Genomic DNA, 72,089 nt, shown 5'->3' on the forward strand with positions numbered 1-72,089 from the left:
ATTTTTGGGTTTTTTAATGTTTTTGGCATACTTTAATTCAATAAGATTAAAAATAATGATAATAAAAGTTCTCGTCCCTCCCTCGGGTAAAGCAATTTCGGTTCAAAGACCTAGTCTTCAACTTACGACGAATTTTAAAAATCATATTTTTAACTTAATGAGATAAAGTAAATTTTTGTTTTTAAATTCACGCAATTTAAATATAAAATTCAAAATTAATATTAAAAAATCGCACCAAACTTAAAATTTGAAATGCATAAAATTAAAAATTCATATTTTTTAAAAATTAAAAATTCACACCAAACTTAATTTAAAAATTCAAATATTTACAATTTTAAAAATATTGTTTTTTACAAAGTTTACAATATTAATTTAAGATTTAAATATTAATTTTAAAAACATGGTAAAAATAAAATTAAAAATCTTTTTGGCTTTTTATCCCACTTTAATCAATCAAATATTATCAAAAATATGCGCCCCTCTTTTCGGTAAAGTAATTTCGGTTCCAAGACCTAATTTAACTCATGACGAATTTTTGAAATATTTTGAGTTGATTGATTAAAGATATTTACACCTTAAGAATAAACGTTAAATTTCGCAGTGATGTAATAAATTTTTGTATGATATCAATAATTTCGGTCGCCAAACCTAATTTTATTTAATACCAATTTAATACTTTTTAGCGAACAAATTAGCGTTTATTATCAAAAGGTTAAAAATAAAAATAAAAACTGTACAGACATACCTGTGAAATAGATTTCTTAGTTATATGATCTATCTCATTCATAAGATAGTCGGTTTAATTGGTTTTCCATGGCTACATAGGCGTAACCTCGAGCATTCAGTGTCTTTTCTTCTAAACATATGAACGGTCTGTCTCTGCATAAAGTAACAAATTCGGTATTTGAATAGGTTTGATTATTTGAACATTTACCTCCATGTGACCATTTTCCGCATTTGTGACATCTTTCTAGGTGTCTTGCTCTTCTTTTCGCTGCGGATTTTGATTTTCCTTTACCAAATTGTAATTTATTATCTTCGCATCTGGATTCTTTTCTAACTCCGTCCATTCTTTCTCTGATTACTGATACTAATTCACTCGGTAGTATGTCATTATTACGTTTAGTGATCAAAGCGTGTAGCATTAGACCATGGTTTAGTTCACATGCAGTCTTCATTTCGTAAAAACCTAAAAAAAATAAAAATTCAGAATGGGGGGAGAAGACTAGTTCTTTAGGGTCTGCTAGGGAAAGACCATTCGGGTTCCATTTTCGAGAACTACACGAAAGCAGACAATCTAACTCTAACAGAAATACATATTATCCTTTAAAGACTTGATTCTCACCACACTTAGTTGGCTGTGGTATCGAAATTGTGATTAACTTCGTTGTCGACTTCCATCGGACCATGTATGTAATGTTTAACTCTGTGACCATTAACTTTAAATTCAATCCCATTTGAATTTATTAATTCTATCATTCCGTATGGGAAAACTCTTTTGACTATGAATGGTCCAGACCATCTTGATTTCAATTTTCCAGGAAATAGCTTGAATCGTGAATTGAAAAGAAGAACTCTGTCTCCTTCTTTAAATTCTTTTGAACTTCTGATTCTTTTATCATGCCATTTCTTCGTTCTTTCCTTATAGATTAACGAATTTTTGTATGCTTCATGTCTTAATTCTTCTAATTCGTTTAGTTGACTTAATCGTAGACGTCCAGCTTCATGTAAATCAAGATTACATGTTTTCAAAGCCCAAAATGCTTTGTGTTCAATTTCTACTGGAAGATGACATGCTTTTCCATAAACAAGTCTAAAAGGTGTGGTTCCAATTGGAGTTTTGTAGGCTGTTCTAAAAGCCCAGAGTGCATCCTCCAATTTAATGGACCATTCCTTTGGATTTGATCCTACGGTTTTCTCTAGAATACGTTTTAAAGCTCGGTTGGTATTTTTAACTTGTCCACTTGTTTGTGGATGATATGCGGTGGAGATTTTATGAGTTACTCCATATCTTTTAAGAACTTTCTCAAGTTGATTATTACAGAAATGAGTACCCCGATCACTTATTAAAGCTTTCGGTGTTCCAAACCTTGCAAAAAGACGTTTTAAAAAGTTGACTACAACTCGTGCATCGTTAGTTGGGAGAGCTTGTGCTTCCGCCCATTTAGATACATAATCAATGGCTATGAGTATATATAGATTATTATGAGATTTTGGAAATGGACCCATAAAGTCAATACCCCAAATGTCAAATACTTCACATACTTGGATGACATTTTGTGGCATTTCATCACGTTGACTTATTTTTCCGGCCCTTTGACATGCATCACAGGATTTGCAAAGAAGGTGTGCGTCTTTATAAATTGTAGGCCAATAGAATCCAGCTTCATAAACTTTTCTTGCTGTTAGTTGAGGCCCATAATGCCCTCCTGTTGGTCCTGTGTGACAATGGTTTAATATTTTACTAGCTTCATCTCCAAATACACATCGGTGTATTATTCCATCGGGACAACTTTTAAACAGATGTGGATCTTCCCAGAAATAGTGTTTTATATCACTGAAGAATTTCTTTCGTCTTTGGTACGATAATCCTTTTTCAAGGAATCCACAAACCAAGTAGTTTGCATAGTCTGCAAACCATGGTATTTCTTTATAATCTATCTTCAATAGATATTCATCAGGAAAGTTGTCTTTTATGGCTGATTCATTTAGAACTTCTAATTCAGGATTTTCAAGACGAGAAAGATGATCAGCGACGAGATTTTCTGCTCCTCTTTTATCTCGGATTTCAATATCAAATTCTTGTAAGAGTAAGATCCAACGGATTAATCTTGGTTTAGCATCTTGTTTTGAAAATAGGTATCTAAGAGCAGAATGGTCGGTATAGACCACCGTTTTTGCTAGAACGAGATATGATCGAAATTTGTCAAAAGCAAAGACAATAGCAAGGAGTTCTTTTTCAGTAGTTGTATAGTTTGTTTGTGCTCCTTGTAACGTTTTACTAGCATAATATATAGGTTGAAATCGTTTTTCAATCCTTTGTCCTAAAACTGCTCCCATTGCAAAATCACTTGCATCGCACATTAGTTCAAATGGTAGATTCCAATTTGGTGTTATCATGATCGGTGCATTAGTGAGTTTTTCTTTAAGAATATTAAAAGATTTGATACACTCATCTGAAAAGATGAATGGAGCATCTTTTTCTAGGAGTTTATTCATAGGAGTGGCAATTTTAGAAAAATCTTTTATGAAACGTCGGTAAAAACCGGCATGCCCTAGAAAACTCCTAACTCCTCTAACATTGGTGGGATGTGGAAGTTTAGCAATTACATCTACTTTAGCTCTATCCACTTCAATTCCTTCTTTTGAAATTTTATGTCCAAGAACGATGCCTTCTTTAACCATGAAATGGCATTTCTCCCAATTAAGTACTAGATTTGATTGTTCGCATCTAATAAGCATTCGTTCAAGATTAACTAGACATGATTTAAATGTATCACCGAAGACTGAAAATTCATCCATGAATACTTCCATGCATTCTTCTATCATGTCGTGAAAAATCGCCATCATACACCTTTGAAAGGTTGCAGGGGCGTTACAAAGTCCAAATGGCATGCGTTTGTAAGCAAAAGTACCATAAGGGCACGTGAATGTGGTTTTGTCTTGATCTTCGGGTGCTATTGGAATTTGAAAATATCCGGAAAATCCATCTAGAAAACAATAGTAACTATTTCCGGCTAATCTTTCCAACATTTGATCTATGAAAGGTAAGGGAAAGTGATCTTTTCTGGTGGCGTAATTTAATTTTCTATAATCAATACATACACGCCATCCTGTTACAGTCCTAGTAGGAATAAGCTCATTTTTCTCATTTGTAATGACAGTCATGCCACCCTTCTTAGGCACGCATTGAACTGGGCTTACCCATGGACTATCAGAGATTGGATAAATTAAACCTACATCTAGCAGTTTAATAATCTCTTTCTTAACTACATCTTGCATATTAGGATTTAGTCTTCGTTGGCGTTGCACATACGTTTTATGACCTTCTTCCATAAGGATTTTATGTGTGCAATACGAAGGACTTATTCCTTTAATATCATGAATCTTCCATGCAATGGCTGGTTTATGAGCTTTCAACACAGAAATGAGTTGTGATTTCTCATTTTCAGTAAGAGAAGATGATATTATTACAGGTAATTCAGATTCACCATGTAAATAAGCGTATTCCAAATGGTTTGGAAGTGGCTTTAACTCTAATTTCGGAGGTTCTTCTATCGATGATTTATATCGATATCTGTCTTCTTCTTTTAGCATTTGAATTTCTTCTGTTGTTGGTTCATATCCATTAGCTATAAGTGTAGCTAACATTTCAGCTTCATCAATTGGTTCATTACCTTCTCCTAAAGAACATTCTCCTGTTCCTTGTAATTCTGGAAATTCTTCTAATAATTCTGCATGTGCATCTATAGTTTAAATATAATTACATGTATCATCTGCAGATTGTGGTTGTTGCATTGCTCTATCAACTGAAAAGGTAACACTTTCATCCTCTATACTTAGGGTCAGTTTCTTACCGAACACGTCTATCATTGCTTTAGCCGTGTTTAAGAATGGTCTTCCTAATATGAGAGGAACTTGAGAATCTTCTTCCATGTCCAGAACAACAAAATCTACTGAAAATACTAAAGTACCAACTTTAACTAGCATGTTCTCCATTATCCCTCTAGGATATTTTATTGATCTATCGGCTAGTTGTATGCTTATTCTGGTTGGTTTCAATTCTCCAAGGTCTAGTTTAGCGTATAGTGAATACGGCATTAGATTTATACTAGCACCTAAGTCTGCCAATGCTTCTATTGAACTAAGACTACCCATAAAACATGGAATTGTGAAACTTCCTGGATCAGATAATTTTTCTGGTATCTTATTCAACAGCACTGCTGAACAATTAGCATTCATAGTAATAGCCGAGAGTTCTTCCATTTTCTTTCTATTTGAGATTAGATCTTTCAAGAATTTAGCATATCTAGGCATTCCTGAAATCACATCAATGAAAGGAAGATTTACATTTATCTGTTTAAACATATCCAAGAATTTGGATTGCTCGGCTTCAAGTTTCTCTTTCTTCATTTTACTCGGATAAGGAAGTGGTGGTTGATATGGTTTAACATAAGGTTTATCCTTAACTGTGTTATCTTCATTAACCTTTTCAACTACCGGTTCTTTTTCCTTATCTTGATCAGGTTGTGGTTCTTGTGGAGTAGGAATAGTTTCATCAGAAGTTACAGGTATTTCCGGTGGTTTAAGTGTTGTACCACTTCTTGTGGTAATGGCTTTAGCTGTTTCATTCCGGGGGTTAGCATTTGTATCACTAGGTAGACTTCCCGGTTTTCTTTCACCTATTAACCTTGCTAGGTTACTTACTTCTTGTTCCAGATTTTGAATAGAAGCTTGTTGATTTCTAAATGCTTGAGCATTTTGTTCATTAGTTTGTTTCTGAGATGTGAAAAACTGCGTTTGAGTTTCAACTAGCTTCGTCATCATATCTTCTAAATTCGGCTTTTTATCATCGGTTTGTTGTGGTGGTTTGTTTTGAAAATTAGGTCTTTGCTGATTGTAATTGTTATTAGATACTTGTTGATTGGTAGGACCTTGTTGGTTGTTGTATGGAATATTTCAGTTATAATTCTGGTTTTGATTGTAAATCGGTCTTGGCGGTTGATAATTATTCTGATAATTATTTCCAGGCCTTTGGTTTATGTATGAAATATTCTCTCTTTGTTCCATTGTTAATTCAATACTGAGACAATCTTTTGTCAAATGTGGTCCTCCACACTGCTCACAACTAATTCGTATTGAGTGAATATCTTTAGTCATCTTTTCCATTCGTCTCTCCACAGCATCTATCTTTGCGGAAATGGAATCTAAGTCATGGCTAGAATCGGCTCTAGCTGCTTTAGATGATCTAATGATGTCTTTTTCTTGGTGCCACTCATGTGAGTGGGAAGCAGTGTTATCAATAATTTTGTAAGCATCAGTTTCGGTTTTCTTCATAATAGAACCACCAGCTGCTATATCTATGTCTTTTCTTGTAGTGATGTCGCATCCTTGGTAGAATATTTGTACTATTTGACAGGTGTCTAAACCATGTTGCGGACATCCTCTTAACAACTTTCCATATCTTGTCCATGCCTCATATAGAGTTTCATTTGGTTTCTGTGTGAACGTAACAATTTCTGCTTGAAGTCTTACGGCATTAGATGCAGGAAAGAATTGTTTAAGAAATTTTTCAACTAAAACGTCCCATGTATCAATCGCCCCTTCAGGTAATGATTCCATCCAATCTTTGGCTTCTCCCTTTAAAGTCCAGGGAAATAACATGAGATATATCTGTTCATCCTCCACTTCTCGGATTTTAAATAGTGTGCAGATCCTATTAAAGGTACGTAGATGTTCATTTGGATCTTCCTTCGGCGCACCACTAAATTGGCATTGATTAGTCACCATGTGTAGAATTTGTCCTTTGATTTCATAATCTGGCGCATTAATGTCTGGATGAGTAATTGCGTGACCTTGGCCAGTGCGTTTAGCTCTCATTCGGTCTTTCATACTTAAAGGTTCCAGATTCTCCATAATTGAATTTGTTGAATCGGAATCACTAGAGGATTCTGATTTAATGGTTCATTCCTCAACAATCTCTGTTTGAATGATTGGTGGTTCCGGAGGAAAGTTTAATGGTTCAGGATCTACGAACCGCTCCTGAATATTCTCCGGATTCTCAATTGTGAGGTCGGGTTCAAAAAATGGATTATCGGAAATTTGAACTGAAGTACTTGGTCGACTGGATGACGATTCTAAAGAAAAATCAACGGCGATTATATTTGCTAAATGTCTTGATCTAGTTATAGGTGGTGAACGTACAAAAGGTGATGAACGTCTTGCTCGGTGCATTCACTGAATATCCTATTAGTTTTTTAAAAGGAAAGAAAAATTATAATAAGTTATCCAATTAATAGAGTTTTCTGATTTTGCCCACGTTTTGAATAGCCAAAAGATGCAGCAGAGGGGCAGGATTCGTTTGGTCTCAATATAATTGAGGACTGTTTGGCTCCAATAACCCGGTCCACGTACAAATCCAACTATTACTACGAACCAGAAAATTTTGATGTCTATTAATTTAACCACTTAAAATAAATTTTCGTAATTTTAAGAAATTTAGATAAGAAGTAGAATAAAAATCTATGTCCTAAAACTAGAATAGCGAGAAATAAGAAAGAAAAAGAGTTCGTCGAAAAAGGTCGAAAAAGAAAAATGGTTGAAAAATAAAAGGTGACGGAAAAATAAAAGAAACTTATAAAACTTAAAAATACTTGACTAACCTAACCTTATTACTACAACTAATTTAAAATTATAATCGCAAATTGAGATTACTAATTGGAATGATAATTGATACATAGTAAAAGGTGTCTAAAAATATTAAAGCTTATAGGAAAAACTATATCCCAAATGGAAATAACTTAAAAAGAAACTAAAACTTAAAAAGGCGTCGCAAAATTCTAAAGCACTTAAATCTTAGTCTAAAGAAAAAGCACTTAAGGGATTTTACGACAAATCCTAAAAATCTAGAAATAAAAATAAATATGGCAAAAACTATGACTTAAAACTAAATACGAGCGAAAAATACAAAAATTACGCTAAAAGAGTACAAAATATAAAAATATACTAAAAATTGTAAAAAGTATAATTTTTATAAAAATATTATTTTTATATTATTTATTTTATAAAAATATTAATTTTAAAATTTAATTAAACTAAATAAACTAAATATATAAATTAAATAATAAAACTAAACTTAATTAATATTAAATATAAAACTAAATAGGGTTTTATAATTATAATAATAAATAATACCCGTAATTAATGCTGATTCAGGGCTACAGTTGGCGTGTCAGCAGGGCTCATGCGATCGCATGAGTCCTCAGTTGTCCAGCCATGCGATCGCATGGGCTAGGGTTTCGGGCCAAGAGCTGGGCTGCTACAGTGTTCGGGCCGAATTAATTATATATTTTTTTTTTCTGTTTTTGCTGTAAAATATAAAATATATTTTTTTTAATTAAATAAAACTTATATTTTTACAAACTAAAAAAAAATGGAAATAAAGAAACTTTATAAAACTTAAATATTTATCAAACTCCTAAAAATATTTATATTTTTGTTTTTCTTTTTATATTTTCGAATATTTAAAACGTATTTTTACAAAAACGAATTTTAATAAAAGTAAACTAAATTTTTTTTTTTTTTATATTAGCGTTGCGCTTCCGGCGTTTAAGAGGTCCCCGGCAGCGGCGCCAAAAATACTTGATGTTTCGCGAGGGGTATATAAAATAGTTATTAATTTTAGCAGGAAATACTATTAAATACGATACAATTTTACACAAGATATTTATTTATTTATAGAATGGATATACTTAAACCTTGCTACAACACTTATAGGCAGTGTACCTAATCGTACAGTAGTGTAGTTTTTAGTAAGTCCGGTTCGTTCCACAGGGAATCTTTTTTAAACAAAGCTCAACGCTATATTAGTTTACTTTTATAAAAATACAAACATATATATAAATAATATTATTATTATAAAGGGGGGGTTTTACCGTTTAATGACCGGTTTGTCGATTTTAAAACTTTAGTCGTAGTTAAAACCAAATGTAAAATAATAAATAAATACAAGACTTAAATTAAAGCGTAAAGTAAATAACGATAATGAAATTGCGAATAATAAAAGTGCGATAAAATAAACTTGCGATAATTAAAAAGTACGATAATTAAAAGTGCAATTAAATAAAATAACAATAAAAATGCGATAATTAGAAGTGCAATTAAATATAAAATAAAGGAAATTAAATATGAAATAAAAGAATTATGCTTATTTAAACTTCCGTAATCATGATATTTGACGTGTTGATTTTAGTTTTATGCCCATGGGTTAATTGTCCTTTGTCCTGGATTAATTAATATGTCCATCTGGTTTTTGTCCATAACAGTCCATCAGTCATAAATATAAAGTGCGAGTGTCCTCGTCAAATTATTCTTATACCCGAAGTTAAATATTCCAACTAATTGGGGACTTAAACTGTAACAAGATTTTAATACTTTGTTTAATAATTACACCAGGATGTCGACTGAGTGTAACCCAAGGTTTTAATATTTTGTTATCAATTATACAAAGTGTCCTTGTACATAATTTCACCCCTGTTTTAATTATTCTAGTGGCTATTAATCCATTCCCGTGTCCGGTTAAATGAACGATTATTCGTACATGTAAATACCCCGCCCATCGTGTCCGATCGAGTGTATATGGTAATTATAGGAACGCCCAATTGTAAATCTTTATATTAACATTAACAAACTATCATTTAGTTAAACAAATATAAAGCCCATTAATAGCTCATAGTCTAATTTCCACAAGTATCGTTCTTTTGTTCAAACCCCAATTATGGTACAAAGCCCAATTACCCAATTTTAGTAATTAGCCCAACATCATGATTACTTCGGATTAAATAAGCATAATAATAACTTAGCTACGAGACATTAATGTAAAAAGGTTGAACATAACTTACAATGATTAAAAATAGCGTAGCGTTACACGGACAGAATTTCGACTTACACCCTTACAACATTCGCTAACATACCCTTATTATTAGAATTATAATTAAAATTAAAATATAAATTATAAATATATATATATGTTTTACGTATGAGAAAAGAGAAAGATGGATAGATTTTTTGGTTCACCAAAGCTCGATTTTTATAGGCATGTGGGCTGGAACTGGGGCTCATGCGATCGCATGGATTTATGCCTTCCAGGCCATGCGATCGCATGGCCAGCTGGGGAGGCTCATTTTTGGTTGTTTTCTTCTGCCGACGGTTTTATAAATAATATAATATATTAAATAATTATAAGAATTATTTAAATATTATATTATATTTATGTGCATAGTTGACTTGTAATTTTTAGTCCGTTGCGTCGAGCGTTGAGAGTTGACTCTGGTCCCGGTTCCGGATTTTCGAACGTCCTTGCATATAATTTAATATCTTGTACTTTGCGTTTTGAATCTTGTACTCTTGTAATTTCGAGACGTTTCTTATCAATAATTAGAACCTCTTTGATTGTATTTTGTACTTTTGAGCTTTTTGGTCGTTTGCGTCTTCAATTCGTCGAATCTGTCTTTTGTCTTCACCTTTTATTATTTAAACGATAATTACTTGAATTTAGAACAATTGCAACTAAAAGCTTGTCTTTCTTGAGGAATAATGCTATGAAATATATGTTCGTTTTTAGCATTATCAGCAACTCTAGTACTTTTCTCAAATGTTCTTCGTGCTCTTGATCATTCTTTGAGTAAATAAGTATGTCATCGATGAAAACAATGACAAACTTGTCAAGGTATGGTCCACACACTCGGTTCATGAGGTCCATGAACACAGCTGGTGCTTTAGTCAACCCAAACGGCATAACCATAAACTCGTAATGACCGTAACGCGTCCTGAAAGCAGTCTTCGAAATATCATCCTCCTTTACCCGCATTTGATGATACCCAGAACGTAAATCAATCTTCGAATAAACTGACGAGCCTTGTAGTTGATCAAATAAGTCGTCGATTCTTGATAGTGGATAACGATTCTTGATGGTAAGTTTGTTCAACTCTCGGTAGTCGATACACAACCTGAATGTACCATCCTTCTTCTTGACAAACAAAACAGGAGCTCCCCACAGTGATGTGCTTGGTCGAATGAAACCACGCTCTAAAAGTTCTTGTAATTGGCTCTGAAGTTCCTTCATTTCGCTAGGTGCGAGTCTGTATGGAGCACGAGCTATTGGTGCAGCTCCCAATACAAGGTCTATTTGAAATTTAACAGATCGGTGTGGAGGTAGTCCCGGTAATTATTTCGAAAATACATCGGGAAATTCTTTTGCGATGGGAACATCATTGATGTTCTTTTCTTCGGAATTGACTTTCTCGACGTGTGCTAGCACAGCATAGGAACTTTTTCTTATTAGTTTTTGTGCCTTCAGGTTACTAATAAGGTTTAACTTCGCGTTGCTCTTTTCTCCGTACACCATTAAGGGTTTTCCTTTTTCTCGTATAATGCGAATTGCATTTTTGTAACAAACGATCTCTGCTTTCACTTCTTTCAACCAGTCCATACCGATTATCACATCAAAACTCCCTAACTCTACTGGTATCAAGTCAATCTTAAATGTTTCGTTAACCAGTTTAATTTCTCGATTCCGACATATATTATCCGCTGTAATTAATTTACCATTTGCTAATTCGAGTAAAAATTTATTATCCAAGGGCGTCGGTGAGTAACTTAGTTTAGCACAAAAATCTTTACTCATATAGCTTCTATCCGCACCCGAATCAAATAAAACATAAGCAGATTTATTGTCAATGAGAAACGTACCCGTAACAAGCTCCGGGTCTTTCTGCGCTTCTACCGTATTAATATTGAAAACTCTTCCGCGGCCCTGCCCATTAGTATTCCCCTGGTTTGGGAAATTTTTAATAATGTGGCCCGGTTTTCCACATTTATAACAGACTACGTTGGCAGTACTTGCTTCGACACTACTTGTTCCGACATTACTCGTTCCGGCATTATTTGTTCCTTTAGTTCTGTTATACATTGGTCCGTAGACCTCACACTTTATCGCGCTATGACCATTTCTTTTACACCTGTTGCAAAATGTTGTGCAGAACACCGGGTGATTCTCTTCACACCTTTGGCATTGCTGTTTCTGATTATTGTTGTTGTTGCAGTTGTTATTGTTATTGGGACGATTATTGTAATTGTTGTTGTTGGGACGTTTGTTGTAGTTGTTGTTGTTGGGATGGCGATTGTTGTTGCGATTTATGTTGTGGTTGTTGGGATAGTTGTTGCGATTGTGGTTGTAATTGTTGTTGTCGTTGTTGTACTGGTGACTCTTGTCACTGTTTTCCTCCCACTTTCTCTTGAGTTATTTCGTGTTGGCTTCTGATAGTGCTTCAAATGAACATATATTTAGGCACAATATCCTTCCAATATGTAAAGCTTTTAGTTACTATTGTTCTATTTTTATGTAATATTCGTTTAAATAAATAAGTGCGAAGACAAAAGAAGAAAACGACGATTTGAAGACGCAAATGACCAAAAATCTCAAATGTACAAGATACAATCCAAGTAGTTCCATATATTGATGAGAAACGCCTAAAAATTACAAGAGTACAAGCCGCGGAACGCAAAATACAATATATCTACGCGTACGAAAGGACGTTCGAGAAACCAGAACCGAGACATAAATCGGGCGTAAATGTACAAGACAACGGAGCAAAAATTACAAGTCAACTATGCACAAGAATATATAATATAATATATATATAATTAATATAAATTATATATATATATATTATATATATATAATAATATGTCGACAAGCAAGAAAACAAAAAATATGTGAGCTGGATCTGATGGCCATGCGATCGCATGGGAAATAGGCATAAAACTCATGCGAGTGCATGAGCCCATGCGAGTGCATGAGATTTGCACTAAAACCCCATGCACTCGCATGAGTTACTGTAGCAGGCCACATCCTATAAATTCGCTAGTTTTCTGCGAGTTTTAATACATCTTTTTCTGTTTTCTTTCTCTTATCTCTCAATTTATATTTATATCTATATTTTAATTTTAATTTAAATTAATAATGATAAGGTTATGGTAGCGAATGTTGTAAGTTTGTAAGTCGAAACTCTGTCCAGGTAACGCTACGCTATAAATAATCACTGTAAGCTATGTTCTTCCTTTTTAAATTAATGTCTCGTAACTAAGTTATTATTATGCTTATTTGAGCCAAAGTAATCGTGATGTTAGACTAAATATTAAGACAGGGTTATTAGATTTTGTATCATAATTAAGGTTTGGACAAAAGACCGACACTTGTGGACATTGGACTATGACTATTAATAGATAAGGGGTATTGTCTAATTGAGCGACAACTCATTGGAACCTGTCGAACCTATCTTCAAATTAGTTAATCTAATAATTATTAAAATGATTATGTATGTCCTATTTAGTGACGTTTATACGACATCTTTTACGATCATTTAATTAATTATTCGGGTTGGGTAATTGATTATTCATTCTGATCAAGTGGGTAAATTAATATTCATATTCATATCTCATTAAAACAGGGGTAGATTACATACAAGGATAATTGGTGTAATTGTTAACAAAGTATTAAAACCTTGGATTACGCGCAGTCGATAACCTGGTGTAATTATTAACAAAGTATTAAAACCTTGTTACAGTTCGAATCCCTAATTAGTTGGAATATTTTACTTCGGGAATAAGGTTAATTTGACGAGCATTTTATAATTAAGACCGATGGACTATTATGGACAAAAACCAAATAGGTATCAAATAATCCAGTACAAAGGACAATTAACCCGGGTAATAAATTAAAATCAATACGTCGAACATCATGATTACGGAAGTTTAAATAAGCATAATACTTTTATTTCATATTTCATCGTACCTTTATTTACTGTCATTTTAATTACTGCAATTTACTTTATCGCAATTTAAATTCTGTCATTTATATTATAGTCATTTATCTTTACGCTTTATTTAAAATCGACAAACCGGTCATTAAACGGTAAAAAAACCCCTTTTATAATAATATTACTATATATAATTATATATATTTTATATAAATATAGTTGTTAAAAATATAGCGCTAAACTCAGGTAGCTCCCTGTGGAATGAACCGGATTTACTAAAAACTATACTACTCTACGATTAGGTACACTGCCTATAAGTGTTGTAGCAAGGTTTAAGTATATCTCATCTATATAAATAAATAAAACTTGTGTAAATTGTATCATATTTCGCCGTATTTTGCAATAAAAATATAACTATTTCGTATACACCGCTGCTCAACATCAAGTTTTTGGCGCCGCTGCCGGGGACCCAAAAGCGAAACGCTATAAGAAAAAAAAAATTTATTAAGCTTTAATTCATTTTTATAAAATTCGTTTTATATAATACAATTAAAAATATAAAAGAAAAAGAAATATATATATATATATATATATATATATATATATATATATATATATATATATATATATTTAAGTTTAGTTAAATTTAAAAAGTTTATATTTCTATTTATTGTGAAAAGTTATAAAAAAACTAATAAGTAATTTTTTATTTATTTATAAGTTTTATATAAATATTTTACAAAAATATAAAACAGAAAAAAAAATAGTAAATAGTAATCGGGCCGATCACTGTAGCAGCCCAACTAATTAGGCCTGGATCCACGACTCATGCGACCGCATGGAATTATAACTTCAGACTCATGCGATCGCATGACTTGAAGTGACAGGTCTGGTACCTTGGATCCATCGAATTAGGGTTAGGTTTTAATTATTATTATTATTATTATTAATTAATTTAGATTAGGGTTTTGTTTTAATATTAATTAGTTTTAGTTTTATTTATTTTGTATTTTTAAGTTATAATTAGTTGTATTATTTATAAAATTAATACTTTTATAAAATAAATAATATAAAAATAATATTTTTATAAAAATTGTATTTTTTTATAACTTTAAGCCTATTTTTATATTTTGTATATTTTTAATCGTTAAAGCGTAATTTTATAATTTTTCGTTCGTAATTAGTTCGTAACTTAGTATTTTTCCATAGTTATTTTATATTTCTAGATTTTTAGACTTTGCCGTAAAATTCCTTAAGTGCTTTTTCTTTAGACTAAGATTTAGGTGCTTTAGAATTTTGCGACGCCGTTTTAAGTTTTAGTGCCTTTTTAAGTTATTGCCGTTTTGGATTTAGAATTCTTTTAAGCTTTAATACCTTTAGACGTAAGTTTTAATATTTAGTTTTTAGACTTTTAAGTTTCGACGCTGCATTTTATTTGTTTTTCGATACTTATTTTTCGACCTTTTATTTTTCGACATTTTTTGACGCGCTCTTTTTCTTTCTTATTTCTCGACGCTCTAGTTTTTAGGACATAAAATTTTCTATTTCTTCTCTAAAATTTCTTTAAACTTCGACGAAAAATTATTTTAAGTGGTTAAATTAATAGACATCCAAAATTTTCTGGTCCGTAGTAATAGTTGGATTTGTTAGTGGCGAGTTGTGGGCTTCCGATTTAAAGAGTCCTGGCTACCTGCTGCATCTATTGGCTATTCGAAACGTGGGCGAAATCAGAAAAGTCTATTAATTTGATAACTTATATAATTTTTATCTTTTATAACTAATAGGATATTCAGTGAATGCACCGAGCAAAACGTTCACACACTTTCATACGTTCACCACCTGTAACCCGATCAAGACATCTAGCCAATATTATCGCCGTTGATTTTTCTTTAGAATCATCATCAAGTCGACCAAGTACTCCAATTCAAATTTCCAATAATCCATTTTTTGAACCCGACCTCACAATTGAGAACCCGGAGGATATTCAAGGACAATTCAGAGATCCTAAACCACTAATCATTCCTCCGAAACCACAAATTACTCATCCAGAGATTGTCGAGGAAGAAACCATTAAATCAGAATCCTCTAGTGATTCAGATTCAACAAATTCAATTATAGAAGTAACGGAACCTCTAAGTATGGAAGACCGAATGAGAGCCACACGCACGGGCCAAGGTCACGCCATTATTAAGCCAGACATTAATGCACCAGATTACAAAATCAAAGGACAAATCCTACACATGGTAACTAATCAATGCCAATATAGTGGTACGCCAAAAGAAGATTCAAACGAACATCTTCGAACATTTAATAGGATTTGTACTTTATTTAAAATCAAAGAAGTTGAGGATGAACAGATCTATCTCATGTTGTTTCCCTGGACTTTAAAGGGAGAAGCCAAAGATTGGTTAGAATCGTTACCTGAAGGGGCGATTGACACATGGGATGTTTTAGTTGAGAAATTTCTTAAACAATTCTTTCCGGCATCTAAAGCCGTGAGACTTCAAGGAGAAATTGTTACGTTCACGCAAAAGCCAAATGAATCTCTATATGAGGCACGGACAAGATTTGGAAAGTTGTTGAGAGGATGTCCTCAACAAGGTTTAGACACTTATCAAATAGTACAAATATTCTATCAAGGATGCGATATTACTACACGAAAAGACATCAATATAGCAGCTGGTGGTTCCATTATGAAGAAAACCGCTACCGAATGAAATGTCCCGTTCTTATTGATTAAAAACGTTCCATATTAATTGATTTCGTTGCGAGGTTTTGACCTCTATATGAGACGTTTTTCAAAGACGGCATTCATTTTTAAAACAAACCATAACCTTTATTTCATAAATAAAGGTTTAAAAAGCTTTACGTAGATGATCAAATAATGATAATCTAAAATATCCTGTTTACACACGACCATTACATAATGGTTTACAATACAAATATGTTACATCGAAATCAGTTTCTTGAATGCAGTTTTTACACAATATCATATAAACATGTACTCCAAATCTTGTCCTTATTTTAGTATGCAACAGCAGAAGCTCTTAGTATTCACCTGAGAATAAACATGCTTTAAACGTCAACAAAAATGTTGGTGAGTTATAGGTTTAACCTATATATATCAAATCGTAACAATAGACCACAAGATTTCATATTTCAACACACATCCCATACATAGAGATAAAAATCATTCATATGGTGAACACTTGGTAACCGACATTAACAAGTTGCATATATAAGAATATCCCCATCATTCCGGGACACCCTTCGGATATGATATAAATTTCGAAGTACTAAAGCATCCGGTACTTTGGATGGGGTTTGTTAGGCCCAATAGATCTATCTTTAGGATTCGCGTCAATTAGGGTGTCTGTTCCCTAATTCTTAGATTACCAGACTTAATAAAAAAGGGGCATATTCGATTTCGATAATTCAACCATAGAATGTAGTTTCACGTACTTGTGTCTATTTTGTAAATCATTTATAAAACCTGCATGTATTCTCATCCCAAAAATATTAGATTTTAAAAGTGGGACTATAACTCACTTTCACTGATTTTTACTTCGTCGAGAAGTAAGACTTGGCCACTGGTTAATTCACAAACCTATAACAATATATACATATATATCAAAGTATGTTCAAAATATATTTACAAAACTTTTAATACATTTTGATGTTTTAAGTTTATTAAGTCAGATGTCCTCGTTAGTAACCTACAACTAGTTGTCCACAGTTAGATGTACAGAAATAAATCGATAAATATTATCTTGAATCAATCCACGACCCAGTGTATACGTATCTCAGTATTGATCACAACTCAAACTATATATATATTTTGGAATCAACCTCAACCCTGTATAGCTAACTCCAACATTCACATATAGAGTGTCTATGGTTGTTCCGTAATATATATAGATGGGTCGACATGATAGGTCAAAACATTGTATACGTGTCTATGGTATCTCAAGATTACATAATATACAATATAAGTTGATTAGGTTATGGTTGGAATAGATTTATTACTAACTTTCACGTAGGTAAAATGAGTAGTTTTTATCAATCTTGTTTTACTCGCCATTTCTTCGTTTCTAATCCGCTTTGAGTGATTCCAGTGGCCACGGTTTCGTATTGAACTTAACTTTATGAATATAAATAGAAAAGTATAAGTTTATAGTCGGAAATACAAGTTACAAGTCGTTTTTGAAAGAGGTAGTCATTTCTGTCGAAAGAACGACATCTTGATGACCATTTTGAAAAACATACTTTCACTTTGAGTTTAACTATGATTTTTGGATATAGTTTCATGTTCATAAGAAAAATCATTTTTCCAGAAGTATAGCTTTTAAATCAAAGTTCTTCTTAGCTTTTAATTATCCACACCAAAACAGCCCCCGGTTTTACTACGACGGCATATATCCAGTTTTATGGTGTTTATCGTGTTTCCGGGTTTTAAATCATTAAGTTAGCATATCATATAGATATAGAACATGTGTTTAGTTGATTTTAAAAGTCTAGTTAGAAGGATTAACTTTATTTGCAAACAAGTTTAGAATTAACTAAACTATGTTCTAGTGATTACAAGTTTATAACGTTGAATAAGACAGCTTTTTATGTATGAATCGAATGATGTTATGAACATAATTACTACCTCAAGTTCCTTGGATAAACCTACTGGAAATGAGAAAAATGGATCTAGCTTTAAAGGATCCTTGGATGGCTTGAAAGTTCTTGAAGCAGAATCATGACACGAAAACAATTTCAAGTAAGATTTCACTCGAAATAAGATTGTTATAGTTATAGAAATTGAATTAAAGTTTGAATATGATTATTACCTTGTATTAGAAATATAACCTACTGTAAGTAACAAAGGTTTCTTGATCTTGGATGATTACTTGGAATGGATTTAGAAAACTTGGATGTAAACTTGCAATCTTGGAAGTATTCTTGATTTTATGAAACTAGAACTTTTGGAATTTATGAAGAACACTTAGAACTTGAAGATAGAACTTGAGAGAGATCAATTAGATGAAGAAAATTGAAGAATGAAAGTGTTTGTAGGTGTTTTTGGTCCTTGGTGTATGGATTAGATATAAAGGATATGTAATTTTGTTTTCATGTAAATAAGTCATGAATGATTACTCATATTTTTGTAATTTTATGAGATATTTCATGCTAGTTGCCAAATGATGGTTCCCACATGTGTTAGGTGACTCACACGGGCTGCTAAAAGCTAATCATTTTAGTGTATATACCAATAGTACATACATCTAAAAGCTGTGTATTGTACGAGTACAAATACGGGTGCATACGAGTAGAATTGTTGATGAAACTGAACGAAGATGTAATTGTAAGCATTTTTGTTAAGTAGAAGTATTTTGATAAGTGTATTGAAGTCTTTCAAAAGTGTATGAATACATATTAAAACACTACATGTATATACATTTTAACTGAGTCGTTAAGTCATCGTTAGTCGTTACATGTAAGTGTTGTTTTGAAACCTTTAGGTTAACGATCTTGTTAAATGTTGTTAACCCAATGTTTATAATATCAAAAGAGATTTTAAATTATTATATTATCATGATATTATGATGTACGAATATCTCTTAATATGATATATATACATTAAATGTCGTTACAACGATAATCGTTACATATATGTCTCGTTTCAAAATCATTAAGTTAGTAGTCTTGTTTTTACATATGTAGTTCATTGTTAATATACTTAATGATATGTTTACTCATCATAATATCATGTTAACTATATATATAACTATATATATGTCATCATATAGTTTTTACAAGTTTTAACGTTCATGAATCACCGGTCAACTTGGGTGGTCAATTGTCTATATGAAACCTATTTCAATTAATCAAGTCTTGACAAGTTTGATTGCTTAACATGTTGGAAACACTTAATCATGTAAATAACAATTTCATTTAATATATATATAAACATGGAAAAGTTCGGGTCACTACAGTACCTACCCGTTAAATAAATTTCGTCCCGAAATTTTAAGCAGTTGGAGGTGTTGACGTATCTTCTGGAAATAAGTGTGGGTATTTCTTCTTCATCTGATCTTCTCGTTCCCAGGTGAACTCAGGTCCTCTACGAGCATTCCATCGAACCTTAACAATTGGTATCTTGTTTTGTTTAAGTCTTTTAACCTCACGATCCATTATTTCAACGGGTTCTTCGGTGAATTGAAGTTTTTCGTTGATTTGGATTTATTCTAACGGAATAGTGAGATCTTCTTTAGCAAAACATTTCTTCAAATTCAAGACGTGGAAAGTGTTATGCACAGCCGCGAGTTGTTGAGGTAACTCAAGTCGGTAAGCTACTGGTCCGACACGATCAATAATCTTGAATGGTCCGATATACCTTGGATTTAATTTCCCTCATTTACTAAATCGAACAACACCTTTCCAAGGTGCAACTTTAAGCATGACCATCTCTCTAATTTCAAATTCTATATCTTTTCTTTTAATGTCAGCGTAGCTCTTTTGTCGACTTTGGGCGGTTTTCAACCGTTGTTGAATTTGGATGATCTTCTCGGTAGTTTCTTGTATTATCTCTGGACCCGTAATCTGTCTATCCCCCACTTCACTCCAACAAATCGGAGACCTGCACTTTCTACCATAAAGTGCTTCAAACGGCGCCATCTCAATTCTTGAATGGTAGCTGTTATTGTAGGAAAATTCTGCTAAAGGTAGATGTCGATCCCAACTGTTTCCGAAATCAATAACACATGCTCGTAGCATGTCTTCAAGCGTTTGTATCATCCTTTCACTCTGCCCATCAGTTTGTGGATGATAGGCAGTACTCATGTCTAGACGAGTTCCTAATGCTTGCTGTAATGTCTGCCAGAATCTTGAAATAAATCTGCCATCCCTATCAGAGATAATAGAGATTGGTATTCCATGTCTGGAGATGACTTCCTTCAAATACAGTCGTGCTAACATCTCCATCTTGTCATCTTCTCTTATTGGCAGGAAGTGTGCTGATTTGGTGAGACGATCAGCTATTATCCAAATAGTATCAAAACCACTTGCAGTACTTGGCAATTTAGTGATGAAATCCATGGTAATGTTTTTCCATTTTCATTTCGGGATTTTGGGTTGTTGAAGTAGACCTGATGGTTTCTGATGCTCAGCTTTGACCTTAGAACACGTCAAACATTCTCCTACGTATTTAGCAACATCGGCTTTCATACCCGGCCACCAAAAATGTTTCTTGAGATCCTTGTACATCTTCCCCGTTCCAGGATGTATTGAGTATCTGGTTTTATGAGCTTCTCTAAGTACCATTTCTCTCATATCTCCAAATTTTGGTACCCAAATCCTTTCAGCCCTATACCGGGTTCTGTCTTCCCGAATATTAAGATGCTTCTCCGATCCTTTGGGTATTTCATCCTTTAAATTTCCCTCTTTTAAAACTCCTTGTTGCACCTCCTTTATTTGAGTAGTAAGGTTATTGTGAATCATTATATTCATAGATTTTACTCGAATGGGTTCTCCGTCCTTCCTGTTCAAGACGTCGGCTACCACATTTGCCTTCCTCGGGTGGTAACGAATCTCAAAGTCGTAATCATTCAACAATTCAATCCACCTACGCTGCCTCATATTCAGTTGTTTCTGATTAAATATGTGTTGAAGACTTTTGTGGTCGGTATATATAATACTTTTGACCCCATATAAGTAGTGCCTCCAAGTCTTTAATGCAAAAACAACCGCACCTAATTCCAAATCATGCGTCGTATAATTTTGTTCGTGAATCTTCAATTATCTAGATGCATAAGCAATCACCTTCATTCGTTGCATTAATACACAACCGAGACCTTGCTTTAATGCGTCACAATAAATCACAAAATCATCATTCCCTTCAGGCAATGACAATATAGGTGCCGTAGTTAGCTTTTACTTCAATAACTGAAACGCTTTCTCTTGTTCATCCTTCCATTCAAATTTCTTCCCTTTATGCGTTAACGCAGTCAAGGGTTTTGCTATTCTGGAAAAGTCTTGGATGAACCTTCTGTAGTAACCAGCTAGTCCTAAAAACTGGCGTATGTGTTTCGGAGTTTTCGGGGTTTCCCACTTTTCAACAGTTTCTATCTTTCCCGGATCCACCTTAATACCTTCTTTGTTCACAATGTGACCGAGGAATTGAACTTCTTCCAACCAAAATGCACACTTTGAAAACTTAGCGTACAATTCTTCCTTCCTCAATACTTCTAACACCTTTCTCAAATGTTCACCGTGTTCTTGGTCATTCTTTGAGTAGATAAGTATGTCATCAATGAAAACAATGACAAACTTGTCAAGGTATAGTCCACACACTCGGTTCATAAGGTCCATGAACACAGCTGGTGCATTAGTTAAACCAAACAGCATGACCATAAACTCGTAATGACCGTAACGTGTTCTGAAAGCAGTCTTTGGAATATCATCTTCTTTCACCCGCATTTGATGATACCCGGAACGTAAGTCAATCTTTGAATAAACAGACGTGCCTTGTAGTTGATCAAATAAGTCATCGATTCTCGGTAGTCGATACACAACCTGAATGTACCATATTTCTTCTTGACAAACAAAACAGGAGCTCCCCACGGTGATGTGCTTGGTCGAATGAAACCACGCTCTAAAAGTTCTTGTAATTGGCTTTGCAGTTCTTTCATCTCGCTGGGTGCGAGTCTGTAAGGAGCACGAGCTATTGGTGCAGCTCCTGGTACAAGATCTATTTGAAATTCAACGGATCGATGTGGGGGTAATCCCGGTAATTCTTTCGGAAATACATCTGGAAATTCTTTTGCGACGGGAACATCATTGATGCTCTTTTCTTCAGTTTGTACTTTCTTGACGTGTGCTAGAACAGCATAGCAACCTTTTCTTATTAGTTTTTGTGCCTTCAAATTACTAATAAGATGTAGCTTCGTGTTGCCCTTTTCTCCGTACACCATTAAGGGTTTTCCTTTTTCTCGTATAATGCGAATTGCATTTTTGTAACAAACGATCTCTGCTTTCACTTCTTTCAACCAGTCCATACCGATTATCACATCAAAACTCCCTAACTCTACTGGTATCAAGTCAATCTTAAATGTTTCGCTAACCAGTTTAATTTCTCGATTCCGACATATATTATCTGCTGAAATTAATTTACCATTTGCTAAATCGAGTAAAAATTTACTATCCAAAGGCGTCAATGGACAACTTAATTTAGCACAAAAATCTCTACTCATATAGCTTCTATCCGCACCCGAATCAAATAAAACGTAAGCAGATTTATTGTCAATAAGAAACGTACCCGTAACAAGCTCCGGGTCTTCCTGTGCCTCTGCCGCATTAATATTGAAAACTCTTCCGCGGCCTTGTCCATTCGTGTTCTCCTGGTTCGGGCAATTTCTAATAATGTGGCCCGGTTTTCCACATTTATAACAAACTACATTGGCATAACTTGCTCCGACACTACTTGCTCCGCCATTACTCGTTCCGACACCATTTGTTCCTTTCGTTCTGTTAACCCCTGGTCCGTAGACCTCACACTTCACCGCGCTATGACCATTTCTTTTACACTTGTTCCAAAATTTGGTGCAGAACCCCGAGTGATACTTTTCACACCTTTGGCATAGCTGCTTCTGATTATTGTTGTTGTTGCGGTTATTATTGTTGTTGGGATTATTGTTGTAGTTGTTGTTATTGTTGTTGTTGTTGTTGTTGTTGTTGTTGTTGTTGTTGTTGTTGGGCCATTTGTTGTAGTTGCGATTGATGTTGCGATTGTTGGGATAGTTGTTGCGATTATTGTTGTAATTGCTGTTGTTGTTGTATTGGTGATTCTTATCACCGTTTTCCTCCCACTTTCTTTTGACTTGCTTCACATTGGCCTCTTCAGCAGTCTGTTCTTTAATTCTTTCTTCAATCTGGTTCACTAGTTTTGAGCCATTCTACATGTCTGTTGTATGGAGGCGGGCTCGTGTGAACTTATATCTTCTTGGATTCTTTCCGGTAATCCTTTCACAAACGCGTCGATCTTTTCTTCCTCATCTTCGAACGCTCCCGGACACAATAGGCATAATTCTGTGAATCGTCTTTCGTACGTGGTAATATCAAATCCTTGGGTTCGTAACCCTCTAAGTTCTGTCTTGAGCTTATTGACCTCGGTTTTGGGACGGTACTTCTCGTTCATCAAGTGCTTGAATGCTGACCACGGTAGTGCGTAAGCATCATCTTGTCCCACTTGCTCTAGATAGGTATTCCACCATGTTAACGCAGAACCTGTGAAGGTTTGCGTAGCGTACTTCACTTTATCCTCTTCAGTACACTTACTTATGGCAAACACCGATTCGACCTTCTCGGTCCACCGTTTCAATCCGATCGGTCCTTCGGTTCCATCAAATTCCAAAGGTTTGCAGGCAGTGAATTCTTTGTAGGTGCATCCTACACGATTTCCTGTACTGCTAGATCCAAGGTTATTGTTGGTATGTAGCGCAGCCTGTACTGCGGCTATGTTTGAAGCAAGAAAGGCGCGAAATTCCTCTTCGCTCATATTCAAGGTGTGTCGAGTAGTCGGTGCCATTTCCTTCAAAATAGTCAAATGAAACGAGTTAATCATATAGAATATCAAGAGTAGTCAATAGTATTTCGTAGCGTAATATGAACTTATTTATAAAAGCTCTTTCTTCATATTAGCATTTTAGACTCTTTAATTCGGGTAGTACCTACCCGTTAAGTTCATACTTAGTAGCTAACATACCATTTCAACTACTATAATTCTATATGAAAAACTAATCACAAAAAAAAAAATATCATATTCAAACCTTTATACAATAACTTGCAAACTTACAATACCGCTTTTTTTTACATATAGCATGAAATATAGCACATAAAACTTTGATACAAAGTAGTTGCGAAGATAATTCTAGTTAATAAATAAGGCGTTCAGCAAAGGCAATAAAGACACGTAATTCATACGTCCAGAAACAAGTCATGCATTCTGGTTTTACTAATACCACTTCCCATCCTTGGTTTTGTGGAACATAACCGTTGTGACCGATAGTAAGACAATGTGTTGTAACGTCGTTCAAAGGATGAAGGTTACGTAATGACCAAAAGTCTCGTAATAACCTAAAAACCTCATTTCTTACCCCAATTACCGACTCCGTCACTTGTGGGAACGTTTTGTTTAATAGTTGTAGCCCGATGTTCTTGTTCTCACTTAGGTGAGAAGCGAACATTACTAACCCGTAAGCATAACATGCTTCTTTATGTTGCATGTTAGCCGCTTTTTCTAAATCACGAACTCCTATATTCGGATATATTGAGTCAAAATAATTTCTTAACCCGTTGCGTAAGATAGCATTTGGGTTCCCTGCAATATATGCGTTAAAGTAAACACATCGTAACTTATGGATTTCCCAATGTGATATCCCCCATCTTTCGAACGAAAGCCTTTTATAAATCAAGGCATTCTTGGAACGTTCTTCGAATGTCTTACAAACTGATCTCTCCTTAAATAGTTGTGCCGAGGAATTCTGACCGACTCTAGACAAGATTTCATCAATCATGTCTCCGGGTAGGTCTCTTAAAATATTGGGTTGTCTATCCATTTTGTGTTTTTATACTGTAAAATAGACAAGAGTTAGATTCATAAAAAAAATAATTATTAATACAAGCAATTTTTGCATATATCATAAAGCATAAGCACACTATATTACATATATTACACCACACAAATACAACTATCTTATTCCGACTCGCTCGTTTCTTCTTCTTCGGTTTTGGTTCGTTTTGCCAAGTTTCTTGGGATATATGATGTTCCCCTAATACGAGCCGTCGTTTTCCACATTGGTTTAGAAAAACCTGGTGGTTTAGAGGTTCCCGAGTTATTGTCGCAACTTAAGAAATACGGGTGTTGACGATACATATAAAGTTCATCGGGTTTGGAATCAAATTTCTCTATTCTTATGCCCTTTCCCTTATTGTTCTCTTTTGCCTTATTAAATTGTGTTGGGGTAATTTCTATAACATCATCGAATCCTTGTCGGGATCCGATTCATCGGAGAATTGGTAATCCTCCCAATACTTTGCTTCCTTGGCGGAAACACCATTGACCATAATTAACTTTGGTCGGTTGGTTGAGGATTTTCTTCTACTTAACCGTTTTATTATTTCTCCCACTGGTTCTATTTCTTCTTCCGGTTCCGATTCTTCTTCCGGTTCCGACTCTTCTTCCGGTTCCTCTTCGGGAACTTGTGAATCAGTCCACGAATCATTCCAATTTACATTTGACTCTTCATTATTATTAGGTGAGTCAATGGGACTTGTTCTAGAGGTAGACATCTATCACATAATATCAAACGCGTTAAGAGATTAATATATCACATAATATTCACATGTTAAAAATATATAGTTTCCAACAAAATTTGTTAAGCAATCATTTTTCAAGTAAACACGGTCGAAGTCCAGACTCACTAATGCATCCTAAAAAACTCGATAAGACACACTAATGTAAAATTCTGGTTCTCTAAGACCAACGCTTAGATACCAACTGAAATGTCCCGTTCTTATTGATTAAAAACGTTCCATATTAATTGATTTCGTTGCGAGGTTTTGACCTCTATATGAGACGTTTTTCAAAGACTGCATTCATTTTTAAAACAAACCATAACCTTTATTTCATAAATAAAGGTTTAAAAAGCTTTACGTAGAGTATCAAATAATGATAATCTAAAATATCCTATTTACACACGACCATTACATAATGGTTTACAATACAAATATGTTACACCGAAATCAGTTTCTTGAATGCAGTTTTTACACAATATCATACAAACATGGACTCCAAATCTTGTCCTTATTTTAGTATGCAACAGCGGAAGCTCTTAGTATTCACCTGAGAATAAACATGCTTTAAACGTCAACAAAAATGTTGGTGAGTTATAGGTTTAACCTATATATATCAAATCGTAACAATAGACCACAAGATTTCATATTTCAATACACATCCCATACATAGAGATAAAAATCATTCATATGGTGAACACCTGGTAACCGACATTAACAAGATGCATATATAAGAATATCCCCATCATTCCGGGACACCCTTCGGATATGATATAAATTTCGAAGTACTAAAGCATCCGATACTTTGGATGGGGTTTGTTAGGCCCAATAGATCTATCTTTAGGATTCGCGTCAATTAGGGTGTCTGTTCCCTAATTCTTAGATTACCAGACTTAATAAAAAAGGGGCATATTCGATTTCGATAATTCAACCATAGAATGTAGTTTCACGTACTTGTGTCTATTTTGTAAATCATTTATAAAACCTGCATGTATTCTCATCCCAAAAATATTAGATTTTAAAAGTGGGACTATAACTCACTTTCACTGATTTTTACTTCGTCGGGAAGTAAGACTTGTCCACTGGTTGATTCACAAACCTATAACAATATATACATATATATCAAAGTATGTTCAAAATATATTTATAAAACTTTTAATACATTTTGATGTTTTAAGTTTATTAAGTCAGATGTCCTCGTTAGTAACCTACAACTAGTTGTCCACAGTTAGATGTACAGAAATAAATCGATAAATATTATCTTGAATCAATCCACGACCCAGTGTATACGTATCTCAGTATTGATCACAACTCAAACTATATATATATTTTGGAATCAACCTCAACCCTGTATAGCTAACTCCAACATTCACATATAGAGTGTCTATGGTTGTTCCGCAATATATATATAGATGGGTCGACATCATAGGTCGAAACATTGTATACGTGTATATGGTATTTCAAGATTACATAATATACAATATAAGTTGATTAGGTTATGGTTGGAATAGATTTATTACTAACTTTCACGTAGGTAAAATGAGTAGTTTTTATCAATCTTGTTTTACTCGTCATTTCTTCGTTTCTAATCAGTTTTGAGTGATTCCAGTGGCCACGATTTTGTATTGAACTTAACTTTATGAATCTAAACAGAAAAGTATAAGTTTATAGTCAAAAATACAAGTTACAAGTCGTTTTTGAAAGAGGTAGTCATTTCTGTCGAAAGAACGACATCTTGATGACCATTTTGAAAAACATACTTTCACTTTGAGTTTAACCATGATTTTTGGATATAGTTTCATGTTCATAAGAAAAATCATTTTTCCAGAAGTATAGCTTTTAAATCAAAGTTCTTCTTAGCTTTTAATTATCCCAACCAAAACAGCCCCCGGTTTTACTACGACGGCGTATATCCAGTTTTATGGTGTTTATCGTGTTTTCGGGTTTTAAATCATTAAGTTAGCATATATTATAGATATAGAACATGTGTTTAGTTGATTTTAAAAGTCTAGTTAGAAGGATTAACTTTATTTGCGAACAAGTTTAGAATTAACTAAACTATGTTCTAGTAATTACAAGTTTATAACGTTGAATAAGACAGCTTTTTATGTATGAATCGAATGATGTTATGAACATCATTACTACCTCAAGTTCCTTGGATAAACCTACTAGAAATGAGAAAAATAGATCTAGCTTCAAAGGATCCTTGGATGGCTTGAAAGTTCTTGAAGCAGAATCATGACACGAAAACAATTTCAAGTAAGATTTCCACTCGAAATAAGATTGTTATAGTTATAGAAATTGAATTAAAGTTTGAATATGATTATTACCTTGTATTAGAAAGATAACCTACTGTAAGTAACAAAGGTTTCTTGATCTTGGATGATTACTTGGAATGGATTTAGAAAACTTGGAAGTAAACTTGCAATCTTGGAAGTATTCTTGATTTTATGAAACTAGAACTTTTGGAATTTATGAAGAACACTTAGAACTTGAAGATAGAACTTAAGAGAGATCAATTAGATGAATAAAATTGAATAATGAAAGTGTTTGTAGGTGTTTTTGGTCGTTGGTGTATGGATTAGATATAAAGGATATGTAATTTTGTTTTCATGTAAATAAGTCATGAATGATTGCTCATATTTTTGTAATTTTATGAGATATTTCATGCTAGTTGCCAAATGATGGTTCCTAAATGTGTTAGGTGACTCACATGGGCTGCTAAGAGCTGATCATTGGAGTGTATATACCAATAGTACATACATCTAAAAGCTGTGTATTGTACGAGTACAAATACGGGTGCATACGAGTAGAATTGTTGATGAAACTGAACGAGGATGTAATTGTAAGCATTTTTGTTAAGTAGAAGTATTTTGATAAGTGTCTTGAAGTCTTTCTAAAGTGTATGAATACATATTAAAACACTACATGTATATACATTTTAACTGAGTTGTTAAGTCATCGTTAGTCGTTACATGTAAGTGTTGTTTTGAAACCTTTAGGTTAACGATCTTGTTAAATGTTGTTAACCCAATGGTTATAATATCAAAAGAGATTTTAAATTATTATATTATCATGATATTATGATGTACGAATATCTTTTAATATGATATATATACATTAAATGTCGTTACAACGATAATCGTTACATATATGTCTCGTTTCAAAATCATTAAGTTAGTAGTCTTGTTTTTACATATGTAGTTCATTGTTAATATACTTAATGATATGTTTACTCATCATAATATCATGTTAACTATATATATAACCATATATATGTCATCATATAGTTTTTACAAGTTTTAACGTTCATGAATCACCGGTCAACTTGGGTGGTCAATTGTCTATATGAAACCTATTTCAATTAATCAAGTCTTAACAAGTTTGATTGCTTAACATGTTGGAAATACTTAATCATGTAAATAACAATTTCATTTAATATATATATAAATGTGGAAAAGTTCGGGTCACTACACCGAAGCTCACAAGATAATTGATAATACAGCCTCCCACTCGCATGAGTGGCACCAGAAAAAAGATATCTTTCGTTCATCTAAAGCGGCTAGAACCGATTCTAGCCATGACTTTGATTCTGTTTCCGCAAAAATAGATGCTTTCGAGAGACGGATGGAAAAGATGACTAAAGATATTCACGCAATACGAATCAGTTGTGAGCAATGCGGTGGACCACACTTAACGAAAGATTGTCACATTGAACAAACGATGGAACAACGTGAGAATGTTTCCTACATGAACCAAAAGCCGGGAAATAATTATCAAAATAATTATCAACCACCAAGGCCAAACTTTAATCAAAATCAAAACATTCTTTACAATCCAAATGGACCCAATAATAGCTCGTACAACCAACAAGATCCGAATAACCAACCAACTCAAAACAACACTTTCAATCAACAAAGACCTGGCTTATATAAACCACCACAACAAATCGAAGAGAAAAAGTCAAATCTAGAAGAAATGATGGCAAAGCTAATGGAATCTCAAACACAATTTATTACATTTCAAACCCAAACAAATGAGAGGTTTGATCAATCATTAAGAACTCAACAAGCTTCCATTTTGAATCTAGAAAAACACGTAGGTACTCTTGCTAGCATGATGAGTGAGAGGGAACAAGGAAAGCTACCGAGTAATACTGAAGTAAATCCTCAGAATGAGAATGTTAATATGGTTTCAACAAGTTCTGAAAAACCAGCCCCAGAAGATGGGAAGGTTTTCGATGTGAGTAACAATGAAGAAGTTACACCGCCACCACCACCCGAGTATGTAAAGCCAGTGGTGGCACCATACAAACCACCCATCCCGTTTCCAAGAAAAGGAGTTGAGTATGAGAAAGTAATAGGTAATAAAGTTTGTGATACCTCTGGAAAGAAGAAGAAGAATAAGAAAGTGCAAGAAACAAAAACCGTAAAAGTAAACCCGGTGAAGACAGTTCCACCAAAACCTCCACCCAGGTTGGGTGATCCGGGTGAATTTATTGTTCCTTGTCTACTTAGTGATTGTGTCATGTATGATGCACTAGCAGATTTAGGTGCGAGTGTGAGTGTTATGCCGATTTCATTATATAAGAGATTAGGAGTAGGTGAGTTAAGTCCAACAGAGATGAGTGTCCAACTCTTTGATCAAACCATTAGGCACCCAGTTAGAATTGCTGACAACCTACCCGTTCAAGTGGGTAATTTAACCTTTTTAGTCAAATTTATTGTCATTGACATAGAAGAGGACTCAAACATTCCTCTAATTTTAGGTGGACCATTCTTAGCGTCCACCGGTGCGTTATTTGATGTAAGAGAGGGTAGAATGACACTTAGTAATGATGAAAAATCAATCACCTTTGTGAGTCGAAAGTCTAAATCTCCACCAACCAAAACTGTTGAACCAACAAAAACGATTGGTAAGAACCACATTGTTTTACCAACTCCAACGGTAGTGCTTAACAATAATAAAACACCTAAGTGTGGGGAAGATGAAGTAACACCTAATGATGACCTGATAACAAAGAACCCCGTTGTTGACACGAAATTAAATGACTCCGTTATTAACAGTTCAATGAAGAAACTTATTAAACGGATTCGCGATGCTAGAACCAAGGGGAACTTTAAGTTATGTAACCGGTTAGTATCCAATCTATCGCTTAAAGAAAAGACGAAACTATTTGAATTTTTGGAAATTACATAGGAATCCGAACAATGGCTTAAAGCAAAAGTCACAGATATGCAAGTTGATTATGGTCCAAAAGAAATTGACGATGAAGTTAATCACAATTTCGATACCACAGCTACCTAAGTGTGGGGAGATTCAAATGTTCTAAAAAGAAAATGCTGTCTAAAGTTAGTTGTTCTGTTCTCGTGTAGTTTCGAGAATGGAATCTGATTGGTCTTTTTCGCTAGCAGACACTAAAGAACTAGTTTTCTCCCCCCATTCTGAATTTTTTTGTTTTGTAGGTTTTGTATGAAATTAATACGCTTTTTAAAATTAATTTTTTTTTTGTGAATTTAAAAACAAAAATTTACTTTATTTCATTAAGTTTAAAAAAATGATTTCTAAAGTCCGTCATAAGTTGAAGATTAGGTTATGGAACCGAAATTGCTTTACCCGAGGGCGGGGCGAAAAATTTTGTTATCATTATTTCTAATTTTATTGATCTAAAGTATACCAAAAAAATTTAAAAAAACCTAAAAATCTTTGCTTTTAAAAGAATCGCTTCAAAACGACAAATTTTAAATTTTGTCGAGGACGGACTAGGTAAACATACCGAAACTACCTAAAGTAAAAGGAAACAAAATTTTAAAAAATTATTCATTTATATTGTTTTAATAAATAAAGGTTATATATATATATATATATATATATTTGTAGTTTATCTTATGTACAAAACAGGGTAAAACATCGCACTTTCAAAGACATGCATTAAGTTCAGCAAAAGCTACTAATTTTGACGACAAGACGCAAAATATCAAATGTGATATAAAATAATATGTTTGCAAACTTGGTATTTTTAATCACTTTTCTACACTAATCACCCTCATGAATTTATAATTATAGTCTGATTTCATGCAAATGAGGGCATTACATGATCTCAAGTGTGGGAAGGGTTATAAATTCTCTCGAGTTTACACTTAGTTAATTGCCAAATTTTGTGAAAATTTGAAAAATTTTCAACTAAATGAATTCAAAATCATGTTTATACATATTTATGAACGATAAAACTAGGTGTTAATGCTGAAATTATTATTACCTCGGAGACAACATAAATGGAGAAACAACCCAAAACGCTTGAATTCCTTTAAAATGGAATAGAAGAGAATAAAAAGGCAAAGAAAAGAATAAATAAAAGCTAACTGTGGGAAGAATTTACCAAGTTCTTTAAAACACATATCACATATTTGGTATAGATTATTGCAGGTACTTTTGCTTTGGACTAAACTAATTAGTTTTACCCGATTTATTGTAATACCTTTGAAAGAATAGATGGATCTACACGATGAATCAATTCCATCATTAAAAGGAAGTAAGTCTTCCGAAAAAAGACACGCGCTTCTTGATTTAGGTCAGGAAGTTGTTGTCCAGACCAGCTGTAGGTTGACGAAAAATCTAGAAAAGTCATCTCTAAAATCAGCCGAAAATCCACGGACCTCAGCATCAAACAGGGTCGTCAAGTGGTCAGACTTATCCTATACATGAGAGAATCTGTCTCGTAAAATGGGGAGGGCGCCGTGCAAATTAGCTTGATAAGACTAATGAATCAGACCTCCAGAAAGGATAATCTCCTTAAAGATTAAAAATCAGCTTCTAAGCCTGATATTACTCACTCCTTGAGATTGACATTAAAGATTGAGAATTATAAACTCATGAAATTCAATGATATCTAAACTCGAGGTTGAACGAGAAAATATTTTGATTAAATTAAAACCGATTTGTTTTCTGAAAACCTATTTTCAATGCGTTCTTACCATTGAACGTAAAATCCTAGGAATTCACCTGGAATTCATGTGAGGACCCGTCCTAATCCATCTGGACAAAGTCCATATCGATTACAAACGATTCACAACAGTTTATTACATCGCGAGGTAATTGACCTCTATATGATACATTTTACAAACATTGCATTCGTTTTTAAAAGACAAACTTTTGTTACATCGACAGTTGTCAGGCATGCATATCATTTCATAATATATCCAAATATAATTGTCTTAATAATAATCTTGGTGAACTCAATGACTCGAATGCAACGTCTTTTGAAATATGTCATGAATGACTCCAAGTAATATCTCTAATATGAGCAAATGCACAGCGGAAGATTTCTTTCGTACCTGAGAATAAACATGCTTTCAAGTGTCAACCAAAAGGTTGGTGAGTTCATTAGTTTAACATAAATAATCATTTCCATCATTTTAATAGACCACAAGATTTTCATTTCTCATAAATATACGTCCCATGCATAGAGACAAAATAATCATTCATATGGATTGAACACCTGGTAACCGACATTCACAATATGCATATAAGAATATCCCCATCATTCCGGGATCCTCCTTCGGACATGATATAAATTTTGAAGTACTAAAGCATCCAGTACTTTAGATGGGGCTTGTTGGGCCCGATAGATCTATCTTTAGGATTCGCGTCAATTAGGGTTTCTGTTCCCTAATTCTTAGATTACCAGACTTAATAAAAAGGGGCATATTCGATTTCGATAATTCAACCATATAATGTAGTTTCAATTACTTGTGTCCATTTCGTAAAACAGTTATAAAAGCAGCACATGTATTCTCAGTCCCAAAAATATATATTACAAAAGCATTTAAAAAGGGAGCAAATGAAACTCACCATACTGTATTTTGTAGTAAAAATACATATGACGTAATTTATCAAATGTAGGGTTGGCCTCGAATTCACGAACCTATATTATGTATATATATTAACACCAAATAGTAATCGAACATGTTTATATATATTATTATTATTAACATACTTGTTATTTTATACATTACATAGATAAATTTATATTTAATCTATATATGTTATATAACTAATACTTATCATATTAAATTTTAATATAGTAATTACTCATTAAAATATTATTTAATATAATATGTATTATTGATACTAAAGTAGTTATGTTTTATGTCATAAATATTTTATATAGACAATCTTTATTTGATATATTAATAATACTAATAATACTAATGATAAAAATAATAATGGTTATGATAAAAATCATGATAATTTTAATAATAATAATAATAATAATAATAATAATAATAATAATAATAATAATAATAATAATAATAATAATAATAATAATAATAATAATAATAATAATAATAATAATAATAATAATAATAATAATAATAATAATAATAATAGAAATTCTAATAATAAAAATGATAATTTTTAATAAAATGTAAATTCAATAAAAATGTTGATTTTAACAAAAATGATAAATTTAAAAAAAAAATAATGATACTCTTAGTAATAATTATAATAAAAATAATACTTATAATAATAATAACTATAATAATAAGTTTTACTTCTAATACTAATAATGATAATAATATTCCTAGTAATGATAATGTTATTCATAATAATAATGATAATAATAACAATAATAATAATAATAATAATAATAATAATAATAATAATAATAATAATAATAATAATAATAATAATAATAATAATAATAATAATAATAATAATAATAATAATAATAATAATAATAATAATGAATATATTTCTACCTTTAAAGAGAATGTAAAAGTTTTTAAAAAAAAACTAGCCGCTGCCAAGTCTTGAACCCACGACCTCTCGATAATCACCAACACTCTTAACCGCCATGCTATCTGTTTCTTTCTGTTTTAATTATGTCATTAAATTTATATAACCCGCATTATTTCGATTTCCATTTTCTCTCATCTTACCACCATCTTTATTATACTTCACGTCTAAAAAAAAAATATATACACATCTCGTCTCACAGAAAGGTAGAACCTCGACCCAACAGCAAAGTATCGGCCCAACATGACAATGCAGCCCAATCGTGTAACTAGACTAAGCCCAAGAGACAAATTAATCAATTTTGTTGCTGGGTCACGAGAGGAACAAATAACCAGCCCAAATACAAAATCAGAATAAATCAATAGGCCCAAGATGACAATTCAATCTAATAATAGCTCATCTTCATTTCTGTTTATTCGCACGATTTAGATGGAAACAAGAATGAAAAGAAAAACACAGCTCAAAAGTTTTAGCAAGTAGGGTTTACCAAACATGTTGGCCACTAGTGTTCCACTTGCTCCCATCCCTTCATTTCTTGCAAAGTAACAACGTAAATATATATATATATATATATATATATATATATATATATATATATATATATATATATATATATATATATATATATATATATATATATATATATTTACGCATGCTGTAGAAACAGATGTATAATCGACGTATTAAAATGGTGATCAAGGCGGGTTGTTGTGAGTTGAAGATAGAATCAGTGATCGATGGTGGTATGTGGGTTGATGACACGTTGGTGATGATGGATTGATGGTAGTTATGATTTACACTTGGGTGCATCCGAAAGGTGCAGCAGTTGCGTTTTTGAGGATGATGGTTATCGAATGGTAGTAGCAGATAGAGTAGGAAACAAGTTTTGAGCAACACCAAAACACACAATTATGGTGATGTCGATTGTGATGGTGGGTTCAAGATGAAGGGAGGGAGAGAGAAGTTTGTGAGGGTGGCGATGGTGGTGACCGGTTGCAGTGGTAGTGAATGAAAAGTTTATAGATGAGGGTTCACGATGGATGTAACTATGATAGTGTGGTTTTGAACAAAACCTAAAAACATGAATAATGCAATTGTGCCGTGGTTTAGATGATGGTGTTTGAGGTGTTTGGGTTTCGAATAAACACAAGTGGGTCTTTAGGTTAGATGGTTAGTATCTTGTAACCGGGTTTTGGGTTCTATGATGATGATGATGGTGGTTGTATCCATTGAAGGTTTCATGGTCTTGGTAATCGTAAATGGTTTGTGATGTTTGTAACCGGAACAAAATATAAGAACGAAAGAATTAGTAGTAGCTTAATAATCATGGAATGATGATGATGATTTTTTTTAAAGTAGAACATGCTATAGCAATTGAGCATATAAGTTAATGGGTTTAATCATACAGAAACAGAAAAGGAAAGTGGGGTGGATTGTATGATGCATATGTATGTAAATATAACTAAGAGATATAGATTGATAGAGATAGAGATATTAAAGAGAAAAAGCATCGTCTAATAAAAATAATAATATAATAATAATAAATAATTAATTGACGTATAAACGTGTGAAAGGAACAGAGCAGCCATCCTATATTTGTAAGTTTATTACCGACACTTTAATAGGGAAAGTATATCAAGGTCCGTTGTTACTCAGTGGCGGATAAAAAGTCTACAAAAAAATCCCAAATTTTTATATTGACTATATTTATTTATTCCAGTCATTATGGTATAAAATTCGATCATTAACTATTAAATAAAAATTACATTAATTACTCACTCCCAACCCCAAGTAAAACATATCAAGTTTTAATATTCAACCAATAGTTCCTAAATACATTTTTTAATAAGTCTATAATTTGTAAAACTCATTTTCGGATCATCGTTTTATTTTAAAATCACATCAGTTGATTTTAATTTGCTTAATATTAATCGGAACATCAAACGAGTATTACAGTCATCTAATATTTATTTTTAATATACTTTATTTATATATATATAGATATATTTTAAATAAAAATTATTATAATATCCTATTTTTATTTTATTAATTTTTAATAACAATAACATATAGTACTTCAAATTATATTTCGAATTATTATTTATATATACATACACACAATGAAATTTACAATTAATTGTTCGTGAATCGTTGAGAGCAGTCGAAGGTCATTTGAATATATGAAACAGTTCAAACTTTTTGAGACTCAACTTTACAGACTTTGCTTATCGTATCAAAATCATATAAAGATTAAGTTTAAATTTAGTCGGAAATTCCCGGGTCATCACAGTACCTACCCGTTAAAGAAATTTCGTCCCGAAATTTGAGTGAGGTGGTCATTGCTAACATTAAAAAAGTTTTCATGACGAATATGAGTTGATAAATAGAGTTTTATCATCATTGAGTAATGTGGATAAAACAATTCGATTACTCGAAGAGTACGAATGAAGCTATCTTCAAAGAGTGAAATAGGAAAGTAAAGATTCATCTTAACTTTTGACAGAGTCAGGGTTGTATTTAGAAAATAAGGTGCGACAGAGTCAGGGTTGTATTTAGAAAATAAGGTGCGTCTTAACTTTTAACGTTGTATTGGTTGAATTTAGAAATAAGGTGCGTCTTGACTTTTGACGTCGCCTTGGTTGAATTCCGGAATTCAAGGGATTTAAAGAAGATCTTCAAAATCTAAAAGATTTGGTTCTTTAGCGAGTAAGGAAATTAAGATCTCTATAATTAAATACGGTAATCTGTTTTGATTGTTTTGTCGGATGTTTCACTATAAATTTACTTCTTCCTTTCCATTACTTTTATCACTCCTATACTCAATTTCCAAATTCAAAAGATTGTGAAAATGCTTAATCCAATTCTAATCCTTGTCCTTATTCTTACTATCGTAATAATTATTCTCCTTTTCCAACTTCCACCAGAGGAATCTGCTTACTTCTACTTTGCCCTTGGGATTATAGTACTTATAATTCTCCCGTGTCTTTATGTTGCGATAAACATTGATATGCACGGTTTGTAATTTATGTGTTGTTATCGGGCTTTATATCTCCCCTTATATTTCAATATCCCTATTTCTGTTTCCAATAATCATTGTCATCCACAGGTAATGCTCCCTCCTATTTGCTGCGATATATACTCCAATTTCTATTTCGGAGCTTTGTCCCTTCGTTTCTTCTTCTTGCGATTGGGCATCTCTTGTAATGGTTCAGAATTCGCAGATATAAATTTCAGAATGAACATTGTCAATGTCCTGAGAAAGAAATGGTAATAGCACAATTTGACTTGTCAAATTACCAGAATCGCTGAGAATAGAACTATCAAGAATATATTTTCTTGATATGTTCAGAAGTTAATCAGAATGAAAGAGTTATGTAACATGACACATGATGACGTTATGATCTGTGAATCATCATGTTTCATTAGAAACTCAGCATGACTTACTGTAATATAATCATGTTGATCAAGTGTCATTATATTATACTAATTCATGCATCAATTTCTTTACATTTCTCCATAATTTATTCATAAATTAAACTTAGATTTTTCAGAAGTTTCCAATATAATGAAACACAGGAAGCACGAAGAGGTATATAATTTCGGACGAGAATATTTATGAAAATATCCTCAGAAATATCGAAGATATTGATGATGATATTTTGGAATTTCTAAGTTCGATGGTTGATGGGGTAAGATTTTCCGCAAGATTTTAACATGACTTCGGAGCAAGATATTCTCTAAAGATTTCAACGGATCCAGAATAATCTGGATTCTTTGAATATAGAGTATGGTCCTTGTATTTGTCCTTGATCTCCTTCATGGTTAGCTCAATTCGTTTTCTAGTTCCAACGTTTCTGAGCTTTTCCAACATACTATTCTTTATCATCAAACTTCCGATGACTAAGGTCGCTTATGGTTGCCTACAGTTTCTGCTGCTTCATTCAGCTTATTCAACATTTAGAGTATCGATTCGTAAACTGGGTGCCTTTTCAAAATTTCAGAATTGAAGATCGTAATTCTGGGAGATAATTGTTATATGTATACATATAACTATTGATGTAGAAAGGCTACGAGATTCAAAATACTGATTGCTGATTCTCGGTAATTAGTATGGCAATTCTTGTTACAAGATGCGAATGAGTACATGATGAGACTTCAATAGATAAATTTAGTGATTTGTCGGAGAGATTTAGACCAAGGAGCGATGAGGTTGCTGGTACATCTGCTGGTAATATGGTGGAATATAATAAAAGGTTCCCCGGTAACAATAAAAGAGCACACATATAAATCAAGGTTATAATAAGGTTGTCTCGAACGAAAAGTCAAAGTTGACTTGCTGGAGCTGTGACAAAATTTGCTAATTTGGAAAGAGATTGCAAAGTTATTTTGGGTAATAATAACACTAAAAAAAAAAATTAGCATAGCTACGTTTTAAACGTTTGCTCAGTTTCCGAGAGTTTTTCAGGTGCATAACTATATGCATCAATCTTTTCTTCCGTAGGTAAAGTGCGGTCGGTTCATCCTTTCGATTGAGGTGTTTTCAAGAATCATGAAAGGTTTGAACGCAGATTGTAATCGTCAAGATACAAATGAAGTTTAGAATGAAATCAAGTGGCAAACTTGAAGAATTGTTTAGTTTTATATATTATAATCAATATTTTAATTCATTTTAATTGTCCAATGTTGGTAGTCCTCGATTGATAGTCCATAGTTAGCGGTTCAACAATTCATATATAATTTAATATATAATATTCGAATTAATTAATACGTATCGTGACCCGTGTACATGTCTCAGACTCGATCACAACTCAAACTATATATATTATTATAGAATCAACCTCTACCCTGTATAGCTAACTCCCGCATTACTACATATAGAGTGTCTATGGTTATTCCAAATAATATATATAGATGCGTCGATATGATATGTCAAAACCTTGTATATGTGTCCCGATATTTAAAGTGCGTAAAATAAATAATAGAAATTAAATGACGATAAATAAAGTGTGTAAAGTAAATAACAGAAATTAAATGACGTTAAATAAAATTGCGAGAATTAAAATTGCGATAAAATAAATTGCGATAATTTAATTGCGATAAATAAAATGTAATATGGAATTAACAGTTAGCTAGGAATAGTTAGCTAGGATTTTGTTAGCGTGATTTCTTAACAAAATTTCATATTGTCAATTAGTCTGTTTCTAATCAATTTTTATTGTGTCCATTATTTCTTCATTATGCCACTTGTTGGATTCTTATAGGTCAAAATCCAAATATAAAATTGAATGAAAATGGTTATTCTGCGGTGAACGAATTTGTAAATTGGTAGATGTAAGTAGGATAGTAAATGACTGTTGAATTAGATTCGAAGAATGTACAATGTAACTTATTAATGTGAAATCTAAATATTCCTCGGGTATTACCTACCCGTTAAAATATTTTCACCATTAACAGTTTATACAAAAAAAAATTAATTACAATCTTTATGAAAACATATATACATATATATTTTCTTCAGATGTAATCATGGATTTAATGAGTTAATATAATATTAAACTCATTTAGTTTTCGGTTGGAACTAGAATAAATAATCTCTAAAACTTTAGAGATTACATATTCACCATGTCGAACGAAGATAAATGAGGTAGAACGATACGTAGAACGAAGATCATACTCGAAGTACAGATAATGATATTGAAGCATGGATTATTGATGGTACTGGTGTTGTTATTGATGGTACTGTTGGTGCCGGTGATGTTGCTGAAGCTGGTAGATTTTGCACCATATTCTCCAAATTGATTACTCGAGCGTGAAGTTCGCTAATTTCTTCTATTATTTCGGGATGATTGTTGGTCGGAACGAGTGGATGAATAAGGTTTAGAATTATAGATAGAATATAATCGTGTCGAGCTACTCTGGAAATGAGGCTGAAAATGGTGTTTCGGATAGGTTCGTCGATAAGTGCTTCGGGTTCTTCACCAAGAGGTGAATTCGGTTGGTGGAAGGGATCGCCTTCTTCGCGTCTCCATTGATTAAGTCGACTACGAACCTATCAGATGAATTGAGGATGGATGATTGTTGATTCATTCTGGTGATACTGCTTTCGGAGCTTAAGTGAATATCCATGTCGGGATACCTGTCGGAATAACTATCGGAATAGCTATCGGAATCCGAGGAATTCTAACTGGTTGAGGGATTCATCTCGTACGATCAGATGAAGAATTTTCAATAAGAAATAGATTATAGGATGTAGATTAGTACCCTGCAATACATAATTTACATATGCATTTATATAATACTAAAATCCCATAAGTTATGGAGGAATCTACGGAAGCTGTCAGGCAAAGTCTATAGTAACAGATATGCTAAGATATGAATTAGCAGATACGCTAAGATACAAATTTTGTCTATACACTATTCATGCAATCATTGCAGTAAGATGTGTCTAGACTAGGAATGATAAGCAGGTAATTTCCTAAGGATGATAAGCAGATGATTTTCGACTAGAAATGATAAGCAAAACTTTTGACATGCAGACATGGTCGAAGTCCAGACTCACTAATGCACCTAAACAACTATCAGTTAGACACACTAATGCAAGGCCTGGTTCGCTAAGACCTCTGCTCTGATACCAACTATGAGGACCCGTCCTAATCCATCCGGACGAAGTCCATATCACTTACAAACGATTCACAATAGTTGATTACATCGCAAGGTAATTGACCTCTATATGATACATTTTACAAACATTGCATTCGTTTTTAAAAGACAAACTTTCGTTACATCGACAGTTGACAGGCATGCATATCATTTCATAATATATCCAAATATAATTGTCTTAATAATAATCTTGGTGAACTCAACGACTCGAATGCAACGTCTTTTGAAATATGTCATGAATGACTCCAAGTAATATCTCTAATATGAGCAAATGCACAGCGGAAGATTTCTTTCATACCTGAGAATAAACATGCTTTCAAGTGTCAACCAAAAGGTTGGTGAGTTCATTAGTTTAACATAAATAATCATTTCCATCATTTTAATAGACCACAAGATTTTCATTTCTCATAAATATACGTCCCATGCATAGAGACAAAATAATCATTCATATGGATTGAACACCTGGTAACCGACATTCACAATATGCATATAAGAATATCCCCATCATTCAAGGATCCTCCTTCGGACATGATATAAATTTTGAAGTACTAAAGCATCCAGTACTTTGGATAGGGCTTGTTGGGCCCGATAGATCTATCTTTAGGATTCGCGTCAATTAGGGTTTCTGTTCCCTAATTCTTAGATTACCAAACTTAATAAAAAGGGGCATATTTGATTTCGATAATTCAACCATATAATGTAGTTTCAATTACTTGTGTCCATTTCGTAAAACAGTTATAAAAGCAGCGTATGTATTCTCAGTCCCAAAAATATATATTACAAAAGCATTTAAAAAGGGAGCAAATGAAACTCACCATACTGTGTTTTGTAGTAAAAATATATATGACGTCATTTATCAAATGTAGGTTTGGCCTCGGATTCACGAACCTATATTATGTATATATATTAACACCAAATAGTAATCGAACATGTTTATATATATTATTATTATTAACATACTTGTTATTTTATACATTACATAGATAAATTTATATTTAATCTATATATGTTATATAACTAATACTTATCATATTAAATTTTAATATAGTAATTACTCATTAAAATATTATTTAATATAATATGTATTATTGATACTAAAGTAGTTATGTTTTATGTCATAAATATTTTATATAGACAATCTTTATTTGATATATTAATAATACTAATAATACTAATGATAAAAATAATACTGGTTATGATAAAAATCATGATAATTTTAATAATAATAATAATAATAATAATAATAATAATAATGGAAATTCTAATAATAAAAATGATAATTTTTAATAAAATGTAAATTCAATAAAAATATTGATTTTAACAAAAATGATAAATTTAAAAAAAATAATGATACTCTTAGTAATAATTATAATAAAAATAATACTTATAATAATAATAACTATAATAATAAGTTTTACTTCTAATACTAATAATGATAATAATATTCCTAGTAATGATAATGTTATTCATAATAATAATGATAATAATAACAATAATAATAATAATAATAATAATAATAATAATAATAATAATAATAATAATAATAATAATAATAATAATAATGAATATATTTCTACCTTTAAAGAGAATGTAAAAGTTTTTAAAAAAAAACTAGCCGCTGCCAAGTCTTGAACCCACGACCTCTCGATAATCACCAACACTCTTAACCGCCATGCTATCTGTTTCTTTCTGTTTTAATTATGTCATTAAATTTATATAACCCGCATTATTTCGATTTCCATTTTCTCTCATCTTACCACCATCTTTATTATACTTCACGTCCAAAAAAAAAAAATATATACACATCTCGTCTCATATAAAGGTAGAACCTCGACCCAACAGCAAAGTATCTGCCCAATATGACAATACAGCCCAATCGTGTAACTAGACTAAGCCCAATAGACAAATTAATCAATTTTGTTGCTGGGTCACGAGAGGAACAAACAACCAGCCTAAATACAAAATCAGAATAAATCAATAGGCCCAAAATGACACTTCAATCTAATAATAGCTCATCTTCATTTCTGTTTATTCGCACGATTTAGATGGAAACAAGAATGAAAAGAAAAACACAGCTCAAAAGTTTTAGCAAGTGGGGTTTACCAAACATGTTGGCCACTAGTGTTCCACTTGCTCCCATCCCTTCATTTCTTGCAAAGTAACAATGTAAATATATATATATATATATATATATATATATATATATATATATATATATATATATATATATATATATATATTTACGCATGCTGTAGAAACAGATGTATAATCGGCGTATTAAAATGGTGATCAAGGCGGGTTGTTGTGAGTTGAAGATAGAATCAGTGACCGATGGTGGTATGTAGGTTGATGACACGTTGGTGATGATGGATTGATGGTAGTTATGATTTACGCTTGGGTGCATCCGAAAGGTGCAGCAGTTGCGTTTTTGAGGATGATGGTTATCGAATGGTAGTAGCAGATAGAGTAGGAAACAAGTTTTGAGCAACACCGAAACACACAATTATGGTGATGTCGATTGTGATGGTGGGTTTAAGATGAAGGGAGGGAGAGAGAAGTTTGTGAGGGTGGCGATGGTGGTGACCGGTTGTAGTGGTAGTGAATGAAAAGTTTATAGATGATGGTTCACGGTGGATGTAACTAGTGATGATAGTGTGGTTTTGAACAAAACCTAAAAACATGAATATTGCAATTGTGCCGTGGTTTAGATGATGGTGTTTGAGGTGTTTGGGTTTCGAATAAACACAAGTGGGTCTTTAGGTTAGATGGTTAGTATCTTGTAACCGGGTTTTGGGTTCTTTGATGATGATGATGGTGGTTGTATCCATTGAAGGTTTCATGGTGTTGGTAATCGTAAATGGTTTGTGATGTTTGTAACCGGAACAAAATATAAGAACGAAAGAATTAGTAGTAGCTTAATAATCATGGAATGATGATGATGATTTTTTTTAAAGTAGAACATGCTATAGCAATTGAGCATATAAGTTAATGGGTTTAATCATACAGAAACAGAAAAGGAAAGTGGGGTAGATTGTATGATGCATATGTATGTAAATATAACTAAGAGATATAGATTGATAGAGATAGAGATATTAAAGAGAAAAAGCATCGTCTAATAAAAATAAAAAAGTAATAATAATAAATAATTAATTGAAGTATAAACGTGTGAAAGGAACAGAGCAGCCATCCTATATTTGTAAGTTTATTACCGACACTTTAATAGGGAAAGTATATCAAGGTCCGTTGTTACTCAGTGGCGGATAAAAAGTCTACAGAAAAATCCCAAATTTTTATATTGACTATATTTATTTATTTCAGTCATTATGGTATAAAATTCGATCATTAACTATTAAATAAAAATTACATTAATTACTCACTCCCAACCCCAAGTAAAACATATCAAGTTTTAATATTCAACCAATAGTTCCTAAATACATTTTTTAATAAGTCTATAATTTGTAAAACTCATTTTTGGATCATCGTTTTATTTTAAAATCACATCAGTTGATTTTAATTTGCCTAATATTAATCGGAACATCAAACGAGTATTACAGTCATCTAATATTTATTTTTAATATACTTTATTTATATATATATATATAGATATATTTTAAATAAAAATTATTATAATATCCTATTTTTATTTTATTAATTTTTAATAACAATAACATATAGTACTTCAAATTATATTTCGAATTATTATTTATATATACATACACACAACGAAATTTACAATTAATTGTCCGTGAATCGTCGAGAGCAGTCGAAGGTCATTTGAATATATGAAACAGTTCAAACTTTTTGAGATTCAACTTTACAGACTTTGCTTATCGTATCGAAATCATATAAAGATTAAGTTTAAATTTAGTTGGAAATTCCCGGGTCATCACAATTCATTAGGTCACCTGAACCAAATCGGGTGTCAACCGTAAGAACGGTGGTTGCATAGCATGGTCGAAGACAGGACCTTGTGCCAGACCGAAAAACTCTAGGGTGATCTTTACTATTGCTCCTACAAAGGATAGTAATTGCATCCAACACATTATAGACCATAATCAAAAGCATGTCACGGGACATTGCCTTAACAGTTGCTTGTCCATCGCTTTCCTTTACAACCGGACGGTAGTTTACCGAAAGGTAATATACGGAGCAAGTATACTGGACGTGTTGCTTTCCTAATACAAGGTTAGCAAGTGGGTGACACAAAACCGCAAGTTTTGAGCTAAAATTTTAAAATCCGAAACCCACAAAACCCACAAAAACATTTTGCAAACACCGGTGAAGGGTTATTCCGAAAAACTTATCTAGGGTAAAAGCTAGAATGAATTTTCAAAAGATCAAATGTTTTCATAAAGATCCAATTTTCTTAAGGATCTAAATTTTCATAGTCATGTGGGACTGTAAACCACATTGTTACTATCATTGTTTATACCACCGTATCAAAATCACTGATGTATAAAGTGTGAGAATAAAAAAAAAATGATTCGAGTGAAGTGTAATTTTATTTCAAGTTCTGTATTGCTTGAGGACAAGCAACGTTCAAGTGTGGGGATATTTGATAGTGCTCCAAATGAACATATATTTAGGCACAATATCCTTCCAATATGTAAAGCTTTTAGTTACTATTGTTCTATTTTTATGTAATATTCGTTTAAATAAATAAGTGGGAAGACAAAAGAAGAAAACGATGATTTGAAGACGCAAATGACCAAAAAGCTCAAATGTACAAGATACAATCCAAGTAGTTCCATTTATTGATGAGAAACGTCTAAAAATTATAAGAGTACAAGCCGCGGAACGCAAAATAAAATATATCTACGCGTACGAAAGGACGTTCGAGAAACCGGAACCGAGACATAAACCGGGCGTAAATGTACGAGACAACGGAGCAAAAATTACAAGTCAATTATGCACAAGAATATAATATAATATATATATATAATTAATATAAATTATATATACTATATATATATATATATATATATATATATATATATATATATATATATATATATATATATATATATATATATAATATGTCGACAAGCAAGAAAACAAAAAATATGTGAGCTGGATCTAACTGCCATGCGATCGCATGGGAAATAGGCATAAAACTTGTAACATCCCGCATTTTTTCGTTAAATTATTTTAACGCCCGTCTTTTTAGTTTAATAATATCCTCAGTATCTCGATTCGTATCCTCCATTAGCTAACATTCTTAAAATATTTTCGTTATTGGATTATAACATCTCTCGTACTCTCGTGTAATTCAAAATAATTCGTTTGGTTAATTCACGCACCCGCACCCGAACTAGAGGGACTAAACTTGCAAAGAGGCCAAAGATTTGACTACGTCAACTAGTCAAACCTTCAACCTCCTCCTCTCATTTTCTCACTTTCTCTCTTTTCATACTTCCATTTTCCTCTCAAGAACTCAAACAAGATTCATCATCTAATTTCGGAATTGGAGGCTAACATCAAAACAAATTACATATTTGGAATCCTCTCTTCATCCTCTTCGACTTGATACCAATTTCATCTCATTTGGGTAACTTTCTAAAATCACTAGATTTTGTATTCTTGATGTTTTTGAATTATAAAGTTGTTAATTAGTGTCTATGGCTCAAGTCTAACATGAATATATGACTTGTATGCCTGATTTGTTGTTTTGGAGTAACTAGTATGAACTTGAAAATGGGTTTCTTAATCTTTGATTTTGGAAGATTAAATGTTGTTAAATTGTTAAAGTTCATGTTTTAATTGTGTTTCTAGTATTACTAGCTTCATTTTAATGTGTAGGTTGATTTGTAAAACTTCAAATACATGATTAGTGATTTTGTGAATTTTGATTAAGGTTTGATGAACTTGAAATGAACTTTTGATACTTTGAATGCCATGAAATGTTGTTAGTAAGTGTTTAGTTGTATTGCATGAGTAATTACCTTCGAAACGGCATATCACGTGTGTGGATTGGATTCCCGAATCATGTAATGCATTTCAAGAACTTGAAACTTTGAAAACGGACTTTAAATGATCACTTGACGAGAAATTGGTTATTGGAAATGATGTTTTTTTTTATGAAACGTGTTTAGTTGTGTTCCTTGTCAAAAGAGCTTTCCAACGATATAAGGTGCGAGTTCTAAGTGTTTGCGGTTTGTGTTTTGTGCATGAAAAGATTTTGGTTTGGACTTAGAAAAACTGAAACTGGCCAGGTACCAGCTCCCGTGTATTGTCCCGGCGCGAAAATTGTGGGCCGTGGCGCGGCATAAGCCTTGTCCAGGTTCTGACCTCCTTGGTCAAAATAAGAAAAATGTTTGGCACGCTATGGACCTCCGATTCACATGAGACTTGTTCTAACATGCTTATATATGAATAAAAACCTCAGAAAAATAGTTCGGGACCCGACCCGAACGTGTTGACTTTTTCTTTGAATTTGACCGACCAAAGTTTGACTTTTGTCAAACTTGACCAAATGATTATGAAATCTTTCTAACATGATTCTTTACTTGTATCTTGCATGAAACTTGACAATTTGATTCACATGCTTCATAATCGAGTCGTAACGAGCCATAGGACTAATTGAACATCTATGACCTATCGTGTTTACCGTTATTGATACAACCTATATGTTTAGGTCAAGACTAGCTTTGTCTTTGCACGCATTTACTTGTTGAAGTACTTCATTACTCTTGCACTCAAGGTGAGATCATAGTCCCACTTTTACTCTTTTGAACTTACATTTGGGATGAGAAAACATAAACATTTCTTTTTAACTAAGTGAACAAAAGTAGAGGAAAACAAACATTCTACATACGAGTTTAGAACAAAATCCTCAATTCGATTATCATTAGTTACTCTTGCAGTGTGTAAGTGTAGGCGTGAACTTATGTTGTATGGCCATATGGGTTTGACAAACCCTCATCTCGGACGGTTCGCTACCGTCTACGGATGAAATATATTTTCGAGAAACAGTGTTGTTCTAACACTATTAATGGGGTTCAACGGACGGAATGTTAAGCCTTGATAATTGGGTGCTCGTGAATATTAACTTTTAGAATGTATTACTATTTTATCAATGTTGCAAATCTTGTGGTTCGACTTACTTTTACTCACTTACTTACTTAAACCTATGATTTCACCAACGTTTTTGTTGACAGATTTCTATGTTTTTCTCAGGTCTTTGAACGCTATGTGAAACATGCTTCCACTCATTATTTGATACTTGCTTTGGATGTCGAGTATACATGCATTTCATGGAGCGTCTTTTGACTTTCTTTAAAACTGTGTCGCATAGGTTTCACATGTAACTATAACCTTGTAACGTAACTTTTGGATGAACAATTCTTGTAAACTTTGAAACAATCTTTATTTTTGAAAGGAATGCGACATATCTTTGGTCAAACGTCACGTTAAAGACCTATGACCACGCAACGGGACCTAAGTAGTCGACGCTGTCAATTGAAGATTTGACGGGGTCGCTACAAGTGGTATCAGAGCATTGGTTGTAGGGATTTAGAGTTCATTGGTGTCAACCTCGAGTCATAGGGTACATTAGTGAATCTAGACTACAACCGGCATATAGACTGAAGTAGGAATTACTTGACTATTTGTGCATTATACTCGAACTCTTCTATCATATCTAACTCGCATTTGATCTTGACCTTACGTTGATAAATTTTGTTGACGCGCCACCTTGACTTATTGAAGTAATGTTAAATGCACATGTGAATCAGGGTAATATAATTTTCGGGATTATATTACGGTGATTCACATGGACGTTCCGACATTATGACATAAAGAATTTAAGGCGAGTCAAGGAAAATTTTCTCTTTATCTTGATTCCATATCACGATTAGTATTATTGATAATACTAATCAACGGTATTCTTGTGTCATGAAGGAACAATGGCTCACCAAGGTCAACACAATACTCCTTCCGAAATTCTAGAACAAGCTCTTCAACGAATGATAACCACCGCCGTGGGTGCGGCCGTGGCCGATCACTTTTCCAACAACAACAATTGTGGGGCCGATAATTCAAACGAAGGTTGCTCCTACAAAAACTTCATGAAGTACAATCCTCCCACTTTCGATGGAACCGGGGGACCGGTTGCTCTCACCCGATGGTTTGATCAAACGGAATCCATTTTCAGCATAAGCGGTTGTCGAGACCGAGATAAGGTCAAATTCTCCACCCTCACTTTCACCAGTGTTGCTCTCTCATGGTGGAACACGCATGTACAATCGGTGGGTATCGATGAAGCCCACACACTCTCTTGGACCGAATTAAGAGAAAGAATGATCACCGAATACTTCCCGTGCGACGAAACTCAAAGGCTCGAACAGGGGCTAAGGAATTTAAAAACGGTCGGGAATGACCTCGAAGCTTATAATCAACGGTTTTTCGAACTAGCCTTAAGTTGCCCGAACCTCATGACTCCTGAATCCCAAAGAGTTGAACTTTACATGGAAGGCCTCCCAAAGAGCATTCACCACGAGGTAGTAGCATCCAAATCCGCCAACCTACAAGAGGCTTTAACGATGGCCCGCCAATCTATAAAAACGGTGAATGAAATTGAAGCGCCGACACCAATGGCCGGGGACCAACCGGGTAACAACAAAATAAAATGGGAAGCCTCTCCATCGAGCAACTACAACAACAAATTCACCAAGAAGTCCTTCACCTCCGACGGCAAGAAAGGGTATACCGGAAACCTGCCCTACTGTAACGAATGTCGCAAACATCATTTGGGTGAATGTGGCAAACCATTTTGCATCAGGTGTCAAAGAAGTGGCCATATAGCCCATATTTGTAAAAGTACCGTTACCGTCTCTCAAAAGACGCCCAATGCGCCAAGGGCGGTTGTTTGTTTCGAATGTGGCCAACCGGGTCATTATACGAATGCGTGCCCAAAGAAGAAAGCCAACCCCAACGCACGTCGTTGAACTTTCAACATCGACACCTAGGATGCCCGAGACGATGATGGACTAGTCACGGGTACGTTTCTTCACAACAACCCGCATATTTCATACTTATTCGATTCGGTTACCGTTAGACGTTTTATAACCAAGGCTTTGACTCGTACTCTTTGCACTCCACTTTTTTTTCCTTTAAATACTACTTAGGCAATTTAAGTGACCAACGGAAAAATATCGTGTACCTATAAATTTTATCGGAGGATATACATTAAACTTATTGGGTGGATAATTTGAATTGTGACTTGACACCTATAGAACTAAGGAGCTCAAAACCTATTCGTTAAGGAGAAATGTTTTCCCTACAATTATGTATAGATCATTGGAACTAAGTAACTTTCGGTTGAAAACCGATACCCTTTTCCTCGTATCCATGACCTCATGATTATTTACATGAATCTCGCGTATATTCCAAACCAACCTCTGTTCTGATTATCATCAATTGAGAGATCAGGGAGAAGATGTCTCCTAACCTACTTTTAGAACTCGCTACGATAGTTGTAAATTTCTTTTAGTACCGTTCGATTATCTAGGCCTCCGCCCGTATTCATAGGCCTCCTGAACCGCGTTTGTAAACTTATCTAGATGAATCTGTTATCATATTTATAGATGATGTCTAAACCTATTCAAGTAAAGAAGAAAACGAACGACATCTCCGTCTTATGCTCGAACTCTTGAGAAAAGAGAAACTCTATGCCGAATTCTCCAAGTGAGAATTTTGGTTAAACGAAGTCAAATTTCTAGACCATGTTGTTAGTGGTCAAGGCATTACAACACATCTCGCAATCGGAACCACACGTAATCGGGAAACCCTCACGACTCTGACTTGTATTTGTAAAATCTTAGATCTCGCTGGTTATTACCGCAGATTCATTTTCGACTTTTTCTCGTGTTACTCGTCCTTTAACCCCATTAACTCCCCCAGGAAAGGACTAAACCTCTCCGTATCCGAACTTTTAACGCGATTATTCACACCAACCTTACTAGCTAAATTCATGTAACACAATGGAATTCAAATATAGAAATATTTCTACTTGAACGCCCGAAAGGCATACTCTCTCGACTCGAAATCAAGGAAACTGAAATTCATTAATTTTCACGAATGATTGGAATACTTAATTATGGATCCGATCAATCTTCTCATCACCACGTACCACGTTACATAACACTGTTATTTCACTATGACCGTCTGATATTACTGGGACCCAAGATAACACACAATCCAAGGATACTTCCTTTCTCTTTGACTTATCGTCCTCATGCTCCTGATACGGACAACTACTACTCAACCCCAAACTATACAACTATGTGTACTATCTCGTTTCCCACCCAGTCTCAACATTGGACCACTAGATGCGCGATATGGCTACCTCAAGGTATAAACTCATCCTGTTCTAAGTCCTCATTTCACTCCTATCCTTTTCGCTCGTACTTTCGTATAAGGAAATCTTTTATTCTAAATTCTCCATAGAGGGAGAGACTCTCCACGTTACACTGGTATTCGCCATAAGGGTGAATAGTCATAACGAACGTTTTCGAACCCTAACTAACTTGTTCGAGCATATCTTAAGAAATTCTACTCCAACACGGTGTACCATTGTCAACTACCTCGGATCGAAATACTCGTTTCACTTCTAGTGTTACAAGGAGCCTTAGGGACACGTATAAACATGAGTACTGCGTATCATCCACAAACTGACGAAACAAGCAAACACACGATTCAAATCTTGGAGAGAAAGGTTACCAACTCGTATTGTCGCTTTTAGTTGATTCCTCTTACTACGGTAGTTACCATTCGTGTATTAAAGCCGCACTCCTGAAACCCTATATGACCGCAAATGTCATACCCCTATTCGTTGGACCAAAGCATGTGACAAGCAAATCACCGAATCCGAACTCATACAAGAAACAATAGTCAAGATCGTTCAAGTCCGAGAAGGGCTCGAGATGACCCATAGTCGCCAAAAGAATCGTACCAATATTAGATGAAAACCTCACGAAATCCCAGTGTGTAACCGCGTAATATTTTGAAACCGCACCCTGGAAAGGTGTAATCCGTTTCAGAAAAATCGAGGAAAGTTACATCCGCAATATTGATCCTTTTGAAATCTTGGGGCGTATTGGAACCGCTCCCTACCGTTTAGAACTTCAGACTCCATTAAGTATCCGATCACCCTACGCTCCATGTAACAAACTTAGAGACGTGCCCTGCGGAACAGGGACGTGCTACTCTCCTAGATAAGTTTACTGTTGATGACAAACTTCTCTTCGTAGAAAGACCGGTTGAAATTATGGATCGTGAAACCAAACCTTAATACTACGTAACACCCCGACTATCCAGATTCGTGGAATACCCAAGAAAGTACCTTCATTCATTCGTAGAGTTAACAACACTAGGTCTCGAGTAAGAGACATCAACTATTACTTCCAAATAAATTTCGGGACGAAATTTCTTTTAAGGTGTGGATAATGTAACATCCCGCATTTTTCCGTTAAATTATTTTAACGCCCATCTTTTTATTTTAATAATATCCTTAGTATCTCGATTCGTATCCTCCATTAGCTAACATTCTTAAAATATTTTCGTTATTGGATTATAACATCTCTCGTACTCTCATGTAATTCAAAATAATTCGTTTGGTTAATTCACGCACCCGCACCCGAACTAGAGGGACTAAACTTGCAAAGAGGCCAAAGATTTAACTAGGTCAACTAGTCAAACCTTCAACCTCCTCCTCTCATTTTCTCTCTTTCTCTCTTTTCATACTTCCATTTTCCTCTCAAGAACTCAAATAAGATTCATCATCTAATTTCGGAATTGGAGGCTAACATCAAAACAAATTACATATTTGGAATCATCTCTTCATCCTCTTCGACTTGATACCAATTTCATCTCATTTGGGTAACTTTCTAAAATCACAAGATTTTGTGTTCTTGATGTTTTTGAATTATAAAGTTGTTAATTAGTGTCTATGGCTCAAGTCTAACATGAATATATGACTTGTATGCTCGATTCGTTGTTTTGGAGTAACTTGCATGAACTTGAAAATGGGTTTGCTTAATCTTTGATTTTAGAAGATTAAATGTTGTTAAATTGTTAAAGTTCATGTTTTAATTATGTTACTAGTATCACTAGCTTCATTTTGAAGTGTAGGTTGATTTGTAAAACTTCAAATACATGATTAGTGATTTTGTGAATTTTGATTAGGGTTTGATGAACTTGAAATGAACTTTTGATACTTTGAATGCCATGAAATGTTGTTAGTAAGTGTTTAGTTGTATTGCATGAGTAATTACCTTCGAAACGGCATATCACATGTGTGGATTGGATTCCCGAATCATGTAATGCATTTCAAGAACTTGAAACTTTGAAAACGGACTTTAAATGATCACTTGACGAGAAATCGGTTATTGGAAATGATTTTTTTTTTTGATGAAACGTGTTTAGTTGTGTTCCTTGTCAAAAGAGCTTTCCAACGATATAAGGTGCGAGTTCTAAGTGTTTGCGGTTTGTGTTTTGTGCATGAAAAGATTTTGGTTAGGACTTAGAAAAACTGAAACTGGCCAGGTACCAGCTCCCGTGTATTGTCGCGGCGCGACAATTGTGGGCCGTGGCGCGGCATAAGCCGTGTCCAGTTTCTGACCTCCTTAGTCAAAATAAGAAAAATGTTTGGCATGCTATGGACCTCCGATTCACATGAGACTTGTTCTAACATGCTTATATATGAATAAAAACCTCAGAAAAATAGTTCGAGACCCGACCCGAACGTGTTGACTTTTTCGTTGACTTGACCTACCAAAGTTTGACTTTTTGTCAAACTTGACCAAATGATTATGCAATCTTTCTAACATGATTCTTTACTTGTATCTTGCATGAAACTTGACAATTTGATTCACATGCTTCATAATCGAGTCGTAACGAGCCATAGGACTAATTGAACATCTTTGGCCTATCGTGTTTACCTTTATTGATACAACCTATATGTTTAGGTCAAGACTAGCTTTATCTTTGCACGCGTTTACTTGTTGAAGTACTTTATTACTCTTGCACTCAAGGTGAGATCATAGTCCCACTTTTACTCTTTTAAACTTACATTTGGGATGAGAAAACATAAACATTTCTTTTTAACTAAGTGAACAAAAGTAGAGGAAAACAAACATTCTACATATGAGTTTAGAACAAAATCCTCAATTCGATTATCATTAGTTACTCTTGCAGTGTGTAAGTGTAGGCGTGAACTTATGTTGTATGGCCATATGGGTTTGACAAACCCTCATCTCGGACGGTTCGCTACCGTCTACGGATGAAATATATTTTCGAGAAACAGTGTTGTTCTAGCACTATTAATGGGGTTCAACGGACGGAATGTTAAGCCTTGATAATTGGGTGCTCATGAATATTAACTTTTAGAATGTATTACTATTTTATCAATGTTGCAAATCTTGTGGTTCGACTTACTTTTACTCACTTACTTACTTAAACCTATGATTTCACCAACGTTTTCGTTGACAGATTTCTATGTTTTTCTCAGGTCTTTGAACGCTATGTGAAACATGCTTCCGTTCATTATTTGATACTTGCTTTGGATGTCGAGTATACATGCATTTCATGGAGCGTCTTTTGACTTTCTTTAAAACTGTGTCGCATAGGTTTCACATGTAACTATAACCTTGTAACGTAACTTTTGGATGAACAATTCTTGTAAACTTTGAAACCATCTTTATTTTTGAAAGGAATGCGACATATCTTTGGTCAAACGTCACGTTAAAGACCTATGACCATGCAACGGGACCTAAGTAGTCGACGTCGTCAATTGACGATTTGACGGGGTCGCTACAAAACTCATGCGAGTGCATGAGCCCATGCGAGTGCATGAGATTTGCACTAAAACCCCATGCACTCGCATGAGTTACTGTAGCAGGCCACATCCTATAAATTCGCCAGTTTTCTGCGAGTTTTAATACATCTTTTTCTATTTTCTTTCTCTTATCTCTCAATTTATATTTATATTTATATTTTAATTTTAATTTTAATTTAAATTAATAATAATAAGGTTATGGTAGCGAATGTTCTAAGTTTGTAAGTCGAAACTCTGTCCGGGTAACGCTACGCTATAAATAATCACTGTAAGCTATGTTCTTCCTTTTTAAATTAATGTCTCGTAACTAAGTTATTATTATGCTTATTTGAGCCAAAGTAATCGTGATGTTAGACTAAATATTAAGACGGGGTTATTAGATTTTGTATCATAATTAAGGTTTGGACAAAAGACCGACACTTGTGGACATTGGACTATGACTATTAATAGATAAGGGGTATTGTCTAATTGAGCGACAACTCATTGGAACCTGTCGAACCTATCTTCAAATTAGTTAATCTAATAATTATTAAAATGATTATGTATGTCCTATTTAGTGACGTTTATACGACATCTTTTACGATCATTTAATTAATTATTCGGGTTGGGTAATTGATTATTCATTCTGATCAAGTGGGTAAATTAATATTCGTATCTCATTAAAACAGGGGTGGATTACATACAAGGATAATTGGTGTAATTGTTAACAAAGTATTAAAACCTTGGATTACGCGCAGTCGATAACCTGGTGTAATTATTAACAAAGTATTAAAACCTTGTTACAGTTCGAATCCCTAATTATTTGGAATATTTGACTTCGGGAATAAGGTTAATTTGACGAGCATTTTATAATTATGACCGATGGACTATTATAGACAAAAACCAAATAGGTATCAAATAATCCAGCACAAAGGACAATTAACCCGGGTAATAAATTAAAATCAACACGTCGAACATCATGATTACGGAAGTTTAAATAAGCATAATACTTTTATTTCATATTTCATCGTACCTTTATTTACTGTCATTTTAATTACTGCAATTTACTTTATCGCAATTTAAATTCTGTCATTTATATTATCGTCATTTATCTTTACGCTTTATTTAAAATCGACAAACCGGTTATTAAACGGTAAAAAAAACCCTTTTATAATAATATTACTATATATAATTATATATATTTTATATAAATATAGTTGTTAAAAATATAGCGTTAAACTCAGCTAGCTCCCTATGGAATGAACCGGACTTACTAAAAACTACACTACTCTACGATTAGGTACACTGCCTATAAGTGTTGTAGCAAGGTTTAAGTATATCCCATCTATATAAATAAATAAAACTTGTGTAAATTGTATCATATTTCGCCGTATTTTGCAATAAAAATATAACTATTTCGTATACACCGCTGCTCAACATCAGCTTCTTCGGCTGCCTGTTCTTTAATTCTCCCCTTAATCTGATTTATGAGTTTATAAGCCATTCGACTTGCCTTCTGTATGGAAGCGGGCTCGTGTGAACTCACATCTTCTTGAATCCTTACTGGTAACCCTTTTACAAACGTGTCGATCTTCTCTTCTTCATCTTCGAATGTTCCTGGACACAATAGGCACAACTCTGTGAATCGTCGTTCATACGTGGTAATGTCGAACCCTTGTATTCGTAACTCTCTAAGCTCTGCCTTGAGCTTATTGACCTCGTTTCTAGGACGGTACTGCTCGTTCATTAATTGCTTGAATGCTGACCATGGTAGTGCGTAAGCAGCATCTTGTCCTACCTGATCAAGATAGGTATTCCACCATGTTAACGCCGTACCTGTGAAGGTATGCATAGCATACTTAACTTTGTCCTCTTCAGTACACTTACTTATGGAAAACACCGATTCGACCTTCTCGGTCCACCATTTTAATCCAATTGGCCCTTCGGTTCCATCAAATTCCAAAGGTTTGCAGGCAGTGAATTCTTTGTAGGAGCATCCTACATGATTTTTTGTGGAATTAGTTACACTGCTAGATCCAGAGTTATTGTTATTTTGCATCACAGCCTGTACTGTGGCTATGTTTGCTGCAAGGAAAACACGGAAGTCTTCCTCACTCATGTTCAAATTCTGACGAGTTTTCGGTGCCATTTCCTTCAAAAATAGCCAAAAGAATTGAGTTAATCATATAGAATTTAAGAGTAGTCAATAGTATTTCGTAGCAACATATGAACTTATTTATAAAATCTTTTTCTTCATATTAGCATTTTATAGTTTTAATTCGGGTAGTACCTACCCGTTAAGTTCATTCTTACTAGCTACTATACAACTTAACTACTACGCTTCTATATGAAAAACTTATTACAATAAAATTTCGCGTTCAAACTTTAAACAAAATATTACAAACTTACAATACCACTACTATACATATAGGATGAAATATAACACATAATAACATTGCTACTCGGCAGCTATAAAGGCAATTCTAGTTAATACGCAAGTTGTTCAGCAAAAGAAATAAAGACACGTAATTCATAAGTCCAGAAACAAGTCATGCATTCTGGTTTTACTAAGACGACTTCCCATCCTTGGTTTTGTGGAAAGTAACCGTTATGACCATTGGCTAAGCAGCATGTTGTAATGTCGTCAAAAGGACGAGGGTTTTGTAATGCCCAACAGCCCCGTAACAATCTAAAAACCTTGTTTCTCATCTCAACTACCGAGTCCGTCACTTGTGGGGATGTTTTATTTAAAAGTTGCAACCCAATGTTCTTTTTCTCAATTTGATGAGAAGCGAACATTATTAACCCATAAACATAACATGCTTCTTTATGTTGCATGTTAGAAGCTCTTTCTAACTCACGAAATCCTATGTTGGGATATGTTGAGTCAAAATAGGTTCTTAACCCGCAGCGTAAAATTGCATTTGGGTTCCCCGCATTTAACGCTTTAAATAAAACACGGCGTAACTTACAGTCTCCCCAATGTGATATACCCTACCTATCAAAGGAAAACCTTTTATAAACTAAGGCATTTCTGGAAAGTCTTTCAAATGTTTGACAAGTTAATTTCGCCATAACTAAATGTGCTGATGAATTCTGATCGACTCTAGACAAGATTTCCTCAATCATATCCTCTGGTAGGTCTTCTAAAATATTCGGTTGTCTACCCTTAACGTCCATTTTGTTTTTATACTGTAAAATAGACAATGATTAGATTCGTAAAAGATAATTAACAAACAATACAAGCAATTTTTACATAGAACATAAAAGGACAAGCACAATACAATACACATAATACACAACATGATTACAACCCTCTAATCTGAATCACTGGTTTCTTCTTCTTCGGACTTGGTTCGTTTTCCTAATTTTCTAGGGATATATGGTGTTCCTCTAATACGAGCCGTCATTTTCCACAATGGTTTAGAAAAACCTGGTGGTTTAGAGGTTCCCGGGTTATTGTTACAATTTAGGAAATACGGACGTTGCCGATACATATAAAGTTCATCGGGGTTGGAATCATATTTCTCTATTTTTATACCTTTTCCCTTATTATTTTCTTTTACTTTATTAAATTGGGTCGAGTTAATTTCTATAATATCATCGGAATCCTCATCGGGATCCGATTCATCAGAAAATTGGTAATCTTCCCAATATTTTGCTTCCTTGGCGGAAACACCATTGACCATTTTTAACGTTGGTCCGTTGGTTGAGGATTTTCTTTTATTTAATCGATTTACTGTAGGTATCAATATTTCTTCCTCCGGAACCTCTTCTTCTTCCGATTCCTCCTCTTCCGGTTCCTCCTCTTCCGGTTCCTCCTCTTCCGGTTCCTCCTCTTCCGGTTCCTCCTCTTCCGGTTCCTCTTCGGAAATTTGTGAATCTTTCCAAAGTATATTCGACTCTTCATTATTATCAGGTGAGTCGATGGGATTTGTACTAGTGGTAGACATCTATCACACAATATCAAACATATTAAGAGGTTAATATATCACATAATAATTACATATAGTTTCCAACAAAAGTGTTAAGCAATCGTTTTTAAAGAAAACACGGTCGAAGTCCAGACTCACTAATGTATCCTAACAAACTTGATAAGTTACACTAATGCAAATTTCTGGTTCTCTAAGACCAACGCTCTGATACCAACTGAAATGTCCCGTTCATATTGATTATAAACGTTCCATATTAATTGATTTCGTTGTAGTGACCCGAACTTTTCCATGTTTATATATATTAATTAAGATTGATATTTACATGATTAAATGTTTCCAACATGTTAAGCAATCAAACTTGTTAAGACTTGATTAATTGAAATATGTTTCATATAGACAATTGACCACCCAAGTTGACCGGCGATTCACGAACGTTAAAACTTGTAAAAACGACATGATGATATATATATGGATATACATATGGTTAACATGAGATTATGATAAGTAAGTATCTCCATAAGTATATTAACAATGAGTTATATACATATAAACAAGACTACTAACTTAAGGATTTCGAAACGAGACATATATGTAACGATTATAGTTGTAACGACATTTAAATGTATATATATATCATATTAAGATATATTAATATATCATAATATCATGATAATATAATAATTTAACATCTCATTAGATATAATAAACAATGGGTTAACAACATTAATTGAGATCGTTAACTTAAAGGTTTCAAAAGAACACTTACATGTAACGACTAACGATGACTTAACGACTCAGTTAAAATGTATATACATGTAGTGTATTTAGATGTATTAAAATACTTTTGGAACACTTCAAGACATATATCAAAACACTCATACTTAACGAAAATGGTTACAGTTACTTTCCCATTCTTTTCTTTCATCAAGAATTTTAGTCGTATTCTTACCCGTATTATACACAGCTTCAAAACGTACTTACTATGGGTATATACCAATAGGAACTAGCATGGGATTCCACTCTTGATTATGTCATGTATGACTAATCAATTTTAACTTCTACCATGAGCTAGTCAACTAACTAGAACTCCTTTTAACCTCACTCACCACTCACCAATTACCACTCATCATTCACTCCATTTCACTTCCAATTCTCTTTCTAATTCTCTCTCAACACACACACACACACTATTATGAACGTATTTTTTCAGTAGTTAATCATCATCTTCATCAAAAATCACTTCAAGAATCAAGCTATAATCATCATAGGAAGAACACTTCAAAAATCCCTTCAAGTTTACTAATTTACTTCCAAGCTTTCTAATCCATTCCAAGTAATCATCTAAGATTAAGAAACCTTTGTTATATACAGTAGGTTATCTTTCTTATTCAAGGTAATATCCATATTCAAACTTTGATTCAATTTCTATAACTATAAACTATCTTAATTCGAGTAAAAATCTTACTTGAACTTGTTTTTGTGTCATGATCCTACTTCAAGAACTTTCAAGCCATCCAAGATCCTTTGAAGCTAGATCATTTCTTGTCACTTCCAGTAGGTTTACCTACTAAACTTGAGGTAGTAATGATGTTCATAACATCATTCGATTCATATATATAAAACTATCTTATTCGAAGGTTTAAACTCGTAATCACTAGAACATAGTTTAGTTAATTCTAAACTTGTTCGCAAACAAAAGTTAATCCTTCTAACTTGACTTTTAAAATTAACTAAACATATGTTCTATATCTATATGATATGCTAACTTAATGATTTAAAACCTGGAAACACGAAAAACACCGTAAAACCGAATTTACGCCGTCGTAGTAACACCGCGGGCTGTTTTGGGTTAGTTAATTAAAAACTATGATAAACTTTGATTTAAAAGTTGTTATTCTGAGAAAATGATTTTTATTATGAACATGAAACTATATCCAAAAATTATGGTTAAACTCAAAGTGGAAGTATGTTTTCTAAAATGGTCATCTAGACGTCGTTCTTTCGACTGAAATGACTACCTTTAGAAAAACGACTTGTAACTTATTTTTCCGACTATAAACCTATACTTTTTCTGTTTAGATTCATAAAATAGAGTTCAATATGAAACCATAGCAATTTGATTCACTCAAAACGGATTTAAAATGAAGAAGTTATGGGTAAAACAAGATTGAATAATTTTTCTCATTTTAGCTACGTGAAAATTGGTAACAAAACTATTCCAACCATAACTTAATCAGCTTGTATTGTATATTATGTAATCTTGAGATACCATAGACACGTATACAATGTTTCGACCTATCATGTCGACACATCTATATATATTTCGGAACAACCATAGACACTCTATATGTGAATGTTGGAGTTAGCTATACAGGGTTGAGGTTGATTCCAAAATATATATAGTTTGAGTTGTGATCAATACTGAGATACGTATACACTGGGTCATGGATTGATTCAAGATAATATTTATCGATTTATTTCTGTACATCTAACTATGGACAACTAGTTGTAGGTTACTAACGAGGACAGCTGACTTAATAAACTTAAAACATCAAAATATATTAAAAGTGTTGTAAATATAGTTTGAACATACTTTAATATATATGTATATATTGTTATAGGTTCGTGAATCAACAGTGGCCAAGTCTTACTTCTCGACGAAGTAAAAATCTGTGAAAGTGAGTTTCATTAATCCCTTTTTAAATGCTTTCGCAATATATATTTTTGGGACTGAGAATACATGCGCTGCTTTTATAACTGTTTTACGAAATAGACACAAGTACTTAAAACTACATTCTATGGCTGGAATATTAAACCGAATATGCCCCTTTTTATTAAGTCTGGTAATCTAAGAATTAGGGAACAGACACCCTAATTGACGCGAACTCTAAAGATAGATCTATTGGGCCTAACAAACCCCATCCAAAGTACCGGATGCTTTAGTACTTCGAAATTTAAATCATATCCGAAGGGTGTCCCGGAATGATGGGGATATTCTTATATATATGCATCTTGTTAATGTCGGTTACCAGGTGTTCACCATATGAATGATTTTTATCTCAATGTATGGGATGTGTATTGAAATATGAAATCTTGTGGTCTATTGTTACGATTTGATATATATAGGTTAAACCTATAAATCACCAACATTTTTATTGACGTTTAAAGCATGTTTATTCTCAGGTGAATATTAAGAGCTTCCGCTGTTGCATACTAAAATAAGGACAAGATTTGGAGTCCATGTTTGTATGATATTGTGTAAAAACTGCATTCAAGAAACTGATTTCGATGTAACATATTTGTATTGTAAACCATTATGTAATGGTCGTGTGTAAACAGGATATTTTAGATTATCATTATTTGATAATCTACGTAAAGCTTTTTAAACCTTTATTTATGAAATAAAGGTTATGGTTTGTTTTAAAAATGAATGCAGTCTTTGAAAAACGTCTCATATAGAGGTCAAAACCTCGCAACGAAATCAATTAATATGGAACGTTTTTAATCAATAAGAACGGGACATTTCAGTTGGTATCCGAGCGTTGGTCTTAGAGAACCAGAATTTTGCATTAGTGTGTCTTATCGAGTTTGTTAGGATGCATTAGTGAGTCTGGACTTCGACCGTGTTTACTTGAAAAATGATTGCTTAACAAATTTTGTTGGAAACTATATATTTTTAACATGTGAATATTATGTGATATATTAATCTCTTAACGCGTTTGATATTATGTGATAGATTTCTACCTCTAGAACAAGTCCCATTGACTCACCTAATAATAATGAAGAGTCAAATGTAAATTGGAATGATTCGTGGACTGATTCACAAGTTCCTGAAGAGGAACCGGAAGAAGAATCGGAACCGGAAGAAGAATTATGGTCAATGGTGTTTCCGCCAAGGAAGCAAAATATTGGGAGGATTACCAATTCTCCGATGAATCGGATTCAGACGAGAATTCCGATGATGTTATAGAAATTACCCCAACTGAATATAAAAAGGCAAAAGAAAATAATAAGGGAAAGGGCATAAAAATAGAGAAATCTAATTCCAACCCCGATGAACTTTATATGTATCGTCAACCCCCGAAGTCCTTAAGTTGTAACAATGACCCGGGAACCTCTAAACCACCAGGTTTTTCTAAACCAATGTGGAAAACGACGGCTCGTATTAGGGGAACATCATATATCCCTAGAAATTTGGAAAAACGAACCAAAACCGAAGAAGAAGAAACAAGCGAGTCGGAATAAGATAGTTGTATTCGTGTGGTGTAATATATGTAATATAGTGTGCTTATGCTTTATGATATATGTAAAAATTGCTTGTATTAATAAGTATTTTTTTTATGAATCTAACTCTTGTCTATTTTACAGTATAAAAACACAAAATGGATAGAAAACCCAATATTTTAAGAGACCTACCCGGAGACATGATTGATGAAATCTTGTCTAGAGTCGGTCAAAATTCTTCGGCACAACTATTTAAGGCGAGATCAGTTTGTAAGACATTCGAAGAACGTTCCAAGAATGCCTTGGTTTATAAAAGGCTTTCGTTCGAAAGATGGGGGATATCACATTGGGAAATCCATAAGTTACGATGTGTTTACTTTGACGCATATATTGCGGGGAACCCAAATGCTATTTTACGCAATGGGTTAAGAAATTATTTTGACTCAATATATCCGAATATTGGACTTCGTGATTTAGAAAAAGCGGCTAAAATGCAACATCAAGAAGCATGTTATGCTTACGGATTAGTAATGTTCGCTTCTCACCAAAGTGAGAACAAGAACATCGGGCTACAACTATTAAACAAAATGTTCCCACAAGTGACGGAGTCTGTAATTGGGGTAAGAAATGAGGTTTTTAGATTGTTACGGGACTGTTGGACATTTTGTAACCCTCGTCCCTTTGACGACGTTACAACACGCTGTCTTATCAACGGCCATAACGGTTATGTTCCACAAGACCAAGGATGGGAAGTAATCCTAGTAAAACCAGAATGCATGACTTGTTTCTGGACGTATGAATTACGTGTCTTTATTGCCTTTGCTGAACGACTTGTGTACTAGCTAGAATTATCTTCACAACCATCTTGTATCAAATTTATTGTGTGCTATATTTAATGCTATATGTAAAATAAGCGGTATTGTAAGTTTGTAAAATATTGTGTAAAAGTTTGAACGCGAAATATTATTATAATCAGTTTTTCATATAGAATTGTAGTAGTTGAATTGTATATTAGCTACTAAGTATGAACTTAACGGGTAGGTACTACCCGAATTTAAACTTATAAAACGCTAATATGAAGAAAAAGCTTTTATAAATGAGTTCATATTATGCTACGAAATACTATTAACTACTCTTAATATTCTGTATGATTAACTTGTTCCATTTGACTATTTTGAAGGAAATGGCACCGACTACTCGACACACCGTGAATATGAATGAAGAGGAATTCCGGACTTTTCTAGCTTCAAACATAGCCGCAGTACAGGCTGCGCTACATACCAACAATAACTTTGGATCTAGCAGTACAGGAAATCGTGTAGGATGCACCTACAAAGAATTCACTGCCTGCAAACCTTTGGAATTTGATGGAACCGAAGGACCGATCGGATTGAAACGGTGGACCGAGAAGGTCGAATCGGTGTTTGCCATAAGTAAGTGTACTGAAGAGGACAAAGTGAAGTACGCTACGCATACCTTCACAGGTTCTGCGTTAACATGGTGGAATACCTATCTAGAGCAAGTGGGATAAGATGATGCGTACGCATTACCGTGGTCAGCATTCAAGCACTTGATGAACGAGAAGTACCGTCCCAGAATCGAGGTCAATAAGCTCAAGACAGAACTTAGAGGGTTACGAACCCAAGGATTTGATATTACCACGTACGAAAAACGATTCACAGAATTGTGCCTATTGTGTCCGGGAGCATTCGAAGATGAGGAAGAGAAGATCGACGCGTTTGTGAAAGGATTACCGAAAAGAATCCAAGAAGATATAAGTTCACACGAGCCTGCCTCTATACAACAGGCATGTAGAATGGCTCACAAACTAGTGAACCAGATTGAAGAAAGAATTAAAGAACAGACTACTGAAGAGGCCAATGTGAAGCAAGTCAAAAGAAAGTGGGAGGAAAACGGTGATAAGAATCACCAATACAACAACAACAGCAATTACAAAAATAATCGCAACAATTATCGCAACAATCGCAACTACAACAAACGGCCCAACAACAACAACAACAACAACAACAACAACTACAACAATCATCCCAACAACAATAATAACCGCAACAACAACAACATTCAGAAGCAGCTATGCCAAAGGTGTGAAAAGTATCACTCGGGGTTCTGCACCAAATTTTGCAACAAGTGTAAAAGAAACGGTCATAGCGCGGCGAAGTGTGAGGTCTACGGACCAGGGGTTAATAGAACGAAAGGAATAAATAGTGTCGGAACGAGTAATGGCGGAGCAAGTAGTGTCGGAGCAAGTTATGCCAATGTAGTTTGTTATAAATGTGGAAAATTGGGCCACATTATTAGAAATTACCCGAACCAGGAGAACACGAATGGACAAGGCCGCGGAAGAGTTTTCAATATTAATGCGGCAGAGGCACAGGAAGACCCGGAGCTTGTTACGGGTACGTTTCTTATTGACAATAAATCTGCTTACGCTTTATTTGATTTGGGTGCGGATAGAAGCTATATGAGTAGAGATTTTTGTGCTAAATTAAGTTGTCCATTGACGCCTTTGGATAGTAAATTTTTACTCGAATTAGCAAATGGTAAATTAATTTCAGCAGATAATATATGTCGGAATCGAGAAATTAAACTGGTTAGCGAAACATTTAAGATTGACTTGATACCAGTAGAGTTAGGGAGTTTTGATGTGATAATCGGTATGGACTGGTTGAAAGAAGTGAAAGCATAGATCGTTTGTTACAAAAATGCAATTCGCATTATACGAGAAAAAGGAAAACCCTTAATGGTATACGGAGAAAAGGGCAACACGAAGCTACATCTTATTAGTAATTTGAAGGCATAAAAACTAATAAGAAAAGGTTGCTATGCTGTTCTAGCACACGTCGAGAAAGTACAAACCGAAGAAAAGAGCATCAATGATGTTCCCGTCGCAAAAGAATTTCCCGATGTATTTCCGAAAGAATTACCGGGATTACCCCTACATCGATCCGTTGAATTTCAAATAGATCTTGTACCAGGAGCTACACCAATAGCTCGTGCTCCTTACAGACTCGCACCCAGCGAGATGAAAGAACTGCAAAGCCAATTACAAGAACTTTTAGAGCATGGTTTCATTCGACCAAGCACATCACCGTGGGGAGCTCCTGTTTTGTTTGTCAAGAAGAAAGATGGTACATTCAGGTTGTGTATCGACTACCGAGAGTTGAACAAACTTACCATCAAGAACCGCTACCCACTACCGAGAATCGACGACTTATTTGATCAACTACAAGGCTCGTCTGTTTATTCAAAGATTGACTTACGTTCCGGGTATCATCAAATGCGGGTGAAAGAAGATGATATTCCAAAGACTGCTTTCAGAACACGTTACGGTCATTACGAGTTTATGGTCATGCCGTTTGGTTTAACTAATGCACCAGCTGTGTTCATGGACCTTATGAACCGAGTGTGTGGACTATACCTTGACAAGTTTGTCATTGTTTTCATTGATGACATACTTATTTACTCAAAGAATGACCAAGAACACGGTGAACATTTGAGAAAGGTGTTAGAAGTATTGAGGAAGGAAGAATCGTACGCTAAGTTTTCAAAGTGTGCATTTTGGTTGGAAGAAGTTCAATTCCTCGGTCACATAGTGAACAAAGAAGGTATTAAGGTGGATCCGGCAAAGATAGAAACTGTTGAAAAGTGGGAAACCCCGAAAACTCCGAAACACATACGCCAGTTTTTAGGACTAGCTGGTTACTACAGAAGGTTCATCCAATACTTTTCCAGAATAGCAAAACCCTTGACTGCATTAACGCATAAAGGGAAGAAATTTGAATGGAATGATGAACAAGAGAAAGCGTTTCAGTTATTGAAGAAAAAGCTAACTACGGCACCTATATTGTCATTGCCTGAAGGGAATGATGATTTTGTAATTTATTGTGACGCATCAAAGCAAGGTCTCGGTTGTGTATTAATGCAACGAACGAAGGTGATTGCTTATGCGTCTAGACAATTGAAGATTCACGAACAAAATTATACGACGCATGATTTAGAATTAGGCGCGGTTGTTTTTGCATTAAAGACTTGGAGGCACTACTTATATGGGGTCAAAAGTATTATATATACCGACCACAAAAGTCTTCAACACATATTTAATCAGAAACAACTGAATATGAGGCAGCGTAGGTGGATTGAATTATTGAATGATTACGACTTTGAGATTCGTTACCACCCGGGAAAGGCAAATGTGGTAGCCGATGCCTTGAGCAGGAAGGACAGAGAACCCATTCGAGTAAAATCTATGAATATAATGATTCATAATAACCTTACTACTCAAATAAAGGAGGCGCAACAAGGAGTTTTAAAAGAAGGAAATTTAAAGGATGAAATACCCAAAGGATCGGAGCAGCATCTTAATATTCGGGAAGACGGAATCCGGTATAGGGCTGAAAGGATTTGGGTACTAAAATTTGGAGATATGAGAGAAATGGTACTTAGAGAAGCTCATAAAACCAGATACTCAATACATCCTGGAACGGGGAAGATGTACAAGGATCTTAAGAAACATTTTTGGTGGCCGGGTATGAAAGCCGATGTTGCTAAATATGTAGGAGAATGTTTGACGTGTTCTAAGGTCAAAGCTGAGCATCAGAAACCATCAGGTCTACTTCAACAACCCGAAATCCCGAAATGGAAATGGGAAAACATTACCATGGATTTCATCACTAAATTGCCAAGGACTGCAAGTGGTTTTGATATTATTTGGGTAATAGTTGATCGTCTCACCAAATCAGCACACTTCCTGCCAATAAGAGAAGATGACAAGATGGAGAAGTTAGCACGACTGTATTTGAAGGAAGTCGTCTCCAGACATGGAATACCAATCTCTATTATCTCTGATAGGGATGGTAGATTTATTTCAAGATTCTGGCAGACATTACAGCAAGCATTAGGAACTCGTCTAGACATGAGTACTGCCTATCATCCACAAACTGATGGGCAGAGCGAAAGGACGATACAAACGCTTGAAGACATGCTACGAGCATGTGTTATTGATTTCGGAAACAGTTGGGATCGACATCTACCGTTAGCAGAATTTTCCTACAACAACAGCTACCATTCAAGCATTGAGATGGCGCCGTTTGAAGAACTTTATGGTTGAAAGTGCAGGTCTCCGATTTGTTGGAGTGAAGTGGGGGATAGACAGATTACGGGTCCGGAGATTATACAAGAAACTACCGAGAAGATCATCCAAATTCAACAACGGTTGAAAACCGCCCAAAGTCGACAAAAGAGCTACGCTGACATTAAAAGAAAAGATTTAGAATTTGAAATTGGAGAGATGGTCATGCTTAAAGTTGCACCTTGGAAAGGCGTTGTTCGATTTGGTAAACGAGGGAAATTAAATCCAAGGTATATTGGACCATTCAAGATTATTGATCGTGTCGGACCAGTAGCTTACCGACTTGAGTTACCTCAACAACTCGCGGCTGTACATAACACTTTCCACGTCTCGAATTTGAAGAAATGTTTTGCTAAAGAAGATCTCACTATTCCGTTAGATGAAATCCAAATCAACGAAAAACTCCAATTCATCGAAGAACCCATCGAAATAATGGATCGTGAGGTTAAAAGACTTAAGCAAAACAAGATACCAATTGTTAAGGTTCGATGGAATGCTCGTAGAGGACCTGAGTTCACCTGGGAGTGTGAAGATCAGATGAAGAAGAAATACCCGCATCTATTTCCAGAAGATTCGTCAACACCTTCAACAGCTTAAAATTTCGGGACGAAATTTATTTAACGGGTAGGTACTGTAGTGACCCGAACTTTTCCATGTTTATATATATTAATTGAGATTGATATTTACATGATTAAATGTTTCCAACATGTTAAGCAATCAAACTTGTTAAGACTTGATTAATTGAAATATGTTTCATATAGACAATTGACCACCCAAGTTGACCGGCGATTCACGAACGTTAAAACTTGTAAAAACGACATGATGATATATATATGGATATACATAAACATGAGATTATTATAAGTAAGTATCTCCATAAGTATATTAACAATGAGTTATATACATATAAACAAGACTACTAAATTAAGGATTTCGAAACGAGACATATATGTAACGATTATAGTTGTAACGACATTTAAATGTATATATATCATATTAAGATATATTAATATATCATAATATCATGATAATATAATAATTTAACATCTCATTAGATATAATAAACAATGGGTTAACAACATTAATTGAGATCGTTAACTTAAAGGTTTCAAAAGAACACTTACATGTAACGACTAACGATGACTTAACGACTCAGTTAAAATGTATATACATGTAGTGTATTTAGATGTATTAAAATACTTTTGGAAGACTTCAAGAAATATATCAAAACACTCATACTTAACAAAAATGGTTACAGTTACTTTCCCATTCTTTTCTTTCATCAAGAATTCTAGTCGTATTCTTACCCGTATTATACACAGCTTCAAAACGTACTTACTATGGGTATATACCAATAGCATGGGATTCCACTCTTGATTATGTCATGTATGACTAATCAATTTTAACTTCTACCATGAGGTAGTCAACTAACTAGAACTCCTTTTAACCCCACTCACCACTCACCAATTACCACTCATCATTCACTCCATTTCACTTCCAATTCTCTTTCTAATTCTCTCTCAACACACACACACTATTATGAACTTATTTTTCCAGTAGTTAATCATCATCTTCATCAAAAATCACTTCAAGAATCAAGCTATAATCATCATAGGAAGAACACTTCAAGAACACTTCAAAAATCCCTTCAAGTTTACTAATTTACTTCCAAGCTTTGTAATCCATTCCAAGTAATCATCTAAGATCAAGAAACCTTTGTTATATACAGTAGGTTATCTTTCTTATTCAAGATAATATTCATATTCAAACTTTGATTCAATTTCTATAACTATAAACTATCTTAATTCGAGTAAAAATCTTACTTGAACTTGTTTTTGTGTCATGATCCTACTTCAAGAACTTTCAAGCCATCCAAGATCCTTTGAAGCTAGATCATTTCTTGTCACTTCCAGTAGGTTTACCTACTAAACTTGAGGTAGTAATGATATTCATAACACCATTCGATTCATATATATAAAACTATCTTATTCGAAGGTTTAAACTCGTAATCACTAGAACATAGTTTAGTTAATTCTAAACTTGTTCGCAAACAAAAGTTAATCCTTCTAACTTGACTTTTAAAATTAACTAAACACATGTTCTATATCTATATGATATGCTAACTTAATGATTTAAAACCTGGAAATACGAAAAACACCGTAAAACCGGATTTACGCCGTCGTAGTAACACCGCGGGCTGTTTTGGGTTAGTTAATTAAAAACTATGATAAACTTTGATTTAAAAGTTGTTATTCTGAGAAAATGATTTTTATTATGAACATGAAACTATATCCAAAAATTATGGTTTAACTCAAAGTGGAAGTATGTTTTCTAAAATGGTCATCTAGACGTCGTTCTTTCGACTGAAATGACTACCTTTACAAAAACGACTTGTAACTTATTTTTCTGACTATAAACCTATACTTTTTCTGTTTAGATTCATAAAATAGAGTTCAATATGAAACCATAGCAATTTGATTCACTCAAAACGGATTTAAAATGAAGAAGTTATGGGTAAAACAAGATTGAATAATTTTTCTCATTTTAGCTACGTGAAAATTGGTAACAAATCTATTCCAACCATAACTTAATCAACTTGTATTGTATATTATGTAATCTTGAGATACCATAGACACGTATACAATGTTTCGACCTATCATGTCGACACATCTTTATATATTTCAGAACAACCATAGACACTCTATATGTGAATGTTGGAGTTAGCTATACAGGGTTGAGGTTGATTCCAAAATATATATAGTTTGAGTTGTGATCAATACTGAGATACGTATACACTGGGTCGTGGATTGATTCAAGATAATATTTATCGATTTATTTCTGTACATCTAACTGTGGACAACTAGTTGTAGGTTACTAACGAGGACAGCTGACTTAATAAACTTAAAACATCAAAATATATTAAAAGTGTTGTAAATATAGTTTGAACATACTTTAATATATATGTATATATTGTTATAGGTTCGTGAATCAATAGTGGCCAAGTCTTACTTCTCGACGAAGTAAAAATATGTGAAAGTGAGTTTCATTAATCCCTTTTTAAATGCTTTCGCAATATATATTTTTGGGACTGAGAATACATGCGCTGCTTTTATAACTGTTTTACGAAATAGACACAAGTACTTAAAACTACATTCTATGGATGGAATATTAAACCGAATATGCCCCTTTTTATTAAGTCTGGTAATCTAAGAATTAGGGAACAGACACCCTAATTGACGCGAACTCTAAAGATAGATCTATTGGGCCTAACAAACCCCATCCAAAGTACCGGATGCTTTAGTACTTCGAAATTTATATCATATCCGAAGGGTGTCCCGGAATGATGGGGATATTCTTATATATATGCATCTTGTTAGTGTCGGTTACCAGGTGTTCACCATATGAATGATTTTTATCTCTATGTATGGGATGTGTATTGAAATATGAAATCTTGTGGTCTATTGTTACGATTTGATATATATAGGTTAAACCTATAACTCACCAACATTTTTGTTGATGTTTAAAGCATGTTTATTCTCAGGTGAATATTAAGAGCTTCCGCTGTTGCATACTAAAATAAGGACAAGATTTGGAGTCCATGTTTGTATGATATTGTGTAAAAACTGCATTCAAGA

This window comes from Rutidosis leptorrhynchoides, chromosome 3, assembly GCF_046630445.1.
Source record: "Rutidosis leptorrhynchoides isolate AG116_Rl617_1_P2 chromosome 3, CSIRO_AGI_Rlap_v1, whole genome shotgun sequence".
Taxonomy (NCBI): Eukaryota; Viridiplantae; Streptophyta; class Magnoliopsida; order Asterales; family Asteraceae; genus Rutidosis; species Rutidosis leptorrhynchoides.